This window comes from Mya arenaria, chromosome 6, assembly GCF_026914265.1.
Source record: "Mya arenaria isolate MELC-2E11 chromosome 6, ASM2691426v1".
In the NCBI taxonomy this organism is placed as follows: Eukaryota; Metazoa; Mollusca; class Bivalvia; order Myida; family Myidae; genus Mya; species Mya arenaria.
In genome coordinates, this window is record NC_069127.1 from 59736513 (window position 1) to 59797460 (window position 60948).

The window sequence follows — 60948 nt, forward strand, 5'->3', positions numbered from 1 at the left end:
GTGAGCCAATCCACCAGTGCATGGCATATTTCTCATCATACTACATAAAGCTTGGCCTTAATTATAATAATGTTATCAGTTAATGCTGTTTTGTGAAATGATAATGCAAGTATTTTATAAAGTTTAAAAATAATGTAACATATTGTTTCTTTTCGGAATGAATAAATGATTTTCCTGTGCATATATCTGGTAGTATACCTGTTTACAACAATATAAATGTTCATGTTAAGAAACAGTGAAAACAAGCGTTTTGTCTGTTCACTTTGGCCTTCTTTTCTTGTGATAAGGAAATGAGGCCTTTGTGAAAAACTGTGTAGTAGTTCATATAGCGTGGATTAACAGTGGCTTCTGCATTAACCAACTAAGAAAAATGCATGTGTAGCAGGAATGCTATGAATTTCTATTCAATTCATTTAAACTTTATCTGATATTTTTGCAGGTTCTTGTACTGCCGCGGAGAAAATCATGCAGTCTCCACTACGAGGGAGTGGTGGTGTTAGTTGTTTATACTCAGGGTCCCGGCGTGAGCACATTAAAGGGTCCCAGAGTGACAGTTCAACCACCGCACACCTATCCTGGGCGGTGAACCAGTACTAGGTGCCTTCACTACTGCAAGGAACTGCCAGCTTCTGTACATGCCAGGGCAGTGGTACAGTGCGATTGGTCGTAGAAAGGATTTCATAACCAATCACAACAGAAGTGACCTGGTCCGCCCGGGAATCGAACCCGGGTTGTCCGATTAACAGTCCAACGCTCTACCGACTGAGCTAACCGGGCGGACTACGAGGGAGCATAATTCTTGAGGTTTTATACGATATCGAAAATAGTGCAAGAAACTGTGTACTCCATGGAACAAGTTATGAGGAACTTTGCAGTTTTAGCTGGGATGATGTATGGAAGAACTTCATACCAAACAGCCTCTTTTGGCTGAAGTTTTGTTGGCCGTAACATTACCAACCAGTAAAATAGGACATTCTTCAGCAACCAATTCACTAGTTCCAGTAATCGGAGCAATCTATGGCATGCTCATGAAGCAGAGGTTTCATGAACTATCATTAGTGCAGAAGGTTGTGACCATCACACTTGCCAATGAACAGACTCATCAGAAAGTAAATAGTGTTACTGTTCAAACGTTTGCGTTTTCCGTTTCTTTTTGTTTGTTGATGCATGAACTGTTTTATAGCAGAAAGTTCATTGAAACATGGTTTATGCATACATTATTACTGATTTTTTTTCCAGCCACTAGCACGGATCAATTTGTAATTTGCCATCTATTTTTGTGACCGAGGCACCATAGAATTACACCATAGATAACCAATAATCCTTATTACCATTAGTTTATGCAATGAGGAAAAAATCAGTGTGTTGAGTCTTAACCTGATACTTGGATATTCAGTGGGTGTTTAACTGTAAAGACAGGATGCATGAAGTACAAAATTATTTGTTCGATTAATGGCGATATTCATTTTAATCTGATCTTCTTTCATGTGAATTTTCTGTTAAATATTTGTCTTTGCTATTTTGAGCTTGTTTGAAAAGATTAGAGACTTTGATCACCATTGATGAGTTTCAATACTGTTGAATGTTAATAGTTATCTTGTTTGTTAAGGTCTCAAAAATATGTTTGCTTTCTGGTCACCCGAAATAACCCAAAAATTCACTTGATATTAGAATTTTTTGGCAGTTTATCCGAAATTATATTAAAATTCAAGACTATTTGGTTTGTTTGTATGGTTTATAACCAACAAGATTCAAACTAAGACTGTTTGGAAATGACGGTTATTTGAACTATTTTTATTTGCCTATTTTTTTTTTTAAATTGAAAGCATTAAATTAATGAGAAATTCAATATTCTGTATCAAATTTAACCACCTTTGCTATAAGATTTTTAAGACAATTATGGCAATTTACCTCTATAAAAATATAAAAAAAATTATGACCAACCATTGTCAGTTTGGGCACGGTGACCAAAAAAAAGACTTTTTTTAGGCCTAATATCAAGACAGTTGAAAAGTTCTTGTCTGTTGTTTAAATTTTTATTATTATTTATTCTATTTCAGTGTTTTACTCTCAGTACTATTGAAATTGTGATCTCTGACATAGTCACCATTGTCCTTTGTTATTTACTATCCAGGTTTGGATCAAGCTATTCTCATCTAATAATGATAAAACTTTGCACTGCAAGTACCCATAATGTTGAAAAAGGCATGCTTTTTAACTATTTTTGAGAGTGTTATATTGAACATCTATTCATTTGATAAAATGCAGTCATTGCTTTGATTATAAATCTTATTATGGTAATTTTTTTTGTAGAATTATAAATTTTCAAAAATAAAGCAAGGTACTGAAGTAAATTATTTTTCTTATTTGCACACCTGAGCACAATGTGCTCAAGGTGAGCATTGTGATTGTATTTTGTCAGTCGTTTGTCCATTATCAATGATTGTTTCAAACCACTTCTTCTCCTTAATCGCTTGGCCAAAAGTAATGAGATTACTTATAAACCAGCAAAGTGGATAACAAATTATCTGGCTAAATGACTAAAACAATACATTTTTTATGAAATTTGTAATAAACATTGGTAAGCAAGTTTATTTGAACATCCTAGGCAGATTTTTGTATCATCTGGACTAAAATACTAATTTATATAGAAACAATGGTATGTTTTGCATTGATGTGAGATACATTATCTTCACTTCTAATAATTTTCAGGTTTATGATCGGTTGCAACCACTTGGTATTACTTTGAGCCACTCGGGATTGTTGTCCACAATGGATACAATATCTGGACATTTCAAGACTGAATTAATAGATGCAATAAAAGAAAGAAAACAATTTCGAATAGTTGGCGACAATATTAACTTTCAGCTTGGTGTTGCTCATGCTAGGAAGAGTAGTGGTAAAATTCGACACATGGAACATTGGTTTGGATCCACTTCCATAGTTCAGAACATGTCTTTTGATTACCTCTCTGACCAGTCACCTCAATGTGATCTAAGGATTCTACCCGTTGCAAGTTTTCTGTTAGCAGATGATAATTGGAAGTATTTGATAGATGATATGAATCGACCCGTTGCTAGAACTCTTACAGAATTCTTTCCTTGGCTCAAGTTTGCCAAGAAAGCAGCAAATGAGGACATACTAGGAGAGCATAGTCAACTTCTTCACGAGAAGAATAAAGTAATACCACTTCCTATAATGGCCAAAAACGAGCAAAAGTATTCAGATGTTGTTGACATTCTCGACAGTTATGAGTCACTAGTGAATTCTGTTCATATAAGTGCTGGAATGCCACCAGAGCCTGTACATATCGGCGGAGATCAGTTGACTCGAGAACGATTCTCTGGAGCCAAACGTCTCCGTGCCGCAGCATTGACCCCAACAGAGAGATTTGAAAACTTAAAGCCAATTACATTTGAATTGTTTCACCTGCAAATGACTGTGCTATCTAGCTTTTACCAAATTCTTTACCATACATCAAACACTGAAATTTTCACATTGCATGCTAAAAAAATCCGTTTACAACGAAAAGATGCAGATGGCTTGGATGTCAAGAACCACTACAATGACTGCAAGGAGTTGGCCGTCTCCTTCATTAAATCTTACATAGTGGAGGCAGCATGCGAGTACTTTCAGGTAGAAGATACAAACGCTGTCCCCAATATTCAACTGCCTGACTGTACAAACATGAGCAGCGAGGACATCAACAAGTGGCTATGTGAATTAGTTAGGCCTTTAGATGAAAGAGTCTTGCGTGACAGTAGAAATGCTCTTGATAAAATTCAACCAGTTTCAGCCGAAAACCATGATTATGGTTGTGACTCCATGCATGTATATGGCAAAGTTGTTCTTGAGATTGGTCTGGTTTATCTTCGGTTGAATGATGTCATCAAAATTCCAGACAGAAATCGCCTACTGAGAACTTTGAAATACTTGATGGTGTTTCTAAAAGGCCACAACCACAGGTCAAAGTATGCACTTGAAATTCTGCAGTTTCTTTGTCAACAGCTTGCAAAACTCAGTGAAAAGGTTGCTAATAGCAGTTTGTATGGCCTGTTTGTTAACACTGGTGGGAAAACAAATACCCATATACCAGCTGATCTCCAGATGGAGCATCTTGTAAGAGTTACAAAGAACCATCTCAAATCCATGTGTTCCAATGTATCAGAGGCATCAATGAAAAACAGAAGCTCATCCTTTCATGGAATGAATGAAATCTCTGACAAATATGACACAGAAACGCATGTTTGTAGACGGGCTCAGAAACACAAGACACCATCTTCCTACCAAGATGAGCTTCACTTAATAACAGACTTGAGATCAGTAAGACCTTTCCACCATGTGTGTGGGCGGTGCATTCAGTCACTGAAGAACATGCCAAAGAATCCAATCACAAAACTCGATATGGATGAACTCGTTTTGTGGATTGAAAAACACAAACTCCATATGTACTACGACGTTGGGCATTAAAGTCTAATAAAAATGCATGTGCAAAGCTATATTTATATATGATACACGCGATGATCAAAGTGAACCAGTGTGATAGTCTATGTATGTAACTGTGCGTAATAAATTATGCATTGTCTACATTTAGCTTGCCAACACTCCTAGAAGCCATAATTTTGGCACAATCTTGATGAAACCTGGTCAGAATGTTACTTTGCAAATATCTAGGCCAATTTTTATTACATTTTCCAGATTGGATACACATAAATACATTTACTATTGAACCTGTCTAAAGAGACCAACCTTGGAAAAGTGGTTATTCATATATTAATACACATATAAGAGACATGGTTTGTTTGGAATATGCTTAAATCATACATTGTACTTTAGACAAAAGAGAAATGGAGATACACTTTTAACATAATACTGTTTATATCAGCTAAATTTCATAATCAATGGAATTCATTTTAATTTTAACAAATACTTTATATAATGCTACCGAGCATTTGACTCGATTTTTATGCAAAAATATACTTGTACATATAATTCTCACACCTGCACAGATGCATGTAAACATAAAAAGACCGCAAAGTCTGTTCAAGTCTTAGTATGAGTCAGTTTAAATGCAATTCCATAGTATTATCGAGACAAAAGCTTTAGGAGCTCAAGTTTTAATCTCCCCTGGACAACTAGGGAAATTTCACTTGCCCATCAATCAAATTACCCATGATGGCCAAATCGGGCATATGATTTCCACAACATTGTCTAAGAATAAGGAAAATGGGTGCATATTCAGTTTATTTTATTAATAGCTGAGAAAAATCCCATTCCAAACCAAGATCAGATTGGCAGATATTACAACAAATAGTTGGCCTATCAGACAGATCAAATCCAAAATGTTCATTTATAAATTCCCTCTTGCATTTGTCTGTTTTACAATAATCCTTCATGCTTGCTTGCATGTGCTGAATACCTAGGTCACTGTTATTGTAGTACAGGATGGCATTAGCATGTGCACCATCTCTTCCGCACCGTCCGATTTCTTGAACATATGCTGAAAAAAATGTGTATAATGCCTATAATATTTAATTTTGTAATTGTTGTCTGCTTGGTCTGATGATGTTTTAAAATACAGTATTAAATAGTATTACAGACAAGAAGTTCTGTTTAGAGAATGTAGAATATGTTATATTATTATATTTCAGATGTAGTAAAGTAAAACTAACATTTCATTATAAATATAAATCATAAATATGTTGTGACATGGTCATTTGTTTTAATGTTTATGATTATATCTGAACATTTTATGCTAAATAAAGCATATTTTTTATTTATATGTTTTAATTTAGTTCACAACATTAAAGTATTAAATAAAGGGTTTAGTAAAGAGATAAATCTATTACTTTCTAATGAAGATGGCGGGCCAGCATGTATCACACGCTTGACATGCTGCAGGTCTGCTCCCATGCCAAGAGCCACTGATGCAAATACCAGTCTGATGCTGCAATGCTCTGGCGGCTTTTGAAGACTATCCAGGATCATCTGTTTCAACTGTAAACAGAATGTGTCAAAGATTATCACAATGACCTTAAACTTTGGCGTAAATAGCCCACTAGCAACTACATTGAAAGAAGTAGTATTCAATATGTACCTGATTCAATGACTTCTGGGTACTTAAGGAATACTTTTTCATAAGTAATGCTTACAAAATGTGACTGATACCCCAAGGTACCAAATTGATAGTGAATAAGGACTATAAACGTCAAAGTTTGACGTCAAATTATATCCCTTTATTATCTTCAGAACAGAGTTATCTTTCTTTATGCACATCTACAAGTCATGTTCTTCCATTTGGTAGTTTGATCAAAATCCGACCAATCGTGTAGGAAACTTGCGCTTACAAGCTCTATGGACAGACGGATGGACAGGGTAATTCCAATATACCCCATAAACTTTAGTTCTGAGGGTAAAATTATTTACTTAGTACATGTTTGTTTTAAATGACTCTGTCTTAATGTATTTACTTAATGGATTAAGCTGATACTTGCCTTACCACCCACTGCTGCCTTCCATTGAGGAGTGGAACATCACTACCCGTGCATTTTCTGGAATCTGATCACAAACATAGAACTTGTTATTCAGGATTTCTCTGGCCAGCTGGTATCCGTAGCCTATCCACTGCATAGACTTACAGTAAATAACAGTGATTGGGAACTGGCTACCTAGATCATTGAGCTCGTGCAGTACCCTTTCAAAGATGTAATCATAGGGAGTGCTTGCACAGTTTCCTCTGGCAGTAGCGCTTGGTCTTTTTAGCACAATAAGTTCAATGTTTGCCTTTGTTGGCGGAGCACAAACACATTCACAATCTATGAGATGTAAGTTTTTAATTAGTTATCTTTGTCCAACACATGTCACCGTTGCTGAAAGAGCTAACACATTACAAACAAAAACAGATCTTAAGTTAGCTAGTTGTTTGTAATTAGGTCTAAAGTCGTCGCCCCATTCCAAAACGCAATGTGCCTCATCAATGACTAAGAATGTTTTTCTTTCATTCATATGTTCACATCTAAACAGCTCAATGATGCTCTTGTTATTTAAAATGTCCTCTGGATGGCAAAAAATATACTTCACTTTTCCATCTTTGACGGGACCTAAATCACTTTCCGCTGAAAGACAAATAGCTGAGTCACCAAGCTTCTGGCACTCTTGCACCATGATCACGTTTAAAGGTTCCACTACTAATACTAAACAAGCTGGGTCAATAAATGGAAGAATTTCAAAGATAAGAGATTTCCCATAGCCAGTTGGGAGACAGCAGACACAATCCTTTCCAGAAAGCAGCACATTTAATGTTTTTGCTTGCAGAGGCTTTAATCCAGGAATTTCAGTTTTATAGACCTTGTTGAAGGTTTCTAAGGCCTTTGAATATTCTTGTTCCTGGAAATATAACAAAATATAATAAATAATTAAAGATCCATTTTTTTGTATATTGACACCTTAATATCAATATCAATATTTTATCCCAAACATGACTATGTTGGGTACATAAAAAAAACTATATACCCATGTATTTCTGACCATTTGGACTTTACCTAAACAAAATTATAGCAATTATAGACATGATTTCTGGTATATATTTATTTGTAGGGGTATCATTGGATTCCATCCAACTCATAAGTGCGATATTTTGGACATACAGGTAATGATAGACATCAGGCGATGAATGTGCATTTTAGGGGCTTGTCATTTTTGCAAGTATTACAAGAAGAGCAACTCACAGTTCAAATGCATATCTGTCCCTGTGCTGACGGATGTGGTCAAAGTAACATCTAGGTTTGAGGTTGAAATCTTTTTTGCTTATGAAGCAATTATAGCTCTAGTTCTGGCTTCTATAACTTTAATGTTGATATTTATTTTTTGATGTTTACAACACATTAAAGTTATGGCGTAACCCCCATAGTAAAGTCAACCAGAATGTGATGATGCAATGCAATCACATGACAATGATGACGTCGATGGATTCTATTTATAGCATCAGATTCACATTGTTCATTTAGTTGAATCCAATTGCAGTAAGGCTGTAAATACCTTTTGATTAGTAAAAAAATTTTATTTATTCCAAATTTGTTATTAGTTATTTATTAATTATTCGAAATAGAAAAAATAACAGCAAAATAAACACTAGGTCACATGGGTATTTTCTGAAAATCTTGGTGTCACGTGATTAAATTTGAACACAACTATGACCTAGATAAGGAATGCTTGTAATAGGATTTATTAAAATGCTAAATCAACTATCTTTAAAGTGGTTTTTGGTTTTGAAAATGAGTTTGTGAACTACATTTTACTTCATTTACCTAAGGATACAGCTATTTTGTCTGTACAATGCATACAAGTGAAATAACAGCGTGATATAAAAATCTCACGAATTCTGGTAGGGTTTGGATACGGCGTTCTCTTCAGCGAACACATCCAAAAAGGTAATATATAACGTGTTCGCTGAAGTTCTTTAGCTATTAGAACTCTATTTATATTTAGAACGTAATTTAAAAATACATTTTTTTAAGAAAAGGCACTGATCTGAACGTGTTTAAAGGACAAATATAACTTGTACCATGAAATAAAGGTATTAAAATCACTATAAACGTTCACAAACCTAATGTCACAATGATGTCCGAATTTATACAAAATGCATAATTGTCCGAAAACTATGCAAGTTTATCATATCTGTAAATATGCTAAAAAGATATTGCTCTAAAGCAATTTAACGTTACCTTTACATTTATAATATATTTTCAAAGACACTCAACTTTTGCTTACCGGATGATCAATAAATTAAGAAATCCCCTTAGATTTGTTTACACATCGCGTCCGACATTGATTGGCGTGAGCCTGACTCTCTGCGTAGCAGAAAGGGGAAGGAACTCCAGACTAGGCAATCGAGCTATATGATTGGTTAAGATAGCATCCGGTGATTACGGAAATTACCGATGGGACTAGAAGACAGTATCCGGATGGTCGTATCCGGAATTGACAGACGACGAAGACGAATAAACGAGTATTGGAAAATTGGAAAATAAACGACCGCCACCTACTTCTAAAAACATCGATTCGTCGATTTTAAGGGTATATTTGCCATTTATTTTTAAGAGAAATTCCCGAAACGTTTTTTTTTTTTTTTAAGTTAATAGAAAGTGATCAGACTGAGAATGAATTTTGCGCATGTAGCATTATTTCGGACATCACGATTCGGATTGTGTCATAATAATCGATTTTTATTTTACAAATTTTATTTGGCCAATGGAAGTTTACGCTGTAAGCCGTTTCTTTATTATTCTCATAATGTTTGAAGCATTGTTCTCAATAAGAAGTGGCTGTTGACCTTTAAGGTTCAAATGAAAATTGGTTTGGTTCAAATTTAAAAAAAATGAATAAATATTTTGTAGTAGTAATACATATTACGTAGAGGCAGTCATTTTATTTTCTATTTGAGACAGTTCAACAAAACTTCTTGAGGACCCAGTTTGAGTGAAATTTAAATTCTATAGTTGTAATTTGTATTTCCAAGTATGTTGATGGTTACAAAAGTCAGAGATGAACAGACACCTCAGCCAGTGCATCCAGTTGTTCCTGTCAATGACTAACAATTCAATCCAGAGGCCATGATACTTGGATTAATGGCTGAACATGCTCCCTGGCACCACAGTAGTGTGTCTTACTTAAGACACTTGCCAAAGATACAAAGGCTCTCAGTGAATTAAAACTTCAAAGGAGTACAGCATCATACAAGATAACTTAAGGAGTGGCTAGCCATTTCAATGATGAACATGTGAAGGAGTTAATGGATCTCGGTTTTGTTTCAACTAAGACAAGTCAACAAACACAAACAATGAGAAAACTGTTGCAGCTATTTTTCTGCTATAGAGAAAGAAATAGTGTTGAGACATTTGGCCTCCTTAAAAATCACAAGGGCTGATTCTGAATCAATTTTCATGGAATTTGAAAGCCTGTTTGAGAGACTTGAACTGCCGTGGGACAATCTAGTTTGTGTGCTACTGGACTCATGTAACACCATGAGGAGAAAAATCTGGCTTGGGGACCAGAATATGCCAAAGTCCACCATGTCCACAACGGCTACGCTGCCAAAGCATTTAAGTCCCGTTTGGATATTACTTGGAATAATATATATATATATATATATATATATATATATATATATATATATATATATATATATATATATATATATATATATATATATATATATATATATATATATTAATTAATAACATTGTATTCCCATCAAATGTGCAGAAAATGGATTTAATACTCTTATGATACATAAAAATTGAACAAAAAACACTTTTGCAATAATCATTTGCAAGCATGATAATTGATATGTTGTGCATTATTATAAATCAAACATCCCACAGTGTAGACTGTTCATACACAGGCATTTGGATCAGTTGAGTTTTATTAGAAGTATAAGTAAACACTATTCTAAGGCAAAAAAGGGTATTAGAATCCCTAAAAAACGGAAAGCTTCGGGGGGGCTTTGCCCCCTTTCCCCCCACCAGGGCTTTGCCCTGGACCCATCGGGGGCCTTGAGCGGCCCCCTGAACCCCACGCAGACATTTTCAGGATTGGCAACTTGGCTCTGTTATCATCCCTGCTAAGAAAAAATGAACTGCATTAGCAGTTTTTGTAGTTGATAACATACCTAGAGCTCATCAAAGGCAGTGCCTTATTTCATATTAACTCTTGTATGGGAGGTGGGGAATAACTCTATGTATGGATTGTGTGTAATACATGTAGCTAGCTCTCTGTATGGACAATGCGTATTAACATTATATGGGGGATAATGTGTAATACCTTAATGAATGGATGTTGTGTAATAACTCTATCTATGGATGGTGTGTGCTAAATCTAGGTTCCTATGATGTGTTATTACTTTATGTGTGGATGGTGTATAATAACTATATATATACTTATGGATGGTGTATATTAACTCTATATGTTAATGTTGTGTAATTACTATATGTATGGATGGGGCGTAATAACTATATGTATGGATGGTGTGTAATAACTATATGTAGTGATGGTGTGTAATAACTATATGTATGGATGGTGTACATTAACTCTATGTAATGATGGTGTGTAATAACTATATGTATGGATGGGGTGTAATAACTATATGTATGGATGGTGTACATTAACTCTATGTAATGATGGTATGTAATAACTATATGTATGGATGGGGTGTAATAACTATATGTAATGATGGTGTGTAATTACTATATGTAATGATGGTGTGTAATAACTATATGTATGGATGGTGTGTAATTACTTTATGTAATGATGATGTGTAATAACTATATGTATGGATGGTGAACATTAACTCTATGTACTGATGGTGTGTAATGACTATATGTATGGATGGTGTATATTAACTCTATGTAATGATGGTGTGTAATAACTAAATGTATGGATGGTGTATATTAACTCTATGTAATGATGGTGTATATTAACTCTATGTAATGATGGTGCGTAATAACTAAATGTATGGATGGTGTATATTAACTCTATGTAATGATGGTGTGTAATAACTAACTGTATGGATAGTGTATATTAACTCTATGTAATGATGGTGTATATTAACTATATGTATGGATAGTGTATATTAACTCTATGTAATGATGGTGTGTAATAACTAACTGTATGGATAGTGTATATTAACTCTATGTAATGATGGTGTGTAATAACTATATGTATGGATGGTGTATATTAACTCTATGTGATGATGGTGCGTAATAACTAAATGTATGGATGGTGTATATTAACTCTATGTAATGATGGTGTGTAATAACTAAATGTATGGATATTGTATATTAACTCTATGTAATGATGGTGCGTAATAACTAAATGTATGGATGGTGTATATTAACTCTATGTAATGATGGTGTGTAATAACTATATGTATGGATGGTGTATATTAACTCTATGTAATGATGGTGCGTAATAACTAAATGTATGGATGGTGTATATTAACTCTATGTAATGATGGTGCGTAATAACTAAATATATGGATGGTGTATATTAACTCTATGTAATGATGGTGTGTAATAACTATATGTATGGATGGTGTACATTAACTCTATGTAATGATAGTGTGTAATAACTATATGTATGGATGGTGTATATTAACTCTATGTAATGATGGTGGGTAATAAATAAATGAATGGATGGTGTGTATTAACTCTATGTAATGATGGTGTGTAATAACTAAATGTATGGATGGTGTACATTAAATCTATGTAATGATGGTGTGTAATTACTATATGTATGGATGGTGTATATTAACTCTATTTAATGATGGTGTATAATAACTATATGTATGGATGGTGTATATTAACTCTATGTAATGATGGTGTGTAATAACTAAATGTATGGATTGTGTATATTAACTCTATGTAATGATGGTGTGTAATAACTATATGTATGGATGGTGTATATTAACTCTCTGTAATGTTGCTGTGTAATAACTATATGTATGGATGGTGTATATTAATTCTATGTAATGATGGTGCGTAATAACTATATGTATGGATGGTGTATATTAATTCTATGTAGTAATGGTGCGTAATAACTATATGTATGGATGGTGTATATTAACTCTATGTAATGATGGTGTGTAATAATTATATGTATGGATGGTGTATATTAACTCTATGTAATGATGGTGTGTAATAACTATATGTATGGATGGTGTATATTAATTCTATGTAGAAATGGTGCGTAATAACTATATGTATGGATGGTATACATTAACTCTATGTAATGATGGTGTGTAATAACTAAATGTATGGATGGTGTATATTAACTCTATGTAATGATGGTGTGTAATAACTAAATGTATGGATGGTGTATATTAACTCTATGTAATGATGGTGTGTAATAACTAAATGTATGGATGGTGTATATTAACTCTATGTAATGATGGTGTGTAATAACTATATGTATGGATGGTGTGTATTAACTCTATGTAATGATGGTGTGTAATAACTAAATGTATGGATGGTGTATATTAACTCTATGTAATGATGGTGTGTAATAACTAAATGTATGGATTGTGTATATTAACTCTATGTAATGATGGTGTGTAATAACTATATGTATGGATGGTGTATATTAACTCTCTGTAATGTTGCTGTGTAATAACTATATGTATGGATGGTGTATATTAATTCTATGTAATGATGGTGCGTAATAACTATATGTATGGATGGTGTATATTAATTCTATGTAGTAATGGTGCGTAATAACTATATGTATGGATGGTGTATATTAACTCTATGTAATGATGGTGTGTAATAATTATATGTATGGATGGTGTATATTAACTCTATGTAATGATGGTGTGTAATAACTATATGTATGGATGGTGTATATTAATTCTATGTAGAAATGGTGCGTAATAACTATATGTATGGATGGTATACATTAACTCTATGTAATGATGGTGTGTAATAACTAAATGTATGGATGGTGTATATTAACTCTATGTAATGATGGTGTGTAATAACTAAATGTATGGATGGTGTATATTAACTCTATGTAATGATGGTGTGTAATAACTATATGTATGGATGGTGTATATTAACTCTATGTAATGATGGTGTGTAATAACTAAATGTATGGATGGTGTATATTAACTCTATGTAATGATGGTGTGTAATAACTAACTGTATGGATGGTGTATATTAACTCTAGGTAATAATGGTGCGTAATAACTAAATGTATGGATGATGTATATTAACTCTATGTAATGATGGTGTATATTAACTCTATGTAATGATGGTGTGTAATAACTAAATGTATGTATAGTGTATATTAAATCTATGTAATGATGGTGTGTAATAACTATATGTATGGATGGTGTATATTAACTCTATGTAATGATGGTGTGTAATAACTAAATGTATGGATGGTGTATATTAACTCTATGTAATGATGGTGCGTAATAACTATATGTATGGATGGTGTATATTAACTCTATGTAATGATGGTGCGCAATAACTATATGTATGGCTGGTGTACATTAACTCTAAGTAATGATGGTGTGTAATAACTATATGTATGGATGGTGTGTATTACTATATATGTAATGATGGTGTGTAATAACTATATGTATGGACGGTGTGTTATAACTTAAGTATGGATGGTGTATATTAACTCTATGTAATGATGGTGTGTAATAACTATATGTATGGATGGTGTAGATTAACTCTAGGTAATAATGGTGCGTAATAACTAAATGTATGGATGATGTATATTAACTCTATGTAATGATGGTGTATATTAACTCTATGTAATGATGGTGTGTAATAACTAAATGTATGGATAGTGTATATTAAATCTATGTAATGATGGTGCGTAATAACTAAATGTATGGATGATGTATATTAACTCTATGTAATGATGGTGTATATTAACTCTATGTAATGATGGTGCGTAATAACTAAATGTATGGATGGTGTATATTAACTCTATGTAATGATGGTGTGTAATAACTAAATGTATGGATGGTGTATATTAACTCTATGTAATGATGGTGCGTAATAACTATATGTATGGATGGTGTATATTAACTCTATGTAATGATGGTGCGCAATAACTATATGTATGGCTGGTGTACATTAACTCTAAGTAATGATGGTGTGTAATAACTATATGTATGGATGGTGTGTATTACTATATATGTAATGATGGTGTGTAATAACTATATGTAATGATGGTGTGTAATTACTATATGTATGGATGGTGTATATTAACTCTATGTAATGATGGTGTGTAATAACTATATGTATGGATGGTTTATATTAAGTATATGCAATGATGATGTGTAATTACTAAACATGTATTTTGGATGGTGTATATTTTTTATGTAATGATGTTGTGTAATAACTATATGACAGTTATATTGTAATGATGGTGTGTAATAACAATATGTTTGGATGGTGTAATATTAACTTTATTAAATGATGGTGTGTAATAACTATATGTTTGGATGGTGTATATTAACTCTATGTAATGATGGTGTGTAATTACTATATGTTTGGATGGTGTATATTAGCTCTATGTAATGATGGTGCGTAATAACTAAATGTATGGATGGTGTATATTAACTCTTTGTAATGATGGTGTGTAATAACTATATGTTTGGATGGTGTAATATTAACTCTATGTAATGATGGTGTGTAATAACTATATGTATGTATGGTGTGTAATTACTATATGTATGGATGGTGTGTAATAACTATATGTAATGATGGTGTGTAATAACTATATGTATGGATGGTGTATATTAACTCTATGTAATGATGGTGCGTAATAACTAAATGTATGGACGGTGTATATTAACTCTATGTAATGATGGTGCGTAATAACTATATGTATGGATGGTGTATATTAACTCTATGTAATGATGGTGTGTAATAACTATATGTATGGATGGTATACATTAACTCTAAGTAATGATGGTGTGTAATAACTATATGTATGGATGGTGTGTATTACTATATATGTAATGATGGTGCGTAATAACTATATGTAATGATGGTGCGTAATAACTATATGTATGGATGGTGTACATTAACTCTATGTAATGATGGTGTGTAATAACTATATGTATGGATGGTATACATTAACTCTAAGTAATGATGGTGTGTAATAACTATATGTATGGATGGTGTGTATTACTATATATGTAATGATGGTGTGTAATAACTATATGTAATGATGGTGTGTAATAACTATATGTATGGATGGTGTATATTAACTCTATGTTATGATGGTGTGTAATAACTATATGTTTGAATGGTGTATATTAACTCTATGTTATGATGGTGTGTAATAACTATATGTATGGATGGTGTATATTAACTCTATGTAATGATGGTGTGTAATAAATATATGTATGGGTGGTGAACAATATCTCTATTTATTGATGGCGTATATTAACTCTGTGTATATGTTGTGTGTAATAATTCTATGTATATAGTGTGTGTAATAACTCTGTGTATGGATAATGCATAAGAACTCTTTGTGTAGGTTATGTGCAATAAGCATATGTATGGACTATGTGTATATATGAACTCTTTGTATGGATTATATGTAATAACTTAATAACTTGTAATCAGAGATCGAATAAATGTGTGTATAAGATATGTTTTGTAATGAGATATTGATAGCAAGTATATATATGAAATGAATTGCTATTAGACACAGAAGAAATGTGTGTATTTGATATACATTGCTATGATATATTGAATAAATATCTTTAAATAATATGTTTTGTAAATTGTCATTTCTTTTCAAGCGTATGTAAATGGGCATTTGACCTAGGCAATACTTTCTAAATTGCAACTATTTGGTCTTCACCAAAATAGCAATTAAAAAAATAATTGCAAAATATTCATAGCTAAGTATTTGGTTTTGAAATTTTAAAGTCAGGTTGTCGGTCAACTGGTATATCTTATGACAAAAGCTTCGTTGAAATTGAACAGGTTATAGTAGAAACGATCAAAAGGCGGCTTGGTATGATACCATGCATGCGTTAACGCGTCAAGTTCACAGCTCTTTGTAAAATTGAACCAAGCGTGCGCTGTTCCACCACCACTGAGGTTATGTGTTGAATTATACGTATAAAGCTATTTCTAACAAGGCCACAGCTCTCTGTCAAAAATAATTAAGTTTTCGCTGTTCCATCGTAGTTTAATGCGCCAGTCAATTGTAACCACTGCCCCCCAGTTCCGGGGAAGAGCGGGGACTTTGACTTCGGTCAAGCCAACCCCGGCTAAAATCCCCGCCCTGCGGGGACGTACAAATGGTAAAATTCCCGCCAAATGCCCCCGCACCCCAGGGACCCTAGGTAAAGCCCATTCCCCGCTATATTTAAAGCGAAGGTAAAACCACCGCATTCACCCGGCACTGCGGGGCCTCCTGAAAGGTAAAAACACGGCCCGTTTCACCGGCTATCCCCGTTATACCAACGGACCTGGGGGTGGGGGGCGTGGTTACAATTGACTGGTGCATATCTTCCGAATACTTAATACTTCTTAAAATAAATACATAATTGTTATTATTGAAATGTTTGTAAAAGATCATGCATTTCGGGGTCAGTAACGATCAAAGGCGGCTTGGAATGTTTCCATGCATGGAATTAATGTGTTACATGATAAGCATAAAGCAGTATCTACCAAGGCGAGACACATCCCTCTTATAAAAGCAATTAAGCTTGCACTGTTCCATCGCCCAAAGTTGATGGTTTTATGATAAGCATTAAGCTGTTTCTACCAAGGTCACAGCTCTCTGTTGAAATGAACCAAGCTGGCGTTGTACATCATTAATTTACTCCCGATCAGTGAATAATACTCCAAATGTTTTAAAATGATCATGCATTTCGAGGGCGTTAATAAAGTTTCATAACTGGGCCATTAAGGTGATCTTATCATCTTGAATTCCCTAGGATAGTCTTCACAAGTTCCATTCAACTTGATGTGGGACCGGATTGGTTTGAATGTTTCTGTTCCAAGTTATCGATAATTGACTAATGAAACTCACAAAATATTTATTAGCATTCTAGAAAACATTGCAATGGCACTATCCTTGAAATATTAAGATGTTACACGCATTTCACATGAGTTTAATGTAGAAGACTTTTAACAGGAACAAGTGAAACTGTGCATAATGAGAAACAATATATGAACTAGAAACGTTCATTAATTTCAATTTGTTTACTTCAATATTATTTAAGACTTGAAATCCCAAAGAAACTCTCTAGTAGCATGCGGACATTTCCAGAATGTTAACATATGTTAAAGTTTTGATTTGGAAACGTCTTTGGGATATGGCGAATCAGCCACATGGCGGTCAATGGTAGTGTTTAAAATCGGACTCCATTTGCTATCGATAATTGAATCGAATCGGATCTAGTATTTCGATTTACTATAGGACAATTACCGAAAGTTCATAATATCATTTAGGAATACATTCTTTATACATAGTATAATCATGATCATTTAAATGGTTTAACCTGAAACCAGTACGTGTTATGCTATAGTCATGCTTTTTGCAATAGTAAGTAAATATCCATAACCTTTTTCTGTCTTCAATAACATAACGCAAAAACATAACAACAAAACACATACTTAATAATTGCAAATCAATTACAAAATGATGCACACCGCATCCAGTAATTTATCTTAGCATTTTATCCATGTAAAAGCAAAATAAATATTTGTTAACACGCTTTACATTCAATAACCTGTAATATTGAAGATTTTATAAAATATCTTAATTTCATAAAACTTTCACAAAAGGTAAATTTGTTTATAACAAACGATACTAAAAATGGTTTCAAAAACAGATAGCATCGAGCTGGGATCCCCGGTATTTGCAGGTAAGACCGGACCCACTTCACCATAGAGACAGATTATTGAGGTTTGAAAAAATATATAAACAATTAAAAACAATTTGTAATTTTTGGAGAGTTTGTGTTTTTAAGCTTACATGTTTACGTTCACCTCATTTGTGTAAGAGAGTGACATCCCTCGTTAAAATCAACTCGACGAGAATTTACCGGAACAAAAATTGACATTTACTCTACTATTACCGCATACCAAATAATACGTACTTACCAGAAGTAACATGAGCGACATCGGATTTGGACAACCACTATCGATTGTCGCCGACATAGCATTGTTAGCGACGATTAATCGATTGTACTCGATAATCGTTTTATTACTAATGTGGGGTCGCCCCAAAAGAAAATGTTGACTGTTTCTAAGTTTAAAATGGTGCACTATGATGTCTTTTTTTAGAAAAGTATCTCTTATATTGATATAACAAGTGTTATTTCAAAATATCTACAAATGAGCGAATTGTTACTGTGAATTAATTCGGAGTTTGAATTTGATATGTAAAAGGTTTAATAAATTTATAGGAAAAGGAAGTCCCATAATAAACTGTTAGGTATGATGAATTGCAAAAACTGAAAAAGATCTCTGAATCTTTCGGTTTAAGAGTCATTCAAACTTCATTAAATACTTTGACGATCTTACGGACAAACCCATGGCGGAAATGGAAACAGTGCTGTGATTTGTAAAAGCAAAATACGTGTCGTGTTAATGCCCTACGCTATGATATCCCTTGACTGCAAATGGAAGTAACGCTGTTTGGAGTTGCGTATGTTGATATGTGGTAGGTATAATGCGTAGGACATATGGCTACATGACAAAAGACAAGCTTGTTTGCCATTATATTACACGTTAAGACGGTGAACAATCACTCGAGTAATAACAAAACAATTAAGGAATGACCACCACAACCTCACAAATTTAAGATTTACAAAACCAACAATAGCCAACCAAATTCTAAAATCATGTCAATAGAAACGCCAAAGATGGGCTGGCATAACTTAAACGTGAACTTCAAAAATACTTTCCATGAAGATCCAGTAATTTGCTTAGTTAAATTTAAGCTCTATCAGGTTATGCAAGTTCAAGACGATCCGATCACAACACATTATTTGCATTAAGGCAGTTTCGTTATTGCCATAAATGTGTTAAGATATTTTATATAATAATAATAATGTATACACAATATTTAATTACATTAAAGCCTTCTTATTTCTTAGAAAAGGCATTTATCAAGCATTTATCAAAATGAAATAATTCAAATTTTGGACGGAAGTATAACAAGCTATGCTGTACACTACACTTCCCTCTTGTATTAAGCTCGTATGTACACCACACTTTCCCTGGTATATGCTTTGATATACACCACACATCCTCTGATATTAAGCTGGTATGTACACAACACTTTCCCCAGTCATACGCTTTAATATACACCAAACTTTCCCTGGTTATAAGCTCTAATGCACACCAAACTTTCCCTGGTTATACGCTCTAATATACTTCACACTTCCCCTGGTAATAAGCTTTAACGTACACCACCCTATCCCTGGTTATACGCTCTAATATACACCACACTTCCCCTGGTAATAAGCTTTAATGTACACCACCCTTTCCCTGGTTATACGCTCTAATATACACCACACTTCCCCTGGTAATAAGCTTTAATGTACACCACCCTTTCCCTGGTTATACGCTCTTATATACATCACACTTCCCCTGGTAATAAGCTCGTATATACACCTCACTTTCCCTGGTTATACGCTCTATTATACATTACACTTCCCCTGGTAATAAGCTCGTATATATACACCACACTTTCCCAGGTTATACGCTCTTATATACATCACACTTCCCCTGGTAATAAGCTCGTATATACACCTCACTTTCCCTGGTTATACGCTCTATTATATACCACCCTTCCCCTGGTAATAAGCTCGTATATACATCACACTTTCCCTGGTTATACGCTCTAATTTACACCACACTTCCCCTGGTAATAAGCTCTAATGTACACCACAATTTCCCTGGTTATATGCTCTATTATATACCACCCTTCCCCTGGTAATAAGCTCGTATGTACACCACATTTTCCTTGGTTATACGCTCTAATATACTCCACACTTCCCCTGGTATTAAGCTTGTATGTACACCACACTTTCCCTGGTTATACGCTCTAATATACATCCCATTTCCCCTGGTAATAGGCTTTTATGTGTACTACATTTCCCCTAGTAATAAGCTCGTATGTACACCACATATATTCTGGTATTAACGACTACGGTAAATAACCGTCTGTTTAGAACTACGACAACTATAAAAGGAACAGGTTTTGCTTTGATATGCATCCAATGATGGCAGATTGCTTTAGAAAATCACATTACGAAACATTTTCCATTCTTGACCACAACGGAATCTTTTTTCATCGAAAAAACAATGAACTATGCAAACAGCACATACTTAACATGTTTATTTATAGAAATCTGGCGTCATGTTATATTTTTCGCAAAACACTTGTAGACATCAACATAGGCGTCAGAATCAATGATGCACGTTTAAACATGAATACGAGGAGCCAGACTTCAGACGTTAGGTTGGAACTTGACGACCTTTAAGAGAATGCCTTTTCTGATAACAATTACGAAGGCTTATTGACGGAAGTGGCATAAACAATACAATAAATATCAGCGATCTACTGACCGGGTTGAGTATAAATATTAAGTCATCTTTGACTAAACGAGCACTTAACATTCAAGTCTTGAACGCTTGAATGTTAAATTCTAAACATGAGTTTGTTGCAGTAAGTCTAATGCATTATGACTCTTTTCCGAATTTTATTGTGATTAATTATATTTTAATCCACCTCTCAATCCTCAACTCTCTGCATTTTTCCTCACACCCTTGGTTCCGCTGTTCGTCACAGCATCTGACTGTAATTTTGAAGATTACTTGACTGTTAGGGTACTACCAGTTTGCCCACTATGCTTCCCAGGCACAGTCCTTGTAATCTACTTATCATTGCGTCTAACTGTGCTTTTGAAGGTTTTTTGACTGTTGGTGTTCTATCAGGTGGCCCACTAAGTTTCATTGATGGTTACTTGACTGTTGGGGTACTATCAGGAAACCGACTAGCAGAGACCATGTCTGCTGCTTATAACGGTGTCTGACTAAACGTATTAAGTTACTTGACTGTTGGTGTACTGACAGAGGCCCACAAAGATTCCTTGAAAGTTACTTGACTGTTGGTGTACTATGTTTCCCTAGCACAGCCGCCAGTGTCCGCTGCTCATCACAGCGTGTGGCTCAACATGTTAAGGTAACTTGACTGTTGGGGTACTACCAGGTTGCAAACTATGTTTCCTTGAAAGGTATTTAATTGTTGGGGCACAACCAGGTTGCCTACTATGTTTCCTATAAGGTACTTAACTGTTGGGGTACTACGTGGTTGCAAACTATGTTTCCTTGAAAGGTACTTAACTGTTGGGGCACTACTAGGCTGCCTACTATGTTTCCTTGAAGAGCACTTGACTGTTGGGGAACTACATGGTTGTAAACTATGTTTCCTTGAAAGGTACTTAACTGTTGGGGCACTACTAGGCTGCCTACTATGTTTTCTTGAAGAGCACTTGACTGTTGGGGAACTACGTGGTTGTAAACTATGTTTCCTTGAAAGGTACTTAACTGTTGGGGCACTACTAGGCTGCCTACTATGTTTCCTTGAAGAGCACTTGACTGTTGGGGAACTACGTGGTTGTAAACTATGTTTCCTTGAAAGGTAATTAACTGTTGGGGCACTACTAGGCTGCCTGCTATGTTTCATTGAAGAGCATTTGACTGTCGGGGTACTACGAGGTTGCAAACTATGTTTCTTTGAAAGGTACTTAACTGTTGGGGCACTACCAAGCTGCCTACTATGTTTCCTTGAAGGGCACTTGACTGTTGGTGTACTACGAGGTTGCAAACTAGGTTTCCTTGAAGGTCACTTGACTGTTGGAGTACTTACAGGTTGCCCTCTATGTTTCCATGAAGGGTACTTGATTGTTGGGGTACTACTAGGTTGCCCACTATATTTCCCTAGCACAGCACTTGCAGAGGCTAAAAACTCTACCCCGGAAGTGTTGTTATTTTATAGGTTCTACTCTGGTCTAGTTCTTCTCAGGTTTTATTTTTCTTTCACCTATTTGACAAAAAGTCAATCCTCGTAGAACAATATGATGACTTTACTGTAGGTATATCATCCCGACAGAATTGCAAAGGCAGCTTTTACTTTTCCGGTGAGGTGGGAAATTCCAAAATCCATTTCAGATAGTTGCGAAGGCAAGATCCGGATTTCATTGCGGGTTCTCACGCCCTCTCGCTTTCCACTGGACCAAATATCCCACCGGATTTTTCCATTCGGGCAAGCAAGATGATATTGGACTTATTATTCAAAAGTTAGGGCTTTACTGTTTCAATCATGTAGAGCACACATGCAAGTAAAATAGCCACTATTCATCAACGTCTGACCTTTAAAGTCAAAACAGTGATATGTAACAGGCATATATGGAAATGTACCAATAGCTATCATCAATGATGTTTTGTATTTATTAAACACGAAATTAAAATTTCCCGTTTTGAATATTAAGTCTATGATCCTGTTTCGAAGCAGCAATCATTTATCATTAACTTTAAAATAGAAACAATTGAAAGTCTGGTCAGTAGGATAGAATAATGTATTTTTACATACTCGACACGAGTTACCGGTCATGTTCAAAGCTCGGATAGTCTTGGATTCCGCGCATGCTCTGGGATCAGATTTTCCGATCCATTCCGGAACACATTAAATTTCACAGCACTGACGTTACATCTGCGTCAGTAACGTTTCAGTATGCCATTGTTTATTCAGAAACTTTAAACATAATTTGTCCTTTACATGTATTTTAAAAACAAACACGATCTATATATTAGTTTAAACACTGGCATCGTTAAAGTTATTAATTAAAGGAATAAGGTTCCGTTCGCCGTTAGTTACGTTACGTCTACACACGAGCACAACCAGAAATTCTTCATAGGTTTTATTCTTTGTTGTTCAGACTTTCAAAATGAATTGTGTATCTTAGATTAAAGATATCTATACGACTGTGGTTGGATCATTTAGTTTTTCCTGTTGTTTCCATGGTACTATTTGTCCCTTAATGTGTTATTGTCATTAACAAATGTGTATAGTGTCTGTGAGTTGTTGTTGTACGTTCTGTGCCTCTCGCTAAGATTTCAACACATTTATTAAGTAATTATACTCAAACGTATTCCTCATTATATGATCAAAAAATTAATTGAATTATACATATATACACCGATATAACAATATGTTTGAATGTGTGACACGAAATATATAATAGGATTATTATTGATATCAATTTACACATTATCTTTGTATTTATTATGTTAAGTAAAATATTTATGTTATATTTGTCACAATCAGAGACATATCATGTGATAAACATGTACCTTGTAAACAATATTTATGTTTGAAGAAAGATATTTTAAATAGAGGTAAATTCTAAACGTAAGCATTAAGTTAAATGGATTACGATACATTATTAACAATGCTATGACGATATTCGAATTATTTAAATTTAAATTTTCTCAAATAAGGTTGAATGGAATAGTCGTAATTTACCTAACAAAGTATTCTCGTTTTAAGTATATTCTACGTAAATTATCAAATTAATTACAAACACAAACAAGGTGAAACTCATCTTCAATATCTCCACTATTATTTATGGTGCAATAGCGTTGATATTGAGAAATTCAATTGTTACAACAACGCCTTGTTTCAATACGTCTCAATATTGTACAAGGAATTCGATACTTTGAAGCAGTATTATTGAGATACCTGAATATATAAAAAGCGTTCAAAAGAAATTTAAAAAAAAATGTCAACAAGTACACAAAACGGGGCTGTGACTCATAGAGTTGTACCAAGATCGTTTAAACTGATCAATAAGGCGTTCTTTAAGCAGTTTAATAAAACGATTTCATTTCTAGACAGGTAGGATTACTCCAAACATATGAAAACCAGTTGAGTCCAGCATTGTTTTCACATTACTAGCCCAATTAGGTGTTCCTGTCGTATAGTCTGCTACAAGATCATTATACAATGTGTTGACCCTGACTTTATCTTACTTGAGTGTTTTACCACAGCTTCGTATTATCATTGTATACTTTGTTATATACAATGGGTATCTACGAATTTCAACATATATTGAACTTAATGATGTTGGCTTTTTCTACGTGTAATACCAATTTACAAAACTTTAAATGAGCTCTATTTTTTATATTGTCCAAACCTCCAAATTTCAGAACCTTTTTTCAACATGTTCGGCATTTAAACATTCCCAACTAGTGTTGATTGGAATTTAAGTTCGGTGTTTAATTAAAACAGTCTGAAGGTTATTGAAGTTGTCAACAGCTAATTGGTTATAGCCGTTGTATTACCACTTTTCAGCTTGTTTAACAGGACCGCGATTTTTAACCAAGATCATCTTACTTTAATCAGGGTTAACATCTAATCCCCATCTTTTACAATAGAAATTTAACAAATGTTGCTTTAGTGGAATGGCCGATTATTACCATTTCATCTGCAAAAACACATGAGTTTAAAACATATTTATTTTAAGGCTATACCCGCATTTAAACTATCCATTTACAACTTCAATTCTTCTACAGATAGAAAAAATAATATCGGGAAAACACTCCCCTTGCTTTAAGCCTATGGAACATTCAAAGAAGTCAAAAATGTGTTAATAGTTTCTTACACGTTCTTTTTATCGTATAATACACGTATGGTTTTACCAGGTCCACCTAGATAATATAATTTCAACCATGGACCATGTCTTTATATACTGTCAAATGCACGTTTAAAATATATAAACCACAGACTTGGATTTTACTTTCATTCCAAAATTTAAAGCTGGCAACATTCAATACAGGAAACATCTTTTTTTGAGCGACCTCTACTAAAACCAAATTGGACATCGCCTGTGATATCGTGATTTAAACGCATTCTGTTATGCTTTTATGTAATATTATTGTAAAGTTTTGGAAAACGTCTATAATTCTTACCTTCAGGGGCATTCTTTTTTTCTTAAATAAAGGATCGAAAATAACTTCATCATATGTCAGAAACATAATCCACTTTGAAGAATTTCTTTGACAATCACAACCAGATAAAACGACAAGACGTCGAGAATAGCAAATAAATACTCATATTATACTTCATCTTCAGCAAAAGCATTATTTTTCTTCTGACCTATGCTTCTTCTTTCAAATCCCCTTGCAGGTATTTGAAAATCAAGCTCCTTATAAAATGCAGTCGTCACTAGCAAAGTTATGATTATTACAAAATTGCTCTGCGCTGTCAATATATGCGGTCTTTATATTGTCATTTAATGTCAAACATATCGAACGCAATCATCAGTGCTAATATTACTGAGAGAAGATTACTTCTTACTCAAATGCCTCCAACAATCACTACGTTTTAAATGCTGCAGCTTAAGTGTATGCCAGAGGTTTGCCGTGTGTATACATTATGATTTAACTATAACATTGTTGATTCATGGTTAAAAACATGAACTGGCTCAGTTAAGGCAAACACTTGACTACTTGGCATATTGGTAAAATAAAACAACTGTCTTCTTGACATGAGCTACAACACTTAGCTACTTTGTCTGAGGTTGAGCTACATCATTTGGCTACCTGGTATATCTTCAGCAACAACACCTGCCTTCTTGCTGTTACTTTGAACTTCATGATCAGGATATGCCTACTTAGTTTAAGATCTAGCTACAATATTTGGCTTCTTCGCCTTACGTTACAGTACAATACATGACTAATTGATCCGAAGTTGATCTACAAAGCATGCCTGCTTTATCTGTGCCGCTACATGATCTGAGTTTCAGTTATAATAATTTCAATAATTGGTCTTAGTTTGAACTTCAAAGGCTTCCTGTTCTTAATTTTATTTATAGGAATTGTCAACTTGAGCTGAGGTTGAAATACAATACTTAGGTACCTGTACTGAGAATGAGCTTCAGCATTTGGATCCTCGGTTAAAGATTGATATGAAATGCTTGGCTGCTTGAACACAGTTGAACACAGTACTAGGCTATCTGTATTGAGGTTGAGCTTTAACACTTGGCTACTTGTTTTGAAGTTGAGCTTCAACAATTCGCTTCTTGGTTTGAAGTCGAGCATCAATGCATGGATAATTGGTCTGTGGTTGAGGTACAGCAGTTTGCTGCTTGGTTTGAAGTTGAGCATCAATGCATGGATAATTGCTCTAAGGTTGAGCTACAGCATTTGGTTTGCAGTTGAGCTACAATGCTTGACTGTTTGGTCTGAGGTTGAAATGCAATACTTGCTATCTATACTAAGGTTGAGCTTCAGTACTGGGCTACTTGGTTTGACGTTGAGCATCAACGCTTAGCGTTGGGTCTGAAGTTTAGCTACTGCACTTGTTGAGCTTCAGCAATCGGCTACTTGGTTTGAAGTAAAGCAACAATGTTTGGCTGCTTGTTCTGAGATTGAGTTACAATGTTTCTCTACTTGTTTTGAAGTTGAGAATCAACACGTGGCTGCTTGGTCTGAGGTTGAGCTACATGTCAAACAAAGCTGAACATATACTGACCTCGGCCTAGTGGTTGTCGCCTTAGGATGTACTAATAGAGGCAAACTAAGCAGAACAAATAGACACATCCGCCTGCTGGTTGTCGCCGTAGGATAAACTTATATAGACAAACTAAGCTGAAGATACAGAGACCTCTGCTTATTGATTGTAGCCTTAGGATATACTTATAGAGACAAACAATGCTGAACATATCGAGACCTCCGCCTATTGGTTGTGTCTTTATGATATTCTAACAGAGACACACTAAGCTGAACAAATAGAGAACTCCGCCGAGTGGTTGCCGCTTTAGGATATAATAATAGAGACCAACTAAGCTGTACGTAAGAAGAACTCTGCCTATTGGTTGTCACCTTAGAATATACTAATAGAGACAATTTAAGCTGAACATATAAAGACCACCGCCTACTGGTTGTCGCCTAAGAGTATACTAATAGAGTATAACATAAGCTGAACATATAGAGACCTCCACCTACTGGTTGTCGACTAAGGATATACTTACAGACTAACAATGCTGAACATAGACAGACCTCCGCCTACTTGGTGTCGCCTTAAGATATTCTTATATAGAAAAACTAGGCTGAACATATATATACCTCCGCCTACTGGCTGTCGTTTTATGGACACACTAAGTTGAATATATTGAGACCTCCGCCTACTGGTTGTTGCCTTAGTATGCACTTAAAGAGATGAACTAAGCTGAACATTTAGGGACCTCCGCCTACTCTTGGTCGCCTGTACGTAAGTAGAACTGCGCCTACTGGTTGGCGACTTGGGATATACTTACAGACTAACAATGCTGAACATAAAGAGACATCCGCCTACTGGGTGTCGCCTTAGAATATACTAATAGAGATAAACTAAGCTGAACATATAGAGACCTCCGCCTACTGGTTGTTGCCCTTAGGATATACTAATAGGGACTAACTAAGCTGAACATATAGAGACCTTCGCCTACTGGTTGTAGCCTTAGGATACAATAATAGAGAGTAACTAAGCTGAACATATAGAGACCTCCGCCTACTGGTTGTCACCGTAGGATATACTAATAGAGACCAAAAAATGCTAAACATACAGAGACCTCCTCCTACTGGTTGTAGCCTTAGGATATACTCATAGAGACCAAAAAAGCTGAACATATTGAAACCTCTCCTACTAGTTGTCGCCATTAGAAATACTAATTAAAAAAAACTGCGCTGAATATACAGTCACTTCCGCCTACTGGTTGTCGCCTTAGGATAGATTTATACAGACAAAGTAGCCTGAACCTATTGAGATCTCAGCCTACAGAATTTCGTCTTATTGTTTTTTAAACAATATTAAAAAAAAATATTACAAAGCTTAAGAATAAGAATTAGAGTAGTGTTATACGGACGACAGTGTTTTTATATAAAGCTCGTAACTAACTGATTTTATAGCCAATTGACTTCAAATAACTTTTCTTCAAATAACAAAATAAAGTTTAGCGGCTGAGGTTAGGAAAGGGGATTTGTTATACATATTTTATTTATTATATTTATTCATACCATATTTTTATCATTCATTCTTCCACGTATTTTCATAATGAAACAAGAAACGCCGCAATGCGACGAAACCAGGTTTTTTATGCTTGACAGAAAAACTTCAGCCTGTGTCTGTTTTTCTATTTTTAGTAAAGTGACCTTCAACCTAAGGACCCGAAATGCAATCCATTGAAAGGTATCCATAAACTCTTCCTTTATACCAAATTGTGTCGGGATATGTCAACCCTAATTTAAGTTATTCAGTTTCAACCATTTTTCTATTTTTGTAACAGTGACCTTGACCTTGAATCTAGGAACCCCAAACGCAATCCCATGAAAGGTATCCATTAACTCTTCCTTTATTCCTGGTTTGGTCAAGAAATGTAGACCCTGACTAAAATAATTGAGTTTCAACCGTTTTTTATTTTTAGTAACAGTGACATTGACCTTGAATCTAGGGACCCCAAAACGCAATCCCATAAAATCATCCATAAACTTTTCTTATAGACCAAGTTCGGTCAAGAAATGTCAACCCTAACTAAAGATATTCAGTTTGAACCATTTTTCTATTTTCAGTAACAGTGACCTTGACCCTAGGGACCCCAAATGCAATCCCATGAAAGGTATCCATAAACTCTTCCTATAGATCAAGTTTGGTCAAGATACGTCAACCCTAACTAAAGTAATTCAGTTTCAACCGTTTTTCTATTTTTAGTAACAGTGACCTTGACCTTGACCCTAGGGACCTTAAACGCAATTCCATGAAAGGTATCTATAAACTCTTTATATAGACCAAGTTTGGTCAAGATATGTCAACCCTTACTAAAGTTATTCAGTTTCAACCATTTTTCTATTTTAGTAACAGTCACCTTGACCTTGAACCTAGTACCCCAAACGCAATCCCATGAAAGGTATCCATAAACTCTTCCTATAGACCAAGCTTAGTCAAGATATGTCATCCCTTACTAAAATTATTCAGTTTCAACCGTTTTTCTATTTTTAGTAACAGTGACCCTGACCTTGACCCTAGGGACCCTAAACGTAATCCCATGAAAGGTCTCCAAAAACTCTTCCTATTGACCAAGTTTAGTCAAGATATGTCATCCCTAACTAAAGTAATTCAGTTTCAACCATTTGTCGATTTTTAGTAACAGTGACCTTGACCTTGACCCTTGGGACCCCCAACGTAATCCCATGAAAGGACTCCATAAACTCTTCATACAGACCAAGTTTAGTCAAGATACGTCAACCCTAACTAAAGTAATTCAGTTTCAACCGTTTTTCTATTTTTAGTAACAGTGACCTTGACCTTGACCCTAGGGACCTTAAACGCAATTCCATGAAAGGTATCTATAAACTCTTTATATAGACCAAGTTTGGTCAAGATATGTCAACCCTTACTAAAGTTATTCAGTTTCAACCATTTTTCTATTTTTAGTAACAGTCACCTTGACCTTGAACCTAGTACCCCAAACGCAATCCCATGAAAGGTATCCATAAACTCTTCCTATAGACAAAGCTTAGTCAAGAAATGTCATTCCTTACTAAAGTTATTCAGTTTCAACCGTTTATCTTTTTTAGTAACAGTGACCTTGACCTTGACCCTAGGGACCCTAAACGTAATCCCATGAAAGGCCTTCAAAAACTCTTCCTATTGACCAAGTTTAGTCAAGATATGTCATCCCTAACAAAGGTAATTCAGTTTCAACCGTTTTTCTATTTTTAGTAACAGTGACCTTGACCTTGACCCTAGGGACCTTAAACGCAATCCCATGAAAGGTATCTATAAACTCTTTATATAGACCAAGTTTTGTCAAGATAGGTCAACCCTTACTAAAGTTATTCAGTTTCAACCATTTTTCTATTTTTAGTAACAGTCACCTTGACCTTGAACCTAGTACCCCAAACGCAATCCCATGAAAGGTATCCATAAACTCTTCCTATAGACCAAGCTTAGTCAAGATATGTCATCCCTTACTAAAGTTATTCAGTTTCAACCGTTTTTCTATTTTTAGTAACAGTGACCCTGACCTTGACCCTAGGGACCCTAAACGTAATCCCATGAAAGGTCTCCAAAAACTCTTCCTATTGACCAAGTTTAGTCAAGATATGTCATCCCTAACTAAAGTAATTCAGTTTCAACCATTTGTCGATTTTTAGTAACAGTGACCTTGACCTTGACCCTTGGGACCCCCAACGCAATCCCATGAAAGGTCTCCATAAACTCTTCATACAGACCAAGTTTAGTCAAGATATGTCATCCCTAACTAATGTTATTCAGTTTCAACCGTTTTTCTATTTTTAGTAACAGTGACCTTGACCTTGACCCTATAGACCCCAAACGCAATCCCATGAAAGGTATCCATAAACTCTTCCTATAGATCAAGCTTAGTCAAGAAATGTCATCCCTTACTAAAGTTATTCAGTTTCAACCGTTTTTCTTTTTTAGTAACAGTGACCTTGACCTTGACCCTAGGGACCCTAAACGTAATCCCATGAAAGGTCTCCAAAAACTCTTACTATTGACCAAGTTTAGTCAAGATATGTCATCCCTAACTAAAGTAATTCAGTTTCAACCATTTATCGATTTTTAGTAACATTGACCTTTCCCTTGACCCTTGGGACCCCAAACCCAATCCCATGAAAGGTCTCCATAAACTCTTCATACAGACCAAGTTTAGTTAAGATATGTCATCCCTAACTAATGTCATTCAGTTTCAACCGTTTTTCTATTTTTAGTAACAGTGACCTTGACCTTGACCCTATGGACCCGAAACGCAATTCCATGAAAGGTACCCATAAATTCTTTCTATAGACCAAGTTTGGTCAAGATATGTCAACCCTTACTAAAGTTATTCAGTTTCATAAGTGAAAAACAGTACAGTATAAATTTCGACCATTCACCAGATACATTTCTCGATCCGTCATCATTTATATTGCGTTGAATTTAGCATTTCTTACCACACGGTTATGACGTAAATCAATTAATTATTCATATTTCAATTTAATTATCCATTGTTATAATCCAGTTGCTGGCCTTTAAACCAACTTCGGAAATTTCACGATAATTTGTCGATTTATCCGCCATCTTGAATATTTCTCCAAATCCGGGTCCGAAAAATGAGACTGTCCAAATTCCTAGAATTTGCAAATGCTAAAAAAACGACAGAGAAAGTCAAAGTTGTCGTACTGCAGTAGATATTACCCTTGTAAATTCTTAAACACTGGAGATTCATGTTTTCTTACATCTATAATTGGACACAGATATTGGACAATTTCGTTTAAAATTTAGGAAATATATGTATGTTTGATACTGAGAATGAGGAATGAAATATTTCTTTTAAATAACACAATTATCGGATTAAAGTTTTATTCTAGTACAGTTTTTACAAGAAAGTACACAGTTTTATTAAAAAGCAAATATGATTACTACAGCATAGTAAAAATCAAGGATACTCGGATATCATCAACAACTTGTACAAAACGATTATATAGTTTTAAAGAATACTGAAATTATATATGATTAAAAGTCATGACAAGGATGGAGGAACTAATTAAGTACTTTTATGATTGTGCTTACGAACCTAAACAATTTCAAAGTAATATTATTGAATATGGCTGTTAGATGTTAACAATATCTTACAGTAACAAAAAACCGAGAATGAATTTATTTATAGATATTAATAGAACAGAACAGAACAAAACATAATATTTATTTGACGTATACCCACAAGGTACATTGTCATAGAATATAAAAAGAAATATATAACGGCAATACAACATGTCACCTTACAATACATATTAGATACATGCAATGTCAATAAGTAGATATGAATTATTTGTCACACGTGAAAAACATATATGCAAAATATAAAATATGACTATGAACTGATATAAACTTATCATTATATTATAATTGGATAATTTAAATACAGTATTTTTGTTGTCTGACTTTAGCCGTTCTATAAACTTATACATGCTTGGTTTGACATAGAATATTTCTTAAGGTAGTTCCTACTGATATCATTATATACAAGGACATGTTAATAATATGAAATGAAATTCGTCTCCTAGATCATTGGAAATAAAAAAAGTACAATAACATTCATTTCTAGAAATGTTGTTATTTGTTATTATCTTCCGGTGAGGATTCTTAATGAAGGAGCAGACACTCTTTTTCTAGTATTACAACATCGTAAGTCATGTGGTAAAATTCCAGTTATTGTTAAAAGTCTAATGTACTTTTAAAATCATTATACAGGTTTGGAACGTGTCATTACCCCACGTTTGCTTAAATGTATCAATTAATGTTTCTCTGAATAAACTGACTAATGTGTTAACATTATAGAACAGTGGGTTATCAAAATAATATGCATAGCCATGCTTGCTTAGAATATTTTTACCACCAGAAAACAAATTACGTTTACAATTTTGACAGTCCTTAACAGACATATTATATATTTCCTAGATTATAACATTATCTGTTTCAACAACTTTGAACCAATACTTTAAAATTCTAATATATCGTAATATATAAAGGCCTAGTTTCCCATTTATAGCACAATTGGAAGTATTTATGCGTACATTTTAAATTATTTTACAAACCTTCAAATGAATGCGCTCGATTTCTTTTGATTTCCCGAGTCCCCAAACCTCTGACCCATAACCTAGTATTGAGCAAACAAAAGCATCAAATAATTGACAACTAATGTTTAGCTTGATGTTATACTTATTGCAATAAGCTTATAATACATTTAGTGCCTTAAGGGCTTTTACACTTGAGTGTTCATGATTTCTGGCAAATGTATCTGACTAATTGAATACAGTCCACAAACAATTGCGGTCATTGACAACTTCTTCCATCCAATTATTTATTGTATCGAAACTTTTCATATCTTAGCAGACCACATCTTTTACGAAATACCATGTATTTTGTTTAATTTATATTGACTTCTAGACTCCATCTATTAGAGTAAACTTCTAAAAATGACAGCAACTTATTAATATCTTCAGGTGTGTTACCTAGTTTAGTCTTTAGTCTGCCTGAATTCATACCTGTTTGTAAAAATAGTACATAAGTATCTTAAAACAGAGAAAACAAAACAGGAGACATAACTTCACCCAGCCTCAAGCCTATAACATATTCGAAAAAAATCAGAATAATTATTTAACACTTTAACAGCCGATTTTACATATGATTAACAATTATTAAAGGTTTACCTTTAATATCGTTTTTTTGCATTTTAAGTCATAAAGCAATTCTGTAAATGTAATCAAAAGCCTCTTTAAAATCTACAAATACACAATACAGACGTTTAGTTTCGTTATATTTTTTAATAAAACAAACTAAGCATAAATTGTTGATATACCCCTTCTTAAACCATACTCGGCATCTGACACACATTTGCTTCATCACAAAAAGATATTATTATTTTGTTAAGTATCGTCGTAAACAGTTTTGACATACAACTAACTAGGGTAATGCCTCTATGATTTTTTACATCATGTTTTGCTCCCTTTTTCTATCAAGGTATAACAATTCCTTTAGTCTGGCTATCTGGGAAACAACCACTGTTTAAAATAGCATTAAACATATCACACAGTTGTAAACCCAGACATTCTATGAAATATTCATTTAACAAGGCATCTGGCCCATACGATTTGATACGATGTAATGTCTTAAAAGCAGCATTTGTTTCATCAACGGTTATGTCTCTATTTAAAAAACAGTTCGACACTGTCACTTGTATTTGAGAAATCGTTATTTCTAACAAAGGCTTCGGCTTCAACATTTTCGGTTTGTAACATATCATCATCTAAATCTGAAAAATATTTAGTAAAATCATGCAACGAAATTACTACTGTTCCGTTTTGCTTTTTTTTAAATATGTCAAAAAGCCTTAGGCTTAGAAAAGAGTAATTGCTCAATACTTTTGCCTTTAGCAGCTTTAAACAAGTTTCGCTTACGCTTAACGAGCATTTTATAAACACTTTTCAAAGATCACATTTGTATTCTATTTGTGTTCGTTTTACAATGATTATACATGTTCGCAGCATCCGAGTAAATACGTTTTGCTGTTATACAATCATCATCAAACCATTGTTGTTATTACGATATGAAATGTTGACGAAACATGTTTTTTCTTTAAATAAATAATCCTTTTCAAACAAGGGATCAGCAATACTGTAAATGGTTTGTGTAAAGTTATGTATAATATTATCAATATCATATCTATTTTTTACATTTACATTTTCCGCTAGTATGTTGAACATAGATAATTTAGATATTAGTCCCGCTTTATATTGAGATTATTATTCACCACACCCCTGCTTAACAAAATTGCTCTGCGTTTTCCTTGTCGCAGTAAGCATTTTTTCATTGTAAACGCAAATGGTCAATGATCACTCTATTTATTGAATGGACACATATAACATCCGATAATATCATCAAAATTAAATTGCTTGCACAACAGGTAACCAATAACAAACGACCCATTTCGCGATGCAAAGGTAAATGACATACAATCACTGTCATTGCCAATTCGGCCGTTACAAATACGTAATCCCGTGGATTTTCAAAGATTAAGAAGCCGTAAGCCAAATGTATTGCAATGCTTTCAACAGAGGCCCGAGGAAGGGGTATGTCTGCAACATAGTCATCATTATTAATAGCATTAGTAAATCAATTATACATAATAAAATAATTTCTAACCCCAATCACCGACCAAATACACAGTTCAAATTCGGTCAAAGTCATAAATGTAATTTTATATCAAATAAAAAAGGCAATGTTTACTACGTCGTTAGCAGGTAATCCTTTACACCATTAATAAACAGCACACAAATAAACATCAGTTTCTAGATTGTAAATGTAGTTGTCTAGTTTTAACCATATATCAATATTCAAAACTTAAGTACAATTTATCACCTAAGAATTGTGTACGATATTGAACATTATGATCGATGTAATTATTATTATCAAGGGAAAATTGATGATCATGTCTATCATGACAAAGAAACAAAACATTGCTCACACTACTATAAGGAAACGTTTGTTTTCAAACTCCAATTAAATTAAATACATTCAGCAGTTAAACATTCAACAATTTATATATACATTTCTTGGATAGAGCATTTTTCAATCTGAAATTATAATTTACAATAATTTGGAAAGTAAGTTGTGGTGTAATAGTTATTGATTAATCCAATATCAATATAATCCATTTCAATCAATTAAAACATAACTCTATAAATTATAAGATCATTTTATTTTGTTTACTGTTGATTACTTTTGACCTCTAAATAGAATATCTACTCCTTAACTAAAAGCCAAATCAAACTGTTTCATTTCCCCTAAAACACAGTGCATAACAACACCAACAACAACATTATATGTACTATAAATATAGACAGAGAGAAATAAAGACATACAGGCAGGTAGGCAGTCAGCAGACAGGCAGAAGTGTTCATTTCAAACTTGTACAAAGTGCATCGTCCTTAAACATAATTTTCATAATACAAATTAATACCAGAACAATAAACCAACACATTAAATCAACATATAAACATTCACGTGTCAAGTGATTTAACATAATTTAAAGAAGAAAGAAAACTAACTAGCTTAGAACCCTCTGGCGAATATTTATATAAACTGCACATAGACAAAAATACACCATTTCTCGATACTTTTGAAAATGAATAAATTTGTTATAGTGATATATCAGCCATATAAGAATATGTTCGAAATCAAAATGTTGCTTTTAAGTTATTGTTAATGTTTCTGAAATCCGAAAATTCTTTTACTCACCCTGCAAAGGAGGGTATACCACTTTCACCATCCATTAGTTTCCTAGCATGATTCTCACATTAAGATTAGACTATTGAAGCTTCGTGTTGAAACATCAAAAAGACCGAAGAAATTATTATAAAGTCTAAAGCAAAATTATTATCATTCATTTGTCAACAGAAACACTATCTACAGACTCTTTTATTTCGTGCAAAGACAATTTAGGCAAACTTAAACTAAGGTTTCGATTAGCTCATGGTCATTGTCTTCCACGCTTACTTTATCTTGATTCCCGAGGAAAATACATAATGGTGATCGGATTTCAGTTTAGTGCAACCGAATAATATTTTATACTGTTTTTCAAGGGTTCTTGAGTGTAGAGTCTGTTACATGTGTACTTCTTAATTAGTTTTGAAGAACAATTCGTAAAAGTTATGTGGTCCTGTAATTACGAGTTCTGTATAATGATCTGTCATATCGTCTTTGAATCTGAACGCCACCCCATTTTCATACAAACGTATGTTCTTTTGTAAACAAACATCATATGAATAACTTAAATCCTTATCTAACAACCTATTCAATAAAGACAATACGTCTTTAAATTCGTTTAAATTCATAAAAAGTGGAAAACTATGTACCAAACCATTTTTCTGAAAAAGAGATTTCCAAAATACAGACTTTTGATCAATGGCTACATCGAGTCCAATTCTACCAAGGTTTTTTTCACAGCTCTTTAAAATATAAGGTCTTACGGATTCCAACAAATATAAAACAAAATAACTCCAGCGTGGTAATACGGCATTTGTGTGGATTTGATTTTTGAGATGTGCATAATAAGCTCTATTTTCGATAATTTTATGTATAGGGCATGGACTTTGGGGAATTTGGCCGTCGGACAGCTCGTTTCTTTTTATAAAATAGTACCACACAAAAAATCCATGCAAATCATTTTTCAATATGACATAAAATATTTCAGGTTGGCACCTTTTTTGGTCATAGAGTATTTCAAAAACAAACGTGTGAAATAATTCAAAAAGTTGATTTTTAACCAGTAACTTTAAAATCCCCTTTTCAGAATAAGATTGCGATATATTTTGAGTATGTGCTCTTTGCAAACATGTAATTATTGAATATTCGCTTTGAGTAAACGCGCGTTTTACTGTGTGGACATCGGTCTTGAAATTATTTAAAGATATGGCAATCCCGTATTGTTTCTTTAGTAGACGAACTGAATACATGATTGGTGTATGGCCAAACATGTCTTTTTGTTGTATTAAGATGTCAAAATTGCCATGAAGCATGCGTATGATCCAATTAAGCGTGTTGGAATGTCCATTCTGGATAAGGAAATGTAAAGGATTTCTTCCAAAGCCATCGGTTTCATATAACAAATCCGGAAAACGAGAAAGCAACTTAACGATTATATCCGACAGCGGTTGTTTGGTTGACTCCTTTAATATGAATGGTGATTCTTTTATAGCAAACCAAAAGAAAGAGCTTCGTTCTGATTTCAGGTATAATTCCCCCCCAGGAACCTGATCTACAATAAAGTCAAACGAAGTTATATTTTGGCAAACGATAGCCGAATGCAAAGGCGTGTATTTGTTGTCACATTTCAGTGCTAATATGTCAATCATTTGGTCAAATACCTGGTGTTGAAGAAACCGAATGTTGCCGCCGCAAGCAGCAAAATGAGCTGGTAAGCACCCAGTTGTAACTTCGGTAAAGAACTCTAAAGCTTCTTCGTTATCATCAAATCTTAAGTTTTGACCTGCGATGTTTTTCTGAAGCCAAAGACTCGATTGACACTCATAACCTTTAAGTAAAACTTCTTCCCGTTTATTAAGCTGATGTTTATCATTGATACCCGTGGCATTTCCACAGATTCTATTCACCAAATTGTAATGTTGTTCAATGATATATTTCACAATTTCGCTTCGATCAGTTTGAAATGCTGTAATCAATGGGGTTCTTTCTCTTCGATCCAGACAGGTTAGTGTTGAGCCTCCATCAGAGGACAGGATTGATTTCATAATGTCAATATGATCCCCTCGAATTGCTGCATGAAGTGCACTTTCACATGACGAACTACCCCACTCATCAAAAAGACTAACTATCTCTACTTCCCCTCCTTGCATTCGGAAGGATCCTTTGGGAAGACAAGTCAACTCTTTATTACAATCCCGACATTTGTCGGTTATATTCAATTCATTCACTAAGTACGACACCAAATCAAAATGCCCCCCTTCCGATGCAAAATAAAGACATAGCCAGTCAACGATTTCTTTATTGTGTAGATAAAACTCTTTGACAGTCACAACACAACCACACTTGCACGCAAGATGAACAGGCTTTAAATTAAAGCCATTCAATATGTGATGTGTGTAGTTCCCGAAAAGACTCGTATCTGTCAAAATGAAGTTTACAATGTGTACATGTCCATTTTGAGCGGCAATATCGAGTAATCCGTAACCCCACTGTTTTATAAGCGTAGCAACTTGAACGTTTGCACGTTTTGTTCCGTGGTAAGATTTTACTCTAAAATTCACATCAGCCCCATGATCACAAAGACTTTTTAAAGCTGACAATTTCCCCGTGGCAGCTGCAATGTACGCCGCAGTACTATTTTCGCCACTAAGCTCTTCAGTGTTGTTGAAATGAAAGTACAGAACACTAGGTATAGTTGAACAGTCAGTACGTTTGACGCATCTTATCAATGGGGACTCAGAAAAATTCCTCTCCAAAACCGTTATTTGATCATGGCTTATATTTTTAAATCGATCAATTAATTCAATAGTTTCAGAGTCCATTATGTGTATTGCTAGGTTGACAATATCCGTGTCGATAATATGCATGTTGTCAATTTGATTTAGTAAAAATTTAGCATTGATTGTATGGCCATTCGTTCTCTGTATTCTGAATGTTTTAGGAGCTGTGTTTTCTAACCATTGCAGACTGGAAAGGTGGGTAAAAACAACTGTGTTATTTACACTTATAAAGAATTGACCCACCTTTTCGAATTCATCGTTTAATATTCCTTTGTCTTTCGTAGAGCAATCCGTTACAACTTTTAAAATATTATCTTTTGTTTTTGTTAAAAACGTAGTCGCTGTAACTTCAAAAATCGTTCTTGCATTTTCAAATGCTTCTCCAAAAATTCTTTCAAATTCAATGGAATAAACTCTGTCAGGATTTGTTGTATTGTTGTCGTTGAAAGTATTTGATCCAACTAAGAATTGTGCAATAAGAAATGTCGACGGTTTGTCTTGCTCGTTTATTTCAGTTTTGTTGATATATGAGTGTACATCCTGCAAATTTCTTTTATCCAAACTAGGCAAATATATCACATCAAAATCCATCAGAAGCTGTGCATGTGTCTCCAATTTACGACTTGTCACTAACAGTTTAATCCAAGATGGAAATAAATGGAAACGTTTACGAATTATTTCAATGATCGCGTTTTCGTTGACGACCTTCCCACATTCGTCTATAGCATCGATAATGATCAGTTTCGCAGAAGTTGTAAAATATGTTCTCGATAACTCTTGCAACGGATGTATTATGCACATATCGATGCATCCTAGATAGTCTTCATTGCAGTATTCACCATTGTAGTGTTCAAAGCATTGTCTGTCAGTCAATAGTTGAGACATAAATTCGGGTACAAAATTCGAAATCATTGATATAAGTCTTCGAACGAACAGGCCGGGTTTCTGCGTTAAAAGAACATCGTATATGCAAACATGATATGCTATTATCATTTTTCTTAAACGATAACCCTTGCTGTGTTCATCTGCGCATACGGTATGGGCAACGAAAGCCGATTTCCCGTAACCCATGTCCGCTTCTAGAACTAGGCCGCGTGTGGAACTATTCATAGTCTGAATACTATTATCAATTAGATCAAAGAGCCATTCTCGTCCAAATAACTGTTTGTGGTGTTTTAAATAAGCTTCCAACTTTAATGGAATTGAAAAATCCCCGTAGATGTTTTCTGTTACGCAATCTGAAACTAAAATAAAGAACTGTTAACGCCGTTTACTTGAGACGCCAGGACAATGTAAAATGCATCTCAATTATTCGAAAATCATGTGAATAAAACGGATTAAAGGTGTCTTTGGCTGGTATTCAATAGTCATCTTAAATTAATCGAATGGTCATACATCATCGACGTCATTCACTCCATTGGTCAGTTTTTAAAGTATTCCGATTAGCTACATCTTACCTAGATCCAATTAAGACCAATATTGAATAACAGCCCTGACAATGCAACCTACGATTACCAATGATCTATCACACGTTACTTTGATCGATCATTATAACCACTATATACTATGCTGACGTAATATTTATTCAGTCAGACCCATTTGGACAATCTTATTAGTGGAAGATTAAAGACCATATATTTACTGAAACAATCGGTTGCAAGCAAGACCGGTTATAAACGAAGCAAAAAAACTATCTGAACTTCAAGGCGAAAATAGAATCAGAAATGCAATAAAAATCATACTCTAATATCAAATAACGCGAACGTTTTCAATGCTACACCAAACAAAAGGAGGTATTTTGAATACTCCCATTATCAAACTGCTGTTTATTGGCAACTGTTTTGACGCAAAGAGCAAATTTCAGTATTATATTCAAAGTGTTTATCTTTTTTTTATTGCAATTGAAATAAAAAGGGGTTGGGTTTTTTGAATGTTTAGTATTACACCTTTTAGTTCGTAGTATTCATTATATACTGCAAAAGCTGTATTTTTCGAAGTGTAATCGTACCTCCTATTTCAGATGATCTCATCCAGGGCATTGTCAATGTCGGCGATAATGTGTTACGTGGACAGTAGGTCAATACGGTGACAAGGCAAATGAAGAACATCACCGCATAGAAATATTTTGACAGCATGCTGACTTGTGTTTCGACGTGAGTTAATCTACCGTTCAAATGTTTTAGCCCATTTACAATGCATTCAACTTCTTGTTTATAACCATTCAGTTGGTCATTTTCAAGGTCTCGAATACATCCTAGGAGGGCACCAATATCCGGAACATATAAATCATTCTGATGAATAAGGTTTTTGATATTCGTGAACACTTCAGTCTTTAAACTTTCATCACATTCAAATAAATCATGGCATAACTGATTTCGGCTGCTCCTTACATCGTCTGCTGTTGGTATAAGACTTCTTGGAAACTCGGAACATCGTTTCCAAATGTTTAATGATACAGTCACGTCTCCCAAATTCAGGTTTGTTTTCATGAAATGTTCAATCATGAAAACCTCTGCAATATGTTTTGGACCATTTGGCCACTCCCATGAGTTAAGTTCAGACCACGTGATCTTCCCAGGAAACAAATGAAATCGTAGGAGCTCCGTCCTCCATGCTGTGCATGTATTACACCAGCTGAAATGAATTGTGTCATGACATACAAATTCATGATGTATTCAAAGAAACCTACTTCCTTAGGAAGTATCGTTAATTCCACTAACACAAGTTATTACAACTCAAGGATATAACAATGAAGTTATAATAAACTGTACAATGAGCGACCGATACTAAAATCATCTAAATTAACATAGTCGCGTGTGTACCTTTTTCTAGAGATCACGTCATGATTATACATATCTTTCGAAAAAAACGCAACATCATATAACAAGGATCTTATTATAACCGCAATTAAAACAAACTTCATAGATATCATAAAAGTCATTTTTTTCAAAATTCTAAAATTCGTTCAACCTGGATGATTTGTCGTCACGCAACATATCTTACATAGATGTATTGTACAAATTCTGGATTTTTAATGTGTATCTTACTGCAGTAAAAAAGGAAGTAAAGATTTGCTTTTACTTGTGGAAAGGTCAATAATTTTAGCATCCTCCCAAATCGATAAATATTTGTACCATCTTAAATTCAAGCTAAACGGAGCTCGCTCGTGTTTTTGTAAAATGCACATCATTTGTACGACAAAAATGTGTGGCAAATCAATAGGAAATGTTAAAACTCAGAGACTGATGGATGGAACCCTTTAACAAATGTTAATATAAGCTCAAATTTTGTCTGTGAAGTCCAAGACTTTGAAAAGAGTTAGTCATGCGATTCAACAAAAGGGTTAATGGTTAAGTTTTCCTTATGTTTGTGTATGAGTAGTTGTGGGCGTAAGGTTTTGTTGTCATTTTTCTATTTTCTCCTTGATTGTAGCTGCGTGGGTTCGCACCTAACTTAAACCAGAGTTGTTTATAACCGTGTCTAATCGTTACGAGTTGAAGTGTTTGAGGTAACGTTGGTTAGTGGAGGGTATAACGCTGGATTATGGTGTTAACGCGACTAGAAGTAAGAAATTTCATAACAGTAATCGAGAAACAGTAATGGTTTTTTACAGGAATAAGTGCAAGATGACTTCCTTTTCATATCTATGCCATGTATATATTTGATTTCCTATACAATGTCGCCGTTTCCTAAATCATTAGGGGAAAACACGACATTGTATATAAAAAGAATGATTCGCGAGCTTTAAAAGTTAAATAAACAGCGAAAATCACAACCAAAAATTGTATAGGCAGCTGTCCGTAGAAAATCTCTTAAATGTAGCGTATTTTGATATGGATTGATATAATTGACGTGTTATATAGTCATCGAGGGTGACTTTTTAGAACAAAAAGATGTAATGCTGTAGGATGTGGTGGACCAGTCAGAATTTGCTGGTTGCACGGTGTTTTGTAAATTATTTTTTAGCAATTGTCCAGCATACTTTGTTCACTTTGATATTAAATCTGTTTATTATTACTGACTTTCAACAGTGTACGATATTCACTGCTGCTCCGTCAGAAAATCAGACTAGTTAATCATATTCGTCTTCTCTAATTTTAATGATATTCTTATATTTGCTCGTGTGTCAATGAAGGAGTATGTGTGTTACATACATGCCACAAACCCAATTCGGCAAAGCCAGCACACTTTTGACGTCCCTTCGACGCGGGCTTTTGGCTGGTTATGCAAAGTCATTTGACGTCAAACCCCGACGTCGAGGCTTAGTTGCAATTGCGACCGTTTTTGACGTAGATACATTTCCACAAATATTATGTTTAGATCTACTTTTTCTCTATTTAGCAAAGCTATTACTAATGTTGTTTTTTTTCTTTTCCATAAAACGTATGTGCTGTGCTAAGCGTACATGTGTGGGCATGAAACTCAAGTAAAATTCAAGATTTCAAAATGGAAGTATCAAACAAATGAACGTAAAATAAACTGAATTGAACTCAAGGGAGGTAATAAATATGTTTAGGAAAAATATTTTTACAAACCGTATGGATATCGGTCCTATCTCATTTTCGATATTTATCTGATATTCACAATATATCGGTCCAATATTGGGCTCAAATTAGCCGTAGGCTAAGGGTGAGCTATTAGGATCGATGATTTTCCGTCGTCCGTCGTCTGTTGTCTGTCGTCCGTCGTCCGTCCACACATAGTTTGTTAACACTCTACTGTTCACATTTTTGCACTAATTGTCACGAAACTTGGTCAGGATGTCTATCCCAGTAATAAGTCGGACAAGTTCGAATATGGGTCATCTGGGGTCAAAAACTAGGCCACAGAGCCCAAATGTAGAAAAACATTGTTAACACTCTAAACGTAACATTTTAAGCCCAAATATCCTGGAAATTTGTCAGAAAGTTTGCTTTGGTGCGTTTTAGCTTAAGTTCGAATATAGGTCATCTGGGGTCGAAACTTAGGTCACAGTGCCCATTTATGGCAATACTTTGCTAACACGCTAGATGTTACATTTCAGCCCAAATATCCTGGAAATTAGTCAGAAAAATTGATTGTATGAATTCTAGCTCAAGTTCGAATATGGGTCATCTTGGGTCAAAAACTAGGTCACAGAGCCCAAATATAGAAAAATCTTGTTAACTCTACAGAGGTAACATTTTCAGACCAAATATCCTGGAAATTTGTTAGAAAGGTTGCTTCGATGATTTCTAGCTCAAGTATGAATATGGGTCATCTGTGGTCAAAAACGAGGTCACAAAGCCCAAATATGCAAAGACTTTGTTAACACTCTAGAGGTAACATTTTCAGCCAAAATATCCTGGAAATTTGTCAGAAATATTGCTTAGATGATTTCTAGCCCAAGTTTGAATATGGGTTATCTAAGGTCAAAGGCTAGGTCACAGAGCCCAAATATGGAAATACATTGTTAACACTCTAGAGGTAACATTTTCATCGTAAATTTCCTGGAAATTTGTCAAAAGGGTTGTTTCAATCATTTCTAGCTATTCTTCGAATATGGGTCATCTGGGGTCAAACTAGGTCACAGAGCCCAAATATGGAAAGACCTTGTTAACACTCTAGAGGTAACATTTTCAGCCCAAATATCCTGGAAATTTGTCAGAAAGGTTGTTTCGATAATTATTAGCTCAAGTTCGAATTAGGGTCATCTGGGTTCAAAAACTAGGTCACAGAGCCCAAACGTGGAAACTCTTTGTTAGCACTCTAGAGGTAACATTTTCATCTCAAATTTCCTGGAAATTTGTCAGAAGGGCTGTTTCAATGATTTCTAGCTCAAATTTGAATATGGGTCATCTGGGGTCAAAAACTAGGTCACAACACCCCAAATATGGAAAGACATTGTTAACACTCTAGAGGTAACATTTTCAGCCAAAATATCCTGATATTTGTCTGAAGGGTTGTTTCGATGATTTTAAGCTCAAGTGTGATATTGGGTCATCTAGGTTCAAAAACTAGGACACAGTGCCCAAATATGGAAAGACTTTGTTAACACTCTAGAGGTAACATTTTCTGCCCAAATATCCTGGGATTTCGTCAGCGAAAGTGTTTAAATGATTTCTAGCTCAAGTTCGAATATGGGTCATCTGGGGTCAAAACCTAGGTCACAGAGCCCAAATATGGAAATACATTGTTAACACTCTAGAGGTAACATTTTCTGCAAAAATATCCTGAAAATTTGTCAGAAAGGTTGTTTCGATGATTAGTTAGCTCAAGTTCGAATATGATTCATCTGGGGTCAAAAACTAGGTCACAACTCCTTAAATATGGAAAGACCTTGTTAACACTCTAGAGGTAATAATTTCAGCCCAAATATCCTGGAAATTTGTCTGAATGGTTGTTTCGATGAGTTCTATCTCAAGTTTGAATATGTGTCATCTTGGGTTAAAAACTAGGACACAGTGCCTAAATATGGAATCACTTTGTTAACACTCTAAAGGTAACATTTTCAGCCAAAATATCCTGGGAATTAGTCAGAAAAGTTGTTTAAATGATTTCTAGCTCAAGTTCGAATATGGGTCATCTGGGGTCAAAACCTAGGTCACAGAGCCCAAATATGGTAATACATTGTTAACACTCTAGAGGTAACATTTTCTGCTAAAATATCCTGGAAATTTGTCAGAAAGGTTGTTTCGATGATTATTTAGCTCAAGTTCGAATATGGGTCATCTGGGGTCAAAAACTAGGTCACAACTCCCTAAATATGGAAAGACATTGTTAACACTCTAGCGGTAACATTTTCAGCCCAAATATCCTGGACATTTGTCTGAAGGGTTAATTCGATGAGTTCTTGCAAAATTTCGAAATTGGGTTATCTGGGTTCAAAAACTAGGTCACAGAGCCCAAATGTGAAAAAAACTTGTTAGAACTCTAGAGGTTACATTATCATCCCAAATTTCCTAGAAATTTGTCAGAAGGGTTGTTTCAATGATTTCTTGCTCAATTTTGAATATGGGTCATCTTGGTTCAAAAACTAAGTCACAGAGCCCAAATATGGAAAGACCTTGATAACACTCTAGAGGTAACATTTTCATACCAAATATCCTCGAAATTTGTCTGATAGGTTGTTTCGATGATTTCTAGCTCAATTTTGAATATGGATCATCTGGGGTCAAAAACTAGGTCACAGAGCCCAAATATGGAAAGACCTTGTTAACACTCTAGAAGTAACATTTTCAGCCCAAATATCCTGGAAATGTGTCTGATAGGTTGTTTCGATGATTTCTAGCTCAAGTTTGAATATGGGTCATCTTGGGTAAAAAACTAGGACACAGTGCCCAAATACGGAAAGGCTTTGTGAACACTCTAGAGATTACATTTTCAGCCAAAATATCCTGGGAATTTGTCAGAAAGGTTGTTTATATGATTTCTAGCTCAAGTTCGAATATGGGTCATCTGGGGTCAAAAGTAGGTCACAGAGCCAATATATGGAAAGACCTTGTTAACCCTCTAGAGGTAACATTTTCTGCCCAAACATCCTGGAAATTTGTCTGATAGGTTGTTTCGATGATTTGTACCTCAAGTTTGAATATGGGTCATCTCGGGTTAAAAACTAGGTCACAGTGCCCAATTATGAAAAAGACCTTGTTAACACTCTAACGGTAACATTTTCTGCCAAAATATCTTAGAAATTTGTCAGAATGGTTGTTTCGATGATTTTATAGCTCAAGTTCGAATATGGGTAATCTTGGGTCAAAAACTAGGTCACCCCCCACAATATGGAAAGACTTTATTAACCCTCTAGAGTTAACATTTTCAGCCAAAATATCCTGGGAATTTGTCAGAAAGGTCGTTCAAATGATTTCTAGCTCAAGTTCGAATATGGGTCATCTGGGGTCAAAACCTAGGTCACAGATCCCATATATGGAAATACATTGCTAACACTCTAGAGGTAACATTTTCAGCCAAAATATCCTGGAATTTTGTCAGAAAGGTTGTTTCGACGATTATTTAGCTCAAATTCGAATACGGGTCATCTTGGGTCAAAAACAAGGTCACAACCCCCCAAATATGGAAAGACATTGTAAACACTCTAGAGGTAACATTTTCAGCCAAAATATCCTGGAAATTTGTCTGAAGGGTTGTTTCGATGATTTCTAGCTCAAGTTTGATATTGGGTCATCTGGGTTCAAAAACTAGGACACAGTGCCCAAATATGGAAATACTTTGTTAACACTCTAGAGGTAACATTTTCAACCAAAATATCCTGGGAATTTGTCAGCAAAAGTGTTCAAATGATTTCTAGCTCAAGTTCGAATATGGGTCATCTGGGGTCAAAACCTAGGTCACAGAGCCCAAATATGGAAATACCTTTTTAACAGTCTAGAGGTAACTTTTCAGCCAAATTATCTTAGAAATTTGTCAGAAGGGTTGTTTCAATAATTTCTAGCTCAAGTTCGAATTTGATTCATCTGGGGTCAAAACCTAGGTCACAGAGACCTAATATGGAAATTCCTTGTTAACACTCTAGAGGTAACATTTTCTGCCAAAATATCCGGGAAATTTGTCAGAAAGGTTGTCTCGTTGATTTTAGCTCAAATTCGAGAATAGGTCATCTGGGGTAAAAAACTAGGTCACAACCCCCCAAATATGGAAAGACTTTGCTAACACTCTAGAGGTAACATTCTCTGCCAAAATATCCGGAAAATTTGTCAGAAAGGTTGTCTCGTTGATTTTAGCTCAAATTCGAGAATAGGTCATCTGGGGTAAAAAACTAGGTCACAACCCCCCAAATATGATAAGACTTTGCTAACACTCTAGAGGTAACATTTTCTGCCAAAATATCCGGGAAATTTGTCAGAAAGGTTGTCTCGTTGATTTTAGCTCAAATTCGAGAATAGGTCATCTGGGGTAAAAAACTAGGACACAACCCCCCAAATATGGAAAGACTTTGCTAACACTCTAACATTTTCATCCAAAATAACCTGGAAATTTGTCAGAAAATTTGATTCGATGATTTCTAGCTCAAGTTCGAATTAGGGTCATCTGGGTTCAAAAACAAGCTCACAGGGCCCAAACGTGGAAACTCTTTGTTAGCACTCTAGATGTGACATTTTCATCCCAAATTTCCTGGAAATTTGTCAGAAGGGCTGTTTCAATGATTTCTAGCTCAAATATGAATATGGGCCATCTGGGGTCAAAACTAGGTCATATAGCCCAAATATGGAAATATCTTGTTAACACTCTAAAGGTAACATTTTCAGCCAAAATATCCTGGAATTTGTCTGAAGGGTTGTTTCGATGATTTCTAGCTCAAGTGTGATATTGGGTCATCTGGGTTCAAAAACTAGGACACAGTGCCCAAATATGGAAAGACTTTGTTAACACTCTAGAGGTAACATTTTCAGCCCAAATATCCTGGGAATTCGTCAGCGAAAGTGTTTAAATGATTTCTAGCTCAAGTTCGAATATGGGTCATCTGGGGTCAAAACCTAGGTCACAGAGCCCAAATATGGAAATACCTTGTTATCACTCTAGAGGTAACATTTTCAGCCAAAATATCTTAGAAATTTGTCAGAAGGGCTGTTTCAATAATTTATAGCTCAAGTTCGAATATGGGTCATCTGGTGTCAAAACCTAGGTCACAGGGCCCTAATATGGAAATACCTTGTTAACACTCTAGAGGTAACATTTTCTGCCAAAATATCCTGGAAATTTGTCAGAAAGGTTGTTTCGTTGAATTTTTAGCTCAAGTTCTAATATAGGTTATCTGGGGTAAAAAACGAGGTCACAACACCCCGAAATATGGAAAGACTTTGTTAACACTCTAGAGGTAACATTTTCATCCAAAATATCCTGGAAATTTGTCTGAAGGGTTGTTTCGATGATTTCTACCTCAAGTTTGATATTGGGTCATCTGGGTTCAAAAACTAGGACACAGTGCCCAAATATGGAAATACTTTGTTAACACTCTAGAGGTAACATTTTCAGCCAAAATATCCTGGGAATTTGTCAGCAAAAGTGTTCAAATGATTTCTAGCTCAAGTTCGAATATGGGTCATCTGGGGTCAAAACCTAGGTCACAGAGCCCAAATATGGAAATACCTTTTTAACAGTCTAGAGGTAACTTTTCAGCCAAATTATCTTAGAAATTTGTCAGAAGGGTTGTTTCAATAATTTATAGCTCAAGTTCGAATATGATTCATCTGGGGTCAAAACCTAGGTCACAGAGACCTAATATGGAAATTCCTTGTTAACACTCTAGAGGTAACATTTTCTGCCAAAATATCCGGGAAATTTGTCAGAAAGGTTGTCTCGTTGATTTTAGCTCAAATTCGAGAATAGGTCATCTGGGGTAAAAAATTAGGTCACAACCCCCCCAAATATGGAAAGACTTTGCTAACACTCTAGAGGTAACATTTTCTGCCAAAATATCCGGGAAATTTGTCGGAAAGGTTGTCTTGTTGATTTTAGCTCAAATTCGAGAATAGGTCATCTGGGGTAAAAAACTAGGACACAACCCCCCAAATATGGAAAGACTTTGCTAACACTCTAGAGGTAACATTTTCCTCCAAAATAACCTGGAAATTTGTCAGAAAATTTGATTCGATGATTTCTAGCTCAAGTTCGAATTAGGGTCATCTGGGTTCAAAAACTAGCTCACAGGGCCAAAACGTGGAAACTCTTTGTTAGCACTCTAGAGGTTACATTTTCATCCCAAATTTCCTGGAAATTTGTCAGAAGGGCTGTTTTAATGATTTCTAGCTCATATATGAATATGGTTCATCTGGGGTCAAAAACTAGGTCACAACCCCCCAAATATGGAAAGACATTGTTAACACTCTAGAGGTAACATTTTCAGCCAAAATATCCTGGAATTTGTCTGAAGGGTTGTTTCGATGATTTCTAGCTCAAGTGTGATATTGGGTCATCTGGGTTCAAAAACTAGGACACGGTGCCCAAATATGGAAAGACTTTGTTAACACTCTATAGGTAACATTTTCAGCCCAAATATCCTGGGAATTCGTCAGCGAAAGTGTTTAAATGATTTCTAGCTCAAGTTCGAATATGGGTCATCTGGGGTCAAAACCTAGGTCACAGAGCCCAAATATGGAAATACCTTTTTAACACTCTAGAGGTAACTTTTCAGCCAAATTATCTTAGAAATTTGTCAGAAGGGTTGGTTCAATAATTTATAGCTCAAGTTCGAATATGATTCATCTGGGGTCAAAACCTAGGTCACAGAGACCTAATATGGAAATTCCTTGTTAACACTCTAGAGGTAACATTTTCTGCCAAAATATCCGGGAAATTTGTCAGAAAGGTTGTCTCGTTGATTTTAGCTCAAATTCGAGAATAGGTCATCTGGGGTAAAAAACTAGGTCACAACCCCCCAAATATGGAAAGACTTTGCTAACACTCTAGAGGTAACATTTTCTGCCAAAATATCCGGGAAATTTGTCGGAAAGGTTGTCTCGTTGATTTTAGCTCAAATTCGAGAATAGGTCATCTGGGGTAAAAAACTAGGACACAACCCCCCAAATATGGAAAGACTTTGCTAACACTCTAGAGGTAACATTTTCATCCAAAATAACCTGGAAATTTGTCAGAAAATTTGATTCGATGATTTCTAGCTCAAGTTCGAATTAGGATCATCTGGGTTCAAAAACTAGCTCACAGGGCCCAAACGTGGAAACTCTTTGTTAGCACTATAGAGGTTACATTTTCATCCCAAATTTCCTGGAAATTTGTCAGAAGGGCTGTTTTAATGATTTCTAGCTCAAATATGAATATGGTTCATCTGGGGTCAAAAACTAGGTCACAACCCCCAAAATATGGAAAGACATTGTCAACACTCTAGAGGTAACATTTTCAGCCAAAATATCCTGGAATTTGTCTGATGGGTTGTTTCGACGGTTATTTAGCTCAAATTCAAATACGGGTCATCTTGGGTCAAAAACTAGGTCACCACCCCCCAAATATGGAAAGACATTGTTAACACTCTAGAGGTAACATTTTCAGCCAAAATATCCTGGAAATATGTCTGAAGGGTTGTTTCGATGATTTCTACCTCAAGTTTGATATTGGGTCATCTGGGTTCAAAAACTAGGACACAGTGCCCAAATATGGAAATACTTTGTTAACACTCTAGAGGTAATATTTTCAGCCAAAATATCCTGGGAATTTGTCAGAAAAAGGGTTAAAATGATTTCTAGCTCAAGTTCGAATATGGGTCATCTGGGGTCAAAACCTAGGTCACAGAGACCTAATATGGAACTTCCTTGTTAACACTCTAGAGGTAACTTTTTCAGCCAAATTATCTTAGAAATTTGTCAGAAGGGTTGTTTCAATAATTTCTAGCTCAAGTTCGAATATGATTCATCTTGGGTCAAAACCTAGGTCACAGAGACCTAATATGGAAATACCTTGTTAACACTCTAGAGGTAACATTTTCTGCCAAAATATCCGGGAAATTTGTCAGAAAGGTTGTCTCGTTGATTTTTTGCTCAAATTCGAGAATAGGTCATCTGGGGTAAAAAACTAGGTCACATCCCCCCAAATATGGAAAGACTTTGTTAACACTCTAGAGGTAACATTTTCATCCAAAATAACCTGGAAATTTGTCAGAAAATTTGATTCGATGATTTCTAGCTCAAGTTCGAATTAGGGTCATCTGGGTTCAAAAACTAGCTCACAGAGCCCAAACGTGGAAACTCTTTGTTAACACTCTAGAGGTTACATTTTCTGCCAAAATATCCGGGAAATTTGTCAGAAAGGTTGTCTCGTTGATTTTAGCTCAAATTCGAGAATAGGTCATCTGGGGTAAAAAACTAGGACACAACCCCCCAAATATGGAAAGACTTTGCTAACACTCTAACATTTTCATCCAAAATAACCTGGAAATTTGTCAGAAAATTTGATTCGATGATTTCTAGCTCAAGTTCGAATTAGGGTCATCTGGGTTCAAAAACAAGCTCACAGGGCCCAAACGTGGAAACTCTTTGTTAGCACTCTAGATGTGACATTTTCATCCCAAATTTCCTGGAAATTTGTCAGAAGGGCTGTTTCAATGATTTCTAGCTCAAATATGAATATGGGCCATCTGGGGTCAAAACTAGGTCATATAGCCCAAATATGGAAATATCTTGTTAACACTCTAAAGGTAACATTTTCAGCCAAAATATCCTGGAATTTGTCTGAAGGGTTGTTTCGATGATTTCTAGCTCAAGTGTGATATTGGGTCATCTGGGTTCAAAAACTAGGACACAGTGCCCAAATATGGAAAGACTTTGTTAACACTCTAGAGGTAACATTTTCAGCCCAAATATCCTGGGAATTCGTCAGCGAAAGTGTTTAAATGATTTCTAGCTCAAGTTCGAATATGGGTCATCTGGGGTCAAAACCTAGGTCACAGAGCCCAAATATGGAAATACCTTGTTATCACTCTAGAGGTAACATTTTCAGCCAAAATATCTTAGAAATTTGTCAGAAGGGCTGTTTCAATAATTTATAGCTCAAGTTCGAATATGGGTCATCTGGTGTCAAAACCTAGGTCACAGGGCCCTAATATGGAAATACCTTGTTAACACTCTAGAGGTAACATTTTCTGCCAAAATATCCTGGAAATTTGTCAGAAAGGTTGTTTCGTTGAATTTTTAGCTCAAGTTCTAATATAGGTTATCTGGGGTAAAAAACGAGGTCACAACACCCCGAAATATGGAAAGACTTTGTTAACACTCTAGAGGTAACATTTTCATCCAAAATATCCTGGAAATTTGTCTGAAGGGTTGTTTCGATGATTTCTACCTCAAGTTTGATATTGGGTCATCTGGGTTCAAAAACTAGGACACAGTGCCCAAATATGGAAATACTTTGTTAACACTCTAGAGGTAACATTTTCAGCCAAAATATCCTGGGAATTTGTCAGCAAAAGTGTTCAAATGATTTCTAGCTCAAGTTCGAATATGGGTCATCTGGGGTCAAAACCTAGGTCACAGAGCCCAAATATGGAAATACCTTTTTAACAGTCTAGAGGTAACTTTTCAGCCAAATTATCTTAGAAATTTGTCAGAAGGGTTGTTTCAATAATTTATAGCTCAAGTTCGAATATGATTCATCTGGGGTCAAAACCTAGGTCACAGAGACCTAATATGGAAATTCCTTGTTAACACTCTAGAGGTAACATTTTCTGCCAAAATATCCGGGAAATTTGTCAGAAAGGTTGTCTCGTTGATTTTAGCTCAAATTCGAGAATAGGTCATCTGGGGTAAAAAATTAGGTCACAACCCCCCCAAATATGGAAAGACTTTGCTAACACTCTAGAGGTAACATTTTCTGCCAAAATATCCGGGAAATTTGTCGGAAAGGTTGTCTTGTTGATTTTAGCTCAAATTCGAGAATAGGTCATCTGGGGTAAAAAACTAGGACACAACCCCCCAAATATGGAAAGACTTTGCTAACACTCTAGAGGTAACATTTTCCTCCAAAATAACCTGGAAATTTGTCAGAAAATTTGATTCGATGATTTCTAGCTCAAGTTCGAATTAGGGTCATCTGGGTTCAAAAACTAGCTCACAGGGCCCAAACGTGGAAACTCTTTGTTAGCACTCTAGAGGTTACATTTTCATCCCAAATTTCCTGGAAATTTGTCAGAAGGGCTGTTTTAATGATTTCTAGCTCATATATGAATATGGTTCATCTGGGGTCAAAAACTAGGTCACAACCCCCCAAATATGGAAAGACATTGTTAACACTCTAGAGGTAACATTTTCAGCCAAAATATCCTGGAATTTGTCTGAAGGGTTGTTTCGATGATTTCTAGCTCAAGTGTGATATTGGGTCATCTGGGTTCAAAAACTAGGACACGGTGCCCAAATATGGAAAGACTTTGTTAACACTCTATAGGTAACATTTTCAGCCCAAATATCCTGGGAATTCGTCAGCGAAAGTGTTTAAATGATTTCTAGCTCAAGTTCGAATATGGGTCATCTGGGGTCAAAACCTAGGTCACAGAGCCCAAATATGGAAATACCTTTTTAACACTCTAGAGGTAACTTTTCAGCCAAATTATCTTAGAAATTTGTCAGAAGGGTTGGTTCAATAATTTATAGCTCAAGTTCGAATATGATTCATCTGGGGTCAAAACCTAGGTCACAGAGACCTAATATGGAAATTCCTTGTTAACACTCTAGAGGTAACATTTTCTGCCAAAATATCCGGGAAATTTGTCAGAAAGGTTGTCTCGTTGATTTTAGCTCAAATTCGAGAATAGGTCATCTGGGGTAAAAAACTAGGTCACAACCCCCCAAATATGGAAAGACTTTGCTAACACTCTAGAGGTAACATTTTCTGCCAAAATATCCGGGAAATTTGTCGGAAAGGTTGTCTCGTTGATTTTAGCTCAAATTCGAGAATAGGTCATCTGGGGTAAAAAACTAGGACACAACCCCCCAAATATGGAAAGACTTTGCTAACACTCTAGAGGTAACATTTTCATCCAAAATAACCTGGAAATTTGTCAGAAAATTTGATTCGATGATTTCTAGCTCAAGTTCGAATTAGGATCATCTGGGTTCAAAAACTAGCTCACAGGGCCCAAACGTGGAAACTCTTTGTTAGCACTATAGAGGTTACATTTTCATCCCAAATTTCCTGGAAATTTGTCAGAAGGGCTGTTTTAATGATTTCTAGCTCAAATATGAATATGGTTCATCTGGGGTCAAAAACTAGGTCACAACCCCCAAAATATGGAAAGACATTGTCAACACTCTAGAGGTAACATTTTCAGCCAAAATATCCTGGAATTTGTCTGATGGGTTGTTTCGACGGTTATTTAGCTCAAATTCAAATACGGGTCATCTTGGGTCAAAAACTAGGTCACCACCCCCCAAATATGGAAAGACATTGTTAACACTCTAGAGGTAACATTTTCAGCCAAAATATCCTGGAAATATGTCTGAAGGGTTGTTTCGATGATTTCTACCTCAAGTTTGATATTGGGTCATCTGGGTTCAAAAACTAGGACACAGTGCCCAAATATGGAAATACTTTGTTAACACTCTAGAGGTAATATTTTCAGCCAAAATATCCTGGGAATTTGTCAGAAAAAGGGTTAAAATGATTTCTAGCTCAAGTTCGAATATGGGTCATCTGGGGTCAAAACCTAGGTCACAGAGACCTAATATGGAACTTCCTTGTTAACACTCTAGAGGTAACTTTTTCAGCCAAATTATCTTAGAAATTTGTCAGAAGGGTTGTTTCAATAATTTCTAGCTCAAGTTCGAATATGATTCATCTTGGGTCAAAACCTAGGTCACAGAGACCTAATATGGAAATACCTTGTTAACACTCTAGAGGTAACATTTTCTGCCAAAATATCCGGGAAATTTGTCAGAAAGGTTGTCTCGTTGATTTTTTGCTCAAATTCGAGAATAGGTCATCTGGGGTAAAAAACTAGGTCACATCCCCCCAAATATGGAAAGACTTTGTTAACACTCTAGAGGTAACATTTTCATCCAAAATAACCTGGAAATTTGTCAGAAAATTTGATTCGATGATTTCTAGCTCAAGTTCGAATTAGGGTCATCTGGGTTCAAAAACTAGCTCACAGAGCCCAAACGTGGAAACTCTTTGTTAACACTCTAGAGGTTACATTTTCATCCCAAATTTCCTTGAAATATTTGTCAGAAGGGCTGTTTCAATGATTTCTAGCTGAAATATGAATATGGGTCATCTGGGTTCAAAAACTAGGTCACAACCCCCAAAATATGGAAAGACATTGTTAACACTCTAAAGGTAACATTTTCAGCCAAAATATCCTGGAATTTGTCTGAAGGGTTGTTTCGATGATTTCTAGCTCAAGTGTGATATTGGGTCATCTGGGTTCAAAAACTAGGACACAGTGCCCAAATATGGAAAGACTTTGTTAACACTCTAGAGGTAACATTTTCAGCCCAAATATCCTGGGAATTCGTCAGCGAAAGTGTTTAAATGATTTCTAGCTCAAGTTCGAATATGGGTCATCTGGGGTCAAATTCTAGGTCACAGAGCCCAAATATGGAAATACCTTGTTATCACTCTAGAGGTAACATTTTCAGCCAAAATATCTTAGAAATTTGTCAGAATGGCTGTTTCAATGATTTATAGCTCAAGTTCGAATATGGGTCATCTGGTGTCAAAACCTAGGTCACAGGGCCCTAATATGGAAATACCTTGTTAACACTCTAGAGGTAACATTTTCTGCCAAAATATCCTGGAAATTTGTCAGAAAGGTTGTTTCGTTGAATTTTTAGCTCAAGTTCTAATATAGGTTATCTGGGGTAAAAAACGAGGTCACAACACCCCGAAATATGGAAAGACTTTGATAACACTCTAGAGGTAACATTTTCATCCAAAATATCCTGGAAATTTGTCTGAAGGGTTGTTTCGATGATTTCTACCTCAAGTTTGATATTGGGTCATCTGGGTTCAAAAACTAGGACACAGTGCCCAAATATGGAAATACTTTGTTAACACTCTAGAGGTAACATTTTCAGCCAAAATATCCTGGGAATTTGTCAGCAAAAGTGTTCAAATGATTTCTAGCTCAAGTTCGAATATGGGTCATCTGGGGTCAAAACCTAGGTCACAGAGCCCAAATATGGAAATACCTTTTTAACACTCTAGAGGTAACTTTTCAGCCAAATTATCTTAGAAATTTGTCAGAAGGGTTGTTTCAATAATTTCTAGCTCAAGTTCGAATATGATTTATCTGGGGTCAAAACCTAGGTCACATAGACCTAATATGAAAATTCCTTGTTAACACTCTAGAGGTAACATTTTCTGCCAAAATATCCGGGAAATTTGTCAGAAAGGTTGTCTCGTTGATTTTAGCTCAAATTCGAGAAAAGGTCATCTGGGGTAAAAAACTAGGACACAACCCCCCAAATATGGAAAGACTTTGCTAACACTCTAGAGGTAACATTTCCATCCAAAATAACCTGGAAATTGGTCAGAAAATTTGATTCGATGATTTCTAGCTCAAGTTCGAATTAGGGTCATCTGGGTTCAAAAACTAGCTCACAGGGCCCAAACGTGGAAACTCTTTGTTAGCACTCTAGAGGTTACATTTTCATCCTAAATTTCCTGGAAATTTGTCAGAAGGGCTGTTTTAATGATTTCTAGCTCAAATATGAATATGGTTCATCTGGGGTCAAAAACTAGGTCACAACCCCCCAAATATGGAAAGACATTGTTAACACTCTAGAGGTAACATTTTCAGCCAAAATATCCTGGAATTTGTCTGAAGGGTTGTTTCGATGAGTTCTAGCTCAAGTTTGAATATGGGTTATCTTGGGTCAAAAACTAGGACACAGTGTGTAAATATGGAAAGACTTTGTTAACACTCTAAAGGTAACATTTTCAGCCCAAATATCCTGGGAATTCGTCAGCGAAAGTGTTTAAATGATTTCTAGCTCAAGTTCGAATATGGGTCATCTGGGGTCAAAACCTAGGTCACAGAGCCCAAATATGGAAATACATTGTTAACACTCTAGAGGTAACATTTCCTGCTAAAATATCCTGGAAATTTGTCAGAAAAGTTGTTAGCTCAAGTTAAAATATGGGTCATCTGGGGTCAAAAACTAGCTCACAGAGCCCAAATATGGATAAACCTTGTTAACACTCTAGAGGTAACATTTTCAGCCCAAATATCTTGGAAATTGGTAAGAAAGGTGGTTTAATGATATCTAGCTCATGTTCGAATATGGGTCATGTGGGGGTAGAAAGAAAGGTTGTTTTGATATTTTTTAAATCAAGTTCGAATATGGGTCAGTTTTTGTTTTTGTAATTTTATTTTTTAAATCATTGAAGGTACCAACTTCAAACTTCATGAACTGATTCATACTAAATGGGTCAGTTTGTTTTTATTGTAATTTTATTGTTTTAAAATCATTGAAGGTACCAACTTCTAACTGCATGAACTTATTCATAGTAAACTTTTTGTGATGAGTTATATAAATCCAACCTAAATATTGTAAAAGTTATTGCCCTTTGTATCTTTTCTAAACAAATACATATTTGTCATGTGTTTTAAAAAAACTGGACATATAATAGTTCCACCTATGGTGTATGGAAGGGCAGACAGGCATCACCCAGTATGTAGTCCGATCAATTACTTTTGAATCCTTTTCCCAATCATGACCAAATTTGGTCAGAATGTGTATAAACGTGTTTGATAATTAGCAAAACTGCTGTAGTTACCCGGGAGTTATTGCGCTTTAATCATAGAAATTACCTAAAATTGCTCTTGTCCTATCAATAAATTTTTAAGCATTTGCCCAATTATCACTAGATTTGGTGAAAATGTGAATGGGCATAAAACATCAGAAAAGCTAAATCTCTGTTATTGCCCTTTAATTATCAACAAGTCTATAGCACAACGTTTTACTGAGGTGAGCGATATTGGGCCATGTTGGCCCTCTTGTATATATTCCAAGCGGTTCAGCATTGTTTTGTTCCCAAAGTTCAAACATGCGCCAAAATAAAGTGTAGGTTAGACGGCGATGCTTTAACAATGTTTGATATAGCTTATGGCACACAAAATGTTAACCTAAATAAAACGGTTATTTAGTGCGATTCATTTTTATGGAAAACATATTTTTCAGATGAAAATTCATTTAGACAGGCGCACGAATAGTATTCCACGTCGAGACGACGTCGTATATCGGCACAGACGTCAGGTTCATACGTCGCCTCGACGTGGGAATTTGTCGATTTTGGTCGGAGACGACATTACCAGAAAACCCCGTCGAGCGACGTCGTACCGACGTCGGATGTTTGCTGGGAACTGATTACTCATTTCAGTCTTGTTTTAAAACATTTCAGTGAACCAAAGCATGGTTATACCATCTGTTTCATAGTTATTTCATGCTGTATCATTGTTTGGAGTGACCCCTTTGATAAATCTAAGGAAAGAAAAAAAAGTACTAGAAAGAAGCACCATGGACGTTGAGTCGGTTATTCCACAACCACCGAATGCCATCACATTCGAAACCGTATGTTTTTAACAACAATAAAAAGATGAAATTGTGATCGGTTTCGATTGCTGTGGTTTGTTCCTGGCGCAATTTAAATTATGACAATGTGGAAAATCCTATGATTCGGCAGGTGTATGGTACGGATAACTGTTGCACGGACTTCCAGTCAAGTGAGTTATCGCGTTGTGTTAAGATAAGAGTTACAAGTTTTCTTGTAAAAACTTGCAGCCCAACTCATTTATTCTTTTTCGATTGTTTACAAGTGTATGTGTAAATATGTAACTTTAACTTTTTAAAATTGTTAAAAAAACTACAGAAATTAAAAACACCGTGCAACCAGCGTTACCAAGCAAAATCTGACAGGTCCAACACATCCTACATTGTTACAATATTTGTTTCAAAAAAGACACCCTCAATGAAAATATTATACTTTTATAATAGCAAACATAATCAAAACACACTATAAATAAGATATTTCCTACAGACGAAAGCTGTCTATAACCATTTATCTTCTTGTTTTTTGCTGTTTAAACAACTATTAAAGCTCGCGGTTCATACTTGTCATATAAAATGTCGTTTTTTCCCTACTGCATGGGGGAAAAGGCGATATTGTTGAGGAAACCAAATACATAGTGGACTCAATAATATAAAGAGGTCATATTGCACCTATCCTTGTGAAAAAAGTCATTTTCTAGATTACTTTACCACCACGATCCATCGGTATCCAACCACTAGCCAACGTTACCTCCACCGCTTCACTTCACAGCGATTGGACACGGTGTTTAAATGTTTAAAGTATATTTTGTTTTACAATTTCGAAACAGAGTAAAATAGGTATATCATAAGTATTTCAGATGCATAACCAGAGACGGGGGTATTGGTGCCAAAAATGAGCGAGTCCCTAAATTGACATCATATATTTCTTGGATTTAGGTTTGCACACAGTCGCAAACAGACGTCAAATGATTGGCTAAAAACTATGAACTGTTTGAATGTGTGCAAAGTATAATTAAAAAATAAACACAGAACTCATATCGATCATGTCACGTTCAGACTAGTTTAAAAAAGATCACGCAGCTAAGGTATAGCCTTACCTGTTGAAATTGTTTTTGAACTGTTGACTGCACTGATCAGTGCACGCATTCTGTGCGCCTAATTCTTTCACTATTTGTCCATGAATGTGTTGAAGTTTGTCCTCGGTAAATGGTTCCAATGCTTTACCAACCTTTTTAGTTACAAGAAGACACGAAATATAATTCCTATTCCGTTCATTTTTCAAAAATGTGTCTAAATTTGCCATGTTTGTTAGTCAGCTGTAACTATTTCCAGATTTGGTTTCATTCAAACATACTTAAAATCATGAGCACGAGAGATTTTAAATTATGTTCAAAAGTTTAAATAAGTCCGAATACTTTTAAATTGAGGATATATAAACTATTGGTTTGAGCCATTGTCATGACATCCGGTTCTTTCAAAGCGTGCGTGTTTAAATGAAAAAAATGCCTTCAACATTGGGATCTACTTTCGAAATATGATATTCGCAATTAAAATCATGAATGCATTCATACTGTATTGGGAATCAATATGTTCAATGCACTTTTTCAAAATGCAAATAACATTAAAGGCCCAGTACCAGTAAATAATTAGAGAAACAAATAAAATTAAATGTATATCTATGATAATGCCACATATAGTGTTTGATAACACCCCGAGGTTCACACGATCCTTTATTAAACAGAAATAGATGAGAAACACCAAGGGAAGTACTAACTCGACCACTGACTCACTATATGATAATGATGTCTACAAGTGGGCGGAGCATAGTGCTT

The 60948-nt window shown here is 35.1% G+C and overlaps 2 protein-coding genes across 3 annotated transcripts; one reads left to right on the forward strand and one right to left on the reverse strand.

Annotated features, from left to right (window-relative positions):
* Positions 1–786: 786 nt before the first annotated feature.
* On the forward strand, positions 787–4470 carry LOC128237953 (uncharacterized). Its single transcript, XM_052953528.1, has 2 exons — positions 787–1109; positions 2713–4470. Exons 1-2 carry the CDS (start codon positions 894–896, stop codon positions 4468–4470), a joined length of 1974 nt encoding a protein of 657 aa, XP_052809488.1. The 5' UTR covers positions 787–893.
* Positions 4471–6803: 2333 nt separating this feature from the next.
* LOC128238448 (uncharacterized) lies at positions 6804–60635 on the reverse strand. 2 transcript variants are annotated; one of them, XM_052954377.1, is made up of 4 exons: positions 60214–60635; positions 41152–41777; positions 38025–40387; positions 6804–7386 (listed from the first exon to the last, which is right to left on the reverse strand). In XM_052954377.1, the coding sequence occupies exons 1-4, from the start codon at positions 60417–60419 to the stop codon at positions 6841–6843; spliced, it is 3741 nt and encodes a 1246-aa protein (XP_052810337.1). In that variant the 5' UTR covers positions 60420–60635; the 3' UTR covers positions 6804–6840. The 2 variants fall into 2 exon arrangements, with proteins under 2 accessions (XP_052810337.1, XP_052810336.1); XM_052954376.1 differs by lacking the exon at positions 6804–7386 and having other exon boundaries at positions 31949–40387; positions 60214–60632.
* Positions 60636–60948: the final 313 nt, after the last annotated feature.

Coding starts and splice junctions, on each gene's coding strand:
- LOC128237953 (XM_052953528.1), top strand. CDS start 894: ATGGAAGAACTTCATACCAAACAGCCTCTTTTGGCTGAAGTTTTGTTG. Junction 1,110..2,712: donor ATGAACAGACTCATCAGAAA/GTAAATAGTGTT, acceptor AATAATTTTCAG/GTTTATGATCGGTTGCAACC.
- LOC128238448 (XM_052954376.1), bottom strand. CDS start 60,419: ATGGCAAATTTAGACACATTTTTGAAAAATGAACGGAATAGGAATTAT. Junction 41,778..60,213: donor TTCAAAAACAATTTCAACAG/GTAAGGCTATAC, acceptor AATTCATTTCAG/CTGGTGTAATACATGCACAG. Junction 40,388..41,151: donor GAGATCATCTGAAATAGGAG/GTACGATTACAC, acceptor TCTTTATTTTAG/TTTCAGATTGCGTAACAGAA.